Raw genomic sequence first — 72,089 nt, forward strand, 5'->3', positions numbered from 1 at the left:
CCACAATTTAGCAAAGGTCAGTCTATATCTTTCCGCTCTCATATATTGATAAATTTCTGTAATCTTCATGCTTCCCTGTCTTGCTCTCTCCAATTTCTCTCACCTGTCTCTTTTGCTCTCTCTCAAGTTACATGGTTCTTTCCCTGTCCATTATTCTTCGGGCCACTTTGCCTTCCTTATTTTATCCCACTCTTTCTTAAATATCTCTTTTCAGTGTCGCCTTCGGTATAATTTTCTAAACCACAAAACCTTTGGCTCCTGAGCAAAAATATGTACAGTACTATAGAAAATACATTTTTACCAAGATTTTTCAGCCTTCATCTGCCTTACTTTCAATATTTAGTTTTCAATGCCTCTGTGACAGCAACTCTTTTCTCTTTTCTTTTATTTCTTGCTTTGTAAATAGCCATTAAGTAGACGGATATTGTTGAGGATGATAATAGTAAGAATGCAAAAAATGAAATATTTTACCATTTGGTGGATTTGGGCTGTGCAACACTCTGGATGCAGAGGCAAAAAGGTGTTTAAGAAAGTTCAGAGCAGCTGTGAAAAAATTCTTAATGCAGCTGTGTCTTTTCTAGGAGTTGTGCAGCTGCCCTCTGTTGTTGCAATATCTTTGATTTAAGGAGTTTCAGACAAGTGTTAAATCTGCAACATATACTGTATATTTTCTATGCTGTGTGTTATCTAGTCTACGGTATTTTTTTTCAAAATTGTAACATGTTAGTTACTTGTGAAGCATATTATGTTTACACACTTGGAAGGTGCCGTCTCTTAATAGAATGACAGTCAGCCAACCATTTGGCCTTCTCTAGCTCACCACAGAAGCTTGAGAATCTTCTTAGTTTTAAGTCATAAACATGAATCTGATGATGATGTTTTTGGTTTATTCACAGCCCAACTCCAGAACAATTACCTGGGTAGCTCACAATAAAACAGACAATATAAAATACAATATGAATTTTTTTAAAAAGGAACAAGTACAAATTAAAAACAAAAACACAAGATGGAGAATCCAGCCATCACTGAAAACATATACAAACGCATTCCACAAAGGCCTCCCACCCTTTGCAGCCCAGGACCTTTAAGGAACTCCAGAATCCCACCAGCATGGGAGCCATCTGGATCTCAGGCAAAATCTTTGTGGCTGCAACTCCATCCAACTTTAAAAACAGAATCACCCCTATCTAAGTGGTTTAATATCCACAGCTTTTAGGATTAGCTATTAGGTCTTGATAGGATTGACCAGAAAGCAATTCCTCCCATCCAGACCTGCCTAAGCCCCTAGTACAGGGATGAAATGCTACTGGTTCGCTCTTATTCAGGTGAACCGGTGGTAAAAAAAAAGCTACCAGTTTGGGCAAACCGGTAGTTAGCTACCAGTTGGGTTGAACCAGTAGTTTAAAAAGCTACCGGTTCAGTCAAACCAGTAGTTAAAAAAAAGCTACGATCCAACGATCAGCAGGAAATCCTGCTTTCCAGCAAAGCTAAACCGCGCAGCACAGTTGATCGTCGGATTGTAGCTTTTTTTAACTACTGGTTCGACTGAACAGGTAGCTTTTTAAACGTGCAGCACATGTTTGGTGCGCACTGTGCATGCACATGCAGCATGCATTTGGCACGCAGTGGGCATGCGCAGCCAGAGAACAGGTAGCAAACTGGTTCAGATTTCATCACTGCCCTAGTACATGTGTGTTTGTTTCTATGTGTCTCCTAAAATATACTGGTCCTCCTTCTTCTGATTTCTGAAATTTAACCTGCTTCCAACTTTATATACAATAGGCAAAGTACATTTATCACAGGGCTTTATGAACAGTGGAAATTTATTGCATGGCACTTAAATCTCATTTAACCTTTTCTGCAGAAACAGCAATACTTTAACCTACAATGGCAAGAGTTTGTTGAATTCTAAATAAGCAGGCTATTCTTTGAGTTAGGCTCTATATTTACAAGGGTTCTCTGATGGGATTTTTGGTATTTATCTTCAACCACATCCACTCTTTGGTGGGATAGCTATATGTGCAGTAACTGGAATAGCTGTGGGCAGTAACATGTTGTTTCCAGAGAGACATGTGTGATGAAACATGTATTTATAACCAGACAAAGCTCACATTGCTTTAGCAGCATCTCTCTATTTCAATTCACCAGGTATATATAAAAAAGTCATTAAAATTTCAGCCTGCATGAAGAGAAATAGGACATGTGTAAGATACATACATGGGTGTTGATATTTGAATTCAGCCGCAACTCTTGTAATAAGATGTGCTCCTGATTATATGCAGAGAGCTGAAAGAATGAATAATTAAGTAGCAGAACATCCCATAAAAGTGTTCATAATGTATGGTAGTTCTCCTGGATTCAGACTACATGCTTAGGCCAGCTATCAATGTATTCTAACAGATATTCAGTATATTTGAAATAAAAGCCAGATTTATTAAGAAATGTGTTTTGAGAGAAAAGCCTCTAAATTACACCTTGAAGAAAACAGAAAAGAAAGGAGAGACAGAAAATTCTCTGTCTCCCAAGCCAAGAAATTCACTTAGCTAACAATAGACTAGGTGTGAAGACCTTTCCTGTCATCTATTTCTCACTATTTGCCCTAATAATCCAGGAGGTTTATAGATGCAAAGAGTATTTTCTTCAGACTAAGACCTTAAAACTCCAAATTTCAGGGTTTTTTTTAACTATTAAGGTTTATTTTTAAAGGAGAGGCTATTAAAAATACTTCTACAATACTGATATCCAGAACTTAATTCTGGATATCCAGAATTATATCTGGATATCCTCTAAATCTGGATTTTGCCTCTAAAGAAGTATCTAATTTCAGGAGTAGCCCTGCTGAGGCTGTACTGGCCTGGTCTTTTGACTTGACCTTGATTTGAATAGACTTCTAAAAGTCTCCAGAAATCTACCATAAAAGTTGTGCTAATAGTAAAAACTGCCCCGGGGGGGACGGGACGGGACAAAGGAGGGAGGAGGACATTCAAAGATTACTATTCACCATTTTCTATGGGTAATCTACCATTTCCTTCCATCTTTAGTCTGTTGCAGATAAAGATCTAGTTTGAGAATGGGGCAGAAATTCAGGTAAGAGCCGGAATTGCAAATGAGCCCCCAAACATGGGCTTCTGCAGAAGGGATGAGAGGAGAAATAATGAAATGTGTAAAAGATACTATAATGGAAATGCTATGAGTTTTGTACTGGTATTGGTGTTGGGATAGAAATATATAATTCCCGCACTGATGCGATAAGATCATTCGTGTTCATGTATCATCATTTATTATTAACATCATTTAAATGTATATATTTCCCAACGCCCAGTGACATTGGGCAGCCCATTTTTTTTGCATCACTGTTTCTCAGCAGGTGCTCCTGTCTCAACTTTCATGAAGAAAAAAAAAAGAAAAAATGGAGACTCCTTCACGAAAGACAGTGCCAGGAAACTTTAAGGAGTTTAATTTGCTGATTTAAAATTCTTAAAGAAATGTCACAAAAAGAATTTCAGTCCCATAAGGAAAATAACGAACATATACTAAGACTCAGCTATTGTTTTGTAGGAAGTTAGCACCCACCCCTTTCCTGGAAGAGTGAAATATTTTAGGAAATATGAAAAAGGCAGAATATTATATTTCCCTGGGATAAGCATATTTTGAAGCAGCTCCCATCTTCCTGCCCCCACCCTTTGTCAATGGGCCATTAAGGCCTGGGCCAGTCTATTCTACATAACAAAGATCTGCCTCCTTCAGGCAGAGCCATAGTAGGAATTGCCAAAGATCCAACAAAGATAGGATTAGCCCTCTACACAATAGCAGCAGAAACTCACCACATGTGACCTGGGAAGCACATGTGACCATCAGCCAGCAAGGCTAGCTAGCTAAGACCCCCACCCCCTGGGAGTCTGACAACCAATCAGGGTACTCTTTCTGGGCCCCAGGAAATGCAGAGTCAGAGAGAGCATAAAAACCCGAAGATTTACTGTATCTGCCCCCTTTTCTGTTCAGGAACTCAAGCTATGTGATCCTGTCCACCATTAAACCATCTTTCCAAGCAGCCTCCATGTCTCCAGTGTCTTTTTCCCCACTTGGAGAAGAACCTAGAAGGAGATTTCTTCCAACAGTTTGTTTGTTTGTTTGTTTGTTTGTTTGTTTGTTTGTTTGTTTGTTTGTTAACAAGTACAAGAAAACAAGTAACAGTATAGACATAGACACGGACACATGAAAAAAATCAGCACAAATAAAGGATATAAATAGGCAAAACATAGCCATAAACACATAGAATGATTACATATAAATGGGGACAGTAGGACAGGGAGCATAGCACTCTGTTTTGCTTTTGTTTTTAGAGAAAAATTAAACATTACTGCTGAGAAACTGAACAATAAAAATCCAGGTTTTTTCCACTGGACAAGATACATTTTTTAAAAAATCCACCTGTGGAACTTACGTTAAGAAGATGTAGAGTGATTTCTATATGTGTTCTCAGTAACAAATTGGTTCACGCCTGCTTACAGACGAAAAATGTAAAGCCTCCCTTCAGTTCTGCTAAATTCTCAATTCTACCTTCTTATAAAAAATTACAAAATTACTTTATTGCCATAGTATTTCGTGGTGGTTCCCATTTCCAGTACTAGCTATGATCAGATTCTCCTTAGCTTTTTGAGATTAGCAAATACTATGATGTGTCTACATCTGCAAAGGTCAGAATCGTGCAAGTCATGGTGTTCCCCGTGAGTAGGGAAGTAAAACATGGACTCTGAAGAAGCAGGATAGGAAGAGTATTTGGACTTTTGATCTTGGGTCTTAGAACTTGGAGAGCCAAGAAAATAAACCAATGGATCATAAAATATATCAACCCACTGTTCTCACTGAAGGCACAAATAATCAGGCTCAAATTGTTCTACTTCAGACATCTTATATGAAGATCCAGCTCTATGGACAAGGTTGTAATGCTGGGAAAAATGGAAGGAAAGGAAAGAAGAGCAAAGTGGATGGACTCAGTTGCAGTGGTGATGGGTGTAATGCTGGAAGACCTGAAAGACCACGTCAGGAACAGTTGTAGAGAAAATCTGTCTTTGTGTTCACTAGGAACCACTATGCTTTCTGACTCCCATTGATTCTGGGCAGCTCACAATAAAGAAATCAACAATAAAATAAATAAGAGATAAAAGATGGAGAGATCAGGTTAGGGACAGATCGCCATGGGAAAAAAAATCTACCTATGTCAGGGGTGGGCAGATGTGGCCCTTTTACAACCTGTGGACTTCAACTCCCAGAATTCCTGAGACAGCTTGCCACAGGTTGTAAAGGGCCACATTTGCCCACCCCTGACCTATGTGATTGTTAGGAATTGAGAAAGACTTGATGGTCCCTAATTAATGGGTCAAAATTTTCAATCAACATCTTGATAGATAGTCATGCCTTTTCCCATTCCTCAGAAAAGTTAATGCAGCTGGATGAAATATGATTGTGGAGGTGCATTGTGAGTAAAAGCAAACTTTTTTTCCCCCTGGATGCATCATGCCAATTAGCAAGTTGGTAACTGCATTGATCTTTTGGGATTTCCCTTTTCCTAAATTGGAGGAGAGTCATTTTTATTAACAAAAAGTGTTGCATCCTCAGAAAGAGTCACCAAGATTTATTTATTTGTTGTTATTCCTCCCTTATTATTTTTAGAAATAACCCAAAATGGTGAAAATATATAATATTCCTTACCCCTCCGATTTTTCCCACAACAACAATTCTGAGAGGTAGGTTGGGCTGAGAGAGAGAGTGATTGGCCCAAAGTCACCCAGCCAGCTTCCATGCCTAAGCTAGGAATATAGCTCACGGTCTTCTAGCCTGGTGCTTTAACCACTAGACCAAATTGAGTGTCACATGTGGCACATCTGGCTTGTCACTGTAAACAGTGGTATGCAATGGCATTGACAGACCTCCACATAAGCCACACCTCCCCTTGCTGGTACAAATTGCCTTATATGAGTTTCCCTTTAGATAAAAATCATCCTTTAATTTCACAATCTGAGGATGGGCGATGAAGTTGAGAAAACTATTTTGATATACCTTTATAACACACACACACACACACACACACACACACACACACACACACACACACACAATCACACAATCACACCCCAAAACTCAGCTGACAGACAGGCTCTGTTGGCATTTTCAGGCCAGCCTGTTTTCTGAGGGATAGCTCTGGATTAATATATTTTTCTTTTAATGCAAAGTAGCTTCATTGCTAGACTAAAGTCACCATCTACTGTTTAATATTGTTGGGCTTCGGGAGATGTGGCTTCCTTGAATGACACAAAAGCTGGCTGGAGCCTGAGACCGAAAATGGAAATGAAAAGAACCTTAAAAAAAAGAAAAGCTGCCGAAGTCTGCAAACAAGTGGCCCCTTCCTTTAAGCTTTCTGAAATATGCCCGTATAAAAAGCCAGGAGTAAACAAAATGCTGGGTTTAACAATCTCCAGGCCCTTGTAGTTTTCTCACAGAGCTGACCCCTCTAACTGTAACCACGGGATATGGGTGAAGAAGAGAGAAAAAGAACAGGCTGACCCAGCCATGACCTTCCTGCTGCCAGGTGTGCCAAGGAGAAGGCTGGGGAGGTTGACACTTCAGTCCTGTGCATTCCTGCTCTCCAATTATGCTTTTACTTCAAGGAGCAGATAAAGAGACTTGCAGAGGGCAGAAGGGAAGGGGGCGGCTGGGAGAAACTTCTCCAGGAGGCAGCCAAAAGATAAAGAAGACTGGTTACTAAATGATGGGTAAACTTCTGATACCAAGTGAGGGAGAGGTGCTGCCCCAACAGAGAGGGGGGAGAAAAGTGCAAAGGGCTTGCACGATCTTTGCAGATGTAGACACATCATAGCATTTGCTAATCTCAAAAAGCTAAGGAGAATGTGATCATAGCTAGTACTGGAAATGGAAACCATCATGAAATACCATGGCAATGATGTAATTTTGTAATTTTTTTTAATAAGAAGGTAGAACTAAGAATTTAGCAGAATTCAAGGGAGGCTTTATCAGGGATGAAATCCAACAGGTTCTGAGAGAACCAGTAGTGGAAATTTTGAGCAGTTCAGAGAACCGGCAAATACCACCTCTGGCTGGCCCCAGGGTGGGAATGGAGATTTCGCAATATCCTTCCCCTTTCATGCCCACCAAGCCACACCACACCCACCAAGCCACACCCACAGAACGGGTAGTAAAAAAAATTTGGATTTCACCACTGGGCTTTACCTTTTTCGTCTGTAAGCAGTAGTGAACCAATTTGTTACTGAGAACACATATAGAAATCACTCTACCTCTTCTTAATGTAAGTTGATTGTTTGACTGCATGTCTAAGGATAATGCTCTAAGATCAAAGGGAAGCTAGCGAAAGAAATACTGGCATGCTCAGACAATAAGCCTTATTTCAGGGCCTTCGGTAGGTTTGGAGACTAGCAGCCAAGAGATTACTTCACTTAATACGGTGAAGGGATACCTTAGAACAGTGTTTTTCCAAGTTTAACAACTTTTAGATATGTGGACCTTAATTCCCAGAATTCCTGGGGATTCTGGCTTGGTAATTCTGGGAGTTGAGGTCCACACATTTTACCTTTGTTAAGATTGAGAAACAGTGTCTTAGAAGAAGAAAACAAGACTAGGGTCCAGAAGGGAGACCAACCAGATTTGGGATGTTACCCTGATGTAATGCAAACCTCAATGGCATTTCAGTACCAAGAAAATGCTCACTGATGCAGTTCTGACTGCTTGTGAGAAAACACAGCCATGCAGAGAGTTCAAGGTACATGACTTGAAACCCAGAGCCTCCTGGGTCTTGCATATACCGTATTTTTCGGTGTATAAGATGCACTTTTCCTCCCCCCAAAAGTGGGTGGAAATGTCTTATACAGCTAATGTTGCTGAAGCCCCGCCCACCCGTCAGCCCCCACCCTTCGGCCTCTGCCTCCCAGCAATTTGCCTCTTTGCCGCAAACAGCAAACAGCAAACAGCCTGGTCAACTTCAGCACAGCCTGATTTAGCTTATGTGAATTAGCTCATGCATCAACCAAGAACTTCAAATACAATCCAAAGTACAGTCAATGCACTCAGCAACTGAATCCTTGCCCTAAACTCTAAAGCTTATGGACAGGTCTTGTAGTATCTTCTCATTTACCATATTTTTTGGACTATAAGACGCTCCAAAGTATAAGATGCACCTAGCTTTTGGGAAGGAAAACAAGGGGGAAAAAATCTGCCTCCCAGCAATTTGCCCCCTTGCAGCAAACAGCAAACAGCCTGGTCAGCTTCAGCACAGCCTGATTTAGCACAAGCAGCTGATTGGTGGTTGGATCGGCCTCCCAGAATACTGATGATCAGCTGTTCCAGGCTGCGGGGATTGTCGCCGTCCATCACTGCCATCACCGCCCATCGTTGCTGCCACCTATTGGTGCCTCCATGCACCCCATTTTTGGCCTCTGTGTGCCCCGTTTTTGGCCCATTCCAGGTGGTGGGGATAGGTGGCAGTGGCAATGATCCCTGCCATCTGGAATAGGCCAAAAATGGGATGTTCAGAGGCTGAAAATGGACCGCGTGGAGGTGGCTATAGGCGGCAGCAGCAATGGGCGGCGATGGGTGATGGCGATCACCGTAGCCTGGAACAGCTGATAAGCGATATTCCAGGAAGCTGATCCAACCGCCAATCAGCTGCTTGTGTTAAATCAGGCTGTGCTGAAGCTGATCAAGCTGTTTGCTTTTTGCTGCAAGGAGGCAAATTGCTGGGAGGCAGATTTTTTCCCCTTGTTTTCCTCCCCAAAAGCTAGGTGCATCTTATACTTTGGAGCGTCTTATAGTCCAAAAAATACGGTAAATGAGAAGATACTACAAGACCTGTCCATAAGCTTTGGAGTTTAAGGCAAGGGTTCAGTTGCTGAGTGCATTGACTGTACTTCGGATTATATTTGAAGTTCTTGGTTAATGCATGAGCTAATTCACATGTTGGCAGTTTGCAGACAAATATGCATAAACAAGCTTCTTGCTGCATACCAGACATTAACACTGATTAAAGGTAGTATTCCAGGGAAGTCCGTTGAACAGAATAGAAAATAGGAGAACTTTCCCCAATTTACATTTGAATGGATTAATAGAAGACATTTGTAGGCTAGGTGAAATGCCAGATTTTACTTAAATCGGTGCTAACTAAATACAATAAAAAATGTATTTATTTATATATTTATTTCTCACCTCCCTGAGTTGCCTGTACAGTACATGACTGAAAAGAGGTAATGAAATCCAATTCTGGATTGGATTAAAATTCTTAACTTTCAGTGGCATCACTAAAAACATGTTACAAATTAAACTGTATGGCTGAAAAGATATGAATCCTTTCCCCAGCTCATGACAGATTTATCATGATTACAATGCCCAAAGGGGTAGGTGGACCAGGATCAAGGAGGCTAAGAACTATCAACTTCCAGAAAGTCTGTGACCAGGCTTTAGAGCTGCAACAATATTCAGATAAAAATCTTTCTGACTTTTTTTTAAAAAAAACGATTGCACTATGCTTCTCTCTGGTTGTGCTTGTATGTTGACTTAAAACTGTGTAACTGGATGTTGTGACTTAGGCTTACTGCGTAATTACAATACACAATTAGTCCTAAAGAAACCTATTTTATTGTAACAGCTGAGAATTACGTTCATTCATCCCAGCTGAGTCCCAATTAGTTGCAAAACAAGTCCTTTGGAAGAAGTCCTTCAGGATTATCACCAACCTTTATCCTCTTTGACACCCTGCCAAAGGCCTTACTTGGCAAAGCCCCATGAAGTTCAGAAACAAAGAGATGCTGACTGGAAACAGAGTTAGCAACGTTGCTTTCCTGCAAAAAGGCCCAAGTGCCTCTGTTTCTCTTTTAAGCCTTATGGGAGGGGCCAATCACCTCCTGGCCTTACTCCCGAGTCGTCCCTTTTGCTTTAGCTGATCTTGTGTTCTGGCAGCTGTGCGCATATGTGCACTAGGAACAGGCTCCTCCTGTTCCTCTGCCTCTCTGCTGTCTGACTCTGGGGGCTCTGGAGTCTGCGCATCACTCCAGATGGTCCTGGCTCCATCTCTGCCTCTGACACAGAGCCCTCATCGGGGCCTTCCCAAGATTCCAGGACTGGCCCATGTTCCTCCCCAGCCTCCTCACTGTCTGACTCCACTGCCAGCTCCGCAGGCTGCTGGGGACCACAACACTGGCTGAGTTTATTTAGTAAGGATAAATGTTGTACATTTATCTTAGAATAAAGCCTGACATTAGTAAGCGGTTTTCTTACGCAGCTGTCTATAGCCCACTATTCTTCATATCAGTGATAACTGCCTTTAATTTTCCATCAGGCCTTTGTGGGTTGCTGATATAATATATACTATATATAGCACATGGCTAAAATGTTCACAGTGTAAACCTTCATTACAACTTTTTTCTCTTCTGACAACCCCTAGGTCAGTGATGGCTAACCTTTTCTGGACTGAGTGCCCAAATCGTGCCCGAACCCCCAAAATCCAATGGGCGTATGGCCCCTGCTCTTGCACCCTGCCCCCACGCATGCACGCATGGTCCCCTGCATGCACCCCATCCCCATGCATGCACGTGCACCCCCATGTGCTCTGCCTACCATGCATGTGCATGTGCACATGTCCCCCTGCACATGCCCCGCCCCCTGCGCATGAACGGCAGAGACCTGAAGATCAGTTGGCCGGCAGGGGCATCCGCACAGTTCACGTGCCCACAGAGAGGGCACTGTGTGCCACCTCTGGCACGCGTGCCACAGGTTCGCTATCACGGCCCTGGGTGAAAGCTGAAGCAGATCAGCAATTGTACAAGGAAGTCCATGGTTAATTTCACATCTTTTACAGAAACTCATGGGCTTAGCAGACACTTTAGAAGAAGTAGAATTTTCCTAGCTCCTCCCTTGCCTACACAGTATGGAGATGATAATGCTATAATATTGTCCTATTTCACTGAAATGTTGGAGTGAAGGCTGTGATTTATTCTTAATCCTTGAAATAAACTCCATAAAGCCTTCTCTTCCATCTCCTTTTCCTGCTACAAAGCAGCATTTCAAACCTATCAATCACATGAGGAAACTAGAGAAGAAAGCCAAAAGAACACTGTAAAAAAAAGTCAATTCAAAACTTCACTGTTTCCTTTCTGAAAATGAAGCAGCTCTTTTTCATTAGCAAGACATCTCAGACAACTTCAGCAGATAATATATTTGAAACTGGGGGTGGGGGGGGGAATGGGGGGTGGAGGATTGAAAGGGAGGAAGACGGAGGATAAGCGGGGTGGGTTTGGGGCAGACAGGAGATGCTCTGAGCCATTTCAACAGGAGTTCACCCTCCTATTTATCCCCATTGTAGCATGGGACATGCTCCATTCAGGGCCATTCCACCCCCACCCCCCTTTTCAACAATGTCCCATAGTGGTCTTGCTCTGTTTGTTGTTAAGAATGAGCCGCTCAGAGTAGGAATGTTTCCCAGACAGAAGGTCAAAGGGTCAGGCTCTGGACCTCTGGACATTTGTGCCTCTTCATGTGCAGACATAGCTTTTGAAAAACAGTGTGATCCTTTGAGCAGCTGACAAGGAGGTTGTTTGTGGTTGTGCCACAAAGCATAACTTAGATCATAAGATTAACTGTCAGGTCATCTGCTTTGAAATCCATTATGAAAAACACTCAGAAAACTGAGGGTTGTTTGGGAAGTTGCTGCTTTTGCTAAAACTGTCAGAAATTACCCTGGGAGTGTTGTCAGATTTATACAGATCTGTGAAAGTGTGTGCGTGTAAATGTGTGCGCGCACGTTTCTGCATGCACCCATCTGAAGAAAATGTTTATTGTAATACTTTTATGCTAGTTGGACTAAATCTGTCACCGAAACCTCCATCTCAGATTAGAACGTCTGAATTTGGCTCTTGGAAAGGAAAATACATCTTGAGAAACTCTGCTATGAACAGGAACCAAAGAACTCTTACAAAAGGCAGAAAGAAGAGATAAATGCAGACGATCCGCTTTCTCTCACATTCCATCTTTTTCACAGATGAGGAAAACAGCTTGTGGTGCATATAAACACTGACTAACTCTGTTGATTGGGAGAAAAGTCATAATCTGCAACCTGAATTGGTTGGGTTTTTCCAGAAAGCCTAAATAATCATAAAAAAATGTCCTTAGGAAAGGGAAGAGGGGAAAAAAATCAGATTAACAAGCTTTTTAAATATGTTTTACATGTCCTTGAAAACAGTTTATGCATTTATGCTGCTTTTTGAATTTTTTTCCTGATTGCTGGTCATTATTATGTTATAATATAGAGTTACTCAGACTAATTGTGTTTGTCTTTATTATAATTGAAACATACTATAAAATCAAAGTACTTAGAGAGGAAACAATGTATGCATACCGGTGTATGTGCATGAAAGAAAACAAGGATATGTGTATGCATTTTGTATGTCTGAAAAAATGGGGTACACAAGATAAAAGAGGGGAAAAAAAGGTACAAGATGCGAGAAAATGAAAACAATTGTATTTTGCTCTTAGTAGGCAGGTTAGTAAACAAAATTAGATATTTTGTTCAACTAAAAATCTTGAAATTATACAGCTGTTATTTAAAAATAATAAAAAATAATAAAATAAGAATGTGGTTATTTGTATAAGAAAAACATTTTGAAAAGGAATTAAGAGAGCATTTATTGAAAACATTTCATATTTTTCTCCGGATACATTGAGTTCCAGTTTATATTTATGGCTGCTTCCTCTCCAGCATCAAACATTTTATTTGCATGTTATCTAATCCTAGCCGTAGTCAGTGTAAAAATTTTGAATTATCCATTCAAAAAGACCCTCTTTACATTCAACCGTGTCATGATTAACACAATGCATAGACAAAGAAAGCTAAAAACATCTAAATATATTGTTGCCCATGAAAAATAATTACTGATTTTAGGCTGAGGAAATATTGGCTTGAACTATGGTTTAATAAAGGTAGGAAAATGAATTTGCAAAAGCGAAAAACCAAACAAAGCATTTGGCACTGTTTCATGTCATATCACTGTAAGTCCATCAGCAGTTTGTGAATTGTGTATTATTGATCTGATCAGAAGACTAATTCTAGGTCTCTCCTTGCAAAATGCAGCCCCTTAATTTAGTAGCAAGCAAGCACTGCTACACACAGGCACATGATTTGGGATTCTCTGCATAGGCTCCCTAATATAGATTCGATAGCATGAACCATGGATGAACATGTCACTATTGAATGTAGAAAAAATTTGCATAAAACAATTACCCCATGGACAGTGGCTTCAGAGTTGTCTAGACAACATCCTTTAGATGGTATCACTGACCTCAGACACACTAGGCTAGCTTTAAATTAGCAATGAGCAAGACTGGAGGGCTGTATTATGGTAGTTATAAACCATAAGAAGGTATTTAAATAGACAGATAAGACACATGCAAATCTGTCGATTGCCATGACAACCATCTTGATATAGGTTTTCCATATGTAGAAAGAAGGGCAGAGCAAAAGGCAACAGGAAAAAAAAATAGCATAGAACCTGTAAAGATAATGAACCCTGACAGTGTATTAGATGAGCTCTTGGTCACTTATTAACTCTTAATAGAATACAAACTTCTTTACTAGTACACTGCTCATTGGATCAGAGAGCAATTACTTCTAAACCTCCACTGGTAAGGATCTGGGCTATATGGTTGCACCTAATGTACCAATTCTTCACAAATTGATCTGACTGATTAAAAAACACTTTGCGATTAGATGCAAATTGCTTAGCTGCTCAAAAGCACTTGGCAGGGCAGCAGCAAAAAGAGAAGAAAAAAAGCATCATTTTCCAGACATTTCTATATATTCCTTCTAGGTTGACTTTCAATGTATAGACTGCAATGGTTATTATGGCTCCTTGGTAAATGGTTATTATAGGCAAACTTTGTAAATATGAAATTCCTCGTGATCATTAACCTTACTGTACAGGACACATGATTTCAAACTGAAGGGAATGCTTCATTTCTTTAAACAGCCAAATTGTAAAATGGATAAGGAAATGAAAGTTATACAATAATTTAAAGTTAAATACTAAGAGAGATATTTCCTGGAATACTTGACAAACAAACTTTTTGCTGAGTTTGAAGAAACTTTTGCCATGTATTTCTTAGGATGGAACCAGTCTGGAATGGAGTTGATTCAGAGTAAAGGCTATGCTAGCCAGCTCCCTTCCCTTCAAGAATCTGAACTGGAGTCTGAGTTTCTATGCTTAGGAGAAATGTTACCCAAAAAACTTCCCAACACAATATAATAAAAGTGAAAGAAAACACAGTGAAACAAAAGTGTCGACACCATTGTGGGAGCCATACTGCCACTTGCTATTGTGATTCTGTCTGCAGTGCTGGGTACCATCCATTAAGAAAGGTTTAGACAAAATGCAGCAAGTACAAGAAATTGCTGTGACAATGAAAACAATAACATGGAAACTGAAAAATGTTCCATAGAAGGTAAGTTTGTAGAATGGGGTGTGGTGAGGATTGAGAAAAGGCAATTCAGGAAACTCTAATCTTTTCTGATCCTAATAAAGTTTCAGTTAATGTTTGGAAAAGAACCACCTGCACCTTTCTCAGTTATCCAGGACGAAAGCAGCTCACCTGTTCACAAGAAAACTATCAGATTGAAAGAACTTGCTCATGGCCACTCATGTCCTGGTTAATCCCTGGCTGGATAACGCCAACATATCCTATATGGAAATGGAGGAGGAACAAGCCTGCTTATTGCAACAATACTTGGATGTCTGTCTTACCAATTGGTTGGTTAAATTTATTTTCTCCATTACAGGCTAGTCCTCATTGGAGACTACAATTGAGATTGGAAACTCAGTCATTAAGTAAAACCATTGCTAAATGAAACTGCAGCTATGATCTTACTTTACCGTTACTTTGCTTTGCAGAACTGCAAAAGTCATAAATGCCAGGATTGGTTTTAAAGTTTTTTTTTTTCATTATCGTAATGACTGAAAACAGTTGCTTTACCAGGCAGTCACTAAATAAGGAATACCTGTAAACATCTTTTCCACTCCCCTCTCCTTTCTCTGTTTGGCACTCTCATTATGTCAAAGGCATATATGAAATGCATGTTACCCATGTTTCCCCAAAAATAAGACCTTGTCTTATATTTTTTGAACCCCAAAATAAGTGCTTGGCCTTATTTTCGGGGATGTCTTATTATTTTGGGGTGCATGGAGCAAGATGGGGCTCCTCTTGCCATCTTACCTGATTTCCAGCTCTGTCTCCTTAAACCTAACCAGAGGAAATGGCAGGGACCAGCTATGCATGCATTTAAATATTTTTTGGGGTGGGCTTATTTTCGGGGAGGGCTTATTTTCAGGTGGGCTTATTTTAGCACATGTGCGCAAAAGCCCGATTGGGTTTATTATCAGGGGATGTCTTATTTTAGGGGAAACAGGGTACTGAAAAGTGGCTGTTCAAAAGCTTTTCCATATTCTTTGTGGAAGAGATGCTTTGGGACTAACTGATATCCTTAATAATGAATTAAAACTAAAGAATAGGTTAACCCTAACTCACTCTCACTCACTCACTCACTCACTCACTCACTCACTCACTCACTCACTCACTCTATCTATCTATCTATCTATCTATCTATCTATCTATCTATCTATCATCTATCTATCTATCTATCTATCTATCTATCTATCTATCTATCATCTATCTATCTATGTATCTATCTATCTATCTAACATCTATCTCTCTCTCTCTCTCTCTCTCTCTCTATCTATCTATCTATCTAACTATCTATCTATCTATCATCTAACGCACAGAAATTAATTTTAAGAGAGTCTGCATCTATAGATAGTGTTTTAAAGTTATTATGGAAGAGGAATAAGTATTCCCTAACATAATTTAAAGTGGATTTGAAAATGACAGAGTATGGAAATGACATAGGGGGGAAAAGTTACACTGGTCATACAACAAAAGAAACCAGCATATGTCTTAATAATTAAAAGGGATTTACAAATCACAGACTAAGAGAGTGACCTGACAATTTTCCTATTTCATTTCCACAAAAGAGGTTTGTTAAAGTTTTGAAGAATTTTATGAGACAAATTAAAAATGAAAACACATCAAGCTCTAAGACAATTGAATGAACTAAATATCAAGATTGTTAAAGGTAAAGGGAATATAAAGTTGGTTTATTTGATTAAGTTTAAAAAAGATGTATTGTTATCTCTGGAAATGCTTAATAGACTTTTGGTAATTGGGACTGAGACAATGAGACTTCAAGGATATTTCATAGATAAGAAATAGGATATGGGAAGGAGAGGTCATTTATTTTATTTTAAGAGAAGGTGATAAGTTACTAAATTGTTTATACTTGTGGTTGAAGTAATTTCTTTTATTTTTATTTATTATATTCCTATTTTTTCTTTCATTTCTATTTTTCTTTCTATTTTTTATCTTCTACAAGTTTGTGTTAGTTTTTATCTTTGCAATTCTAATTATTAATAAAATTACTATTAAAACATAAATATATCACCTTTGGAATAATTTAAAGATGTGCTTAATTTATCCTAGAAATCAATAAGAATTTAACTTTGGATGGATTACAGAAATGAAGTGAATATCTTTTATCTCAATGTGACTTGTTTCAATGTTAGAAATGGGTAGTATTCAGTTTATCCTAAAAATAATAAGCCAAAAGAAATGAAGTGTTTCTCTGTGTGAGTGTCTCTTTCTCTCTCTATGTACTTTAGCTAATTGAAGAAAATATTTTTCTAGTTAAGATCTTATGTACATATATAGCTAAATGAGGTGAAACTAAAGTGCTAGGTTTCTGCTGAGTGGACTGCACCATTGTAGACATAATATAATATTTTCAAAACTCTTCTATTTATTTTTAATCTCTATAATTAAAATTAAAATGTATCAGGAAAGATTTCTCATTAGGCGCTTTATGATATGCTATTTGTATCCAAAAGTAGTTGGCTTATACTGTACATTATATTTGTTCTCAATAGGCATATAGAGGGACAGAGTTTGGCTGAAAAAGGCAAATGACTTCTAGGAGATAATAGCGGAGGTTCAATTTATTCGCCTCCAAAGATAGGAGAAAAGTCCACTTCTGGAACCCCTTCAAAGCCCCTTTCATGACTTGATGGAAATCTTAAATGCATTTACTTCTCTGGATAGTAAGAGTCCACTTTTTTGTGCTCCCAAGTCCAATTTCTACATATGCCACCATTTCCAACTCACTGATTACGTGTGTGTGTGTGTGTGTGTGTGTGTGTGTGTGTGTGTGTGTGTGTAAGAACAAATAAAAATTAAAACAAGAAAGAGAGAAAGAAGGAGGGATTATTACTCCTTCCATTCTTCCTTTGCAGCACAAATCTGAATGTGATGGTTGGTTTGTCCACAGATCTTAGTGGTATTACTGTACCTTATTGCAGTTATTGCCTTACTCTGGCATATACACATATAAGCAGAAAATGAGATGCATTAGGTAGGGTTAGGGCAAGATGTTGGGTGATTTTTTAAAAATGCTAAATTAATTTTTAATTTTTTTTATCTGCCAGCATTTATTAGCTGGTTTCCTTGTTAATAAATATCTCAGTAGAAATATGACTGATGAAGGGATACATAACCAACTCTCTGTTTACATGTCTGTCTGTCTGTCTGTTCTCTCTCTCTCTCTCTCTCTCTCTCTCTCTCTCTCTCTCTCTCTCTCTCTCTCTCTCTCTCTCTCTTGCTCTCTCTCTCTTTTGATAGAGAGCATTTTGATCTATTTGTTCCTTTCTAAATATATATATATATATACTTTACAGAATAATTTAAAATTTCCCAAGCTGAATTCTTAAGAATAAAATAAAAATCAAGCATTAATGAGGCTATTTTGCCCAAAATGTTAAGGTGCTAACTATATCCTGGTTAAAACAGCAATAGCAGCAACAAAACAAAACAAAAAACTAAAGCAAAATCAAACTACATTTTTTGACTGCATGGATAGCTGTGTAACAGAAAAGGCACGGGGTCTTAGAAGTGAATAGCTGGCATGCAGGATTGCAGCCTTTATCTATAAACAAACTGGCTTATCACAGCTGTTTATTGTATGGTTAGCCTTGATCACAACCTTTATGTCTTTATTGCTTACATACCATTCTCTTGTTTATGCGTTGGTACCAGTCGGCGCCCTTGAACTTGGCCCTGCTGAGTCCCGACCCTTCCTTGCTCGCTCACTCACGCTGATCACGTCTTCAATCAGTAAATCTGAGACAGGGTCTGGCTGATAGCTGAGCCTCTAGCAGGGCAATTAACACAGGAATAAAGTGTCATTCATGGCATGGCTAAAAGAATAGCCGTCTGGAGATGACAGTCCGAGTTCTGCTGTGACATCCAAACCAGCCTAAGATTATAGCAACAATAGAGGGGGGAAGATACTGGGAAAGTAAAGAAAAGGGCCAGCACAAGGATTTATTTCTTTATTTCTCTGGGTAGGATTGCAGCTGGATGGACAGCTGAATAGAGATATATTGCCCTCTTAGGCTGCTAAGACCAACCTTTGTGTGATAGCAAAGGAGGAACGTTTTAAGGATGCTGGGGCCACTTTACCTCCTTTATTTGGCCATCAGATATGAAGATCGGAAAAAAGGGTGAAATCTATTGTAATGTTAACCACAGCACAGATTCTCCACACTGGAGAAGAGCCAAATTGGGATGGGTGGAGTACTATTTGGTCTGTGCCTCAAGTTCAAAAGACAACCTCATATTTATATACTTTTTTTTGAATGAGCATTTCTTCGCATATATTGTAATTTTAAATTTTATGATTTTTAGTGGTCTTACAAGTTGAGAGTGGATAGTTATTTGTCTAGAATGGTATAGGCTCTCCTGCTTGGACATAGGATTTGACTAGAAGACCTCCAAGGTCCCTTCCAAATCTATTATTCTATATTCTATGTTCTAACCCTTCCTGGATTTCTTGAGAGTCCCCATCCAGAAATATATCTAGCCAAGTCTAGGTTTATTATTTCCTCCAATCCCCAATTTTACTAGGAAGATTTTGGCATAACTTTTTTAATTTGTATGTGGTATTATATTTATTAATTTTTATTTATTTATATCCCACCTTTATTATTGTTACAAATAACTCAAGGAAGTGAACATATCCCACACACCTTCCTCTTTCTTTTCTCCCTCCCACAATAACAATCCTATGAGGTTGGTTGGGCTGAGGAAGAAAGACTGACCCAAGGAAAGCCACTGCCTTTCATAGTTAGCCTGTTATTTAAAACTCTTTTCACTTTCTCCCATTTCCCTTGTGTCTCTCCTGCGGCTAACTGTAGCTTGCATGCACTTTGGGCATGCATAACAGCATCAGTGTGCCTACCGTCCCTGTCCTAATCTTCCCTTTAATTGTATTCATTTTATGTATTCAATTAATGCTTATACTTATATATTATCTAATATGTACTCAACTAAATAAATAAATAAATAAATAAATAAATAAATAAATAAATAAATAAATATATCCTCTTTGTAAAGGGCCATGCACACACACATACACATACATAATTAAAATGTTTAAACAAAATGTAAAAACTAACAGAAACCAAAACAGAACAAGGAGGAGAGAGAGTGGGGGGAGGAGTAGAAATGATAAAAAGAAGTTTCCGATTTCCTTTACAATTATGATCACAAAGTGATTTCCTACTTTTTGACAGCTGATCACTAAAACCATAGACCATAAGTGCACTTTCTCCCGTTTCAGGCAAAAAGTCCATATTTATTTATTTATTTTTATTTTATTTGAATTTCTATACCGCCCTACTCCCGAAGGACTCAGGGCGGTGCACAGCCATGAAATAAAACACATAAATATACAAAATTTAAAATCGAATAAAATGGATTAAATAAATTTGGCTGAATTAATACCCATAATTTAAAAATACCCATATTTTAAAATCCATTAAAATTTAGAATTTACACTTAAAAGGGAGAAGATTTAGGCGAGGCCAGCTTGATGAAATAAAAGCGTCTTCAACTCGCGGCGGAAGGTGCGCAGATCTGGAATCCTCCGTATCTCTGGGGGGAGCTCATTCCAGATCGTCGGTGCCCCCACAGAGAAGGCTCTCCCCCTAGGGGCCGACAGCCAACATTGTTTGGCCGACGGCACCTGGAGGAGCCCCTCTCTGTGGGAGCGTACTGGTCGGTGGGAGGCTGATGATGGTAGTAGGCGGTCCCGTAAGTAACCAGGTCCCAAGCCATGGAGCGCTTTAAAGGTGGTAACCAGAACCTTGAAGCGCACCCGGAAGACCACCGGGAGCCAGTGCAGCTCGCGCAGGAGAGGTGTTACATGGGAGCTCCATGTTGCTCCCATAACCACCCGCGCGGCCGCACTCTGTGCCAGCTGGAGCCTCCGGGTGCACCTCAAGGGCAGCGGTTCTCAACCTGGGGGTCGCGACCCCTTTGGGGGTCGAACAGCCATTTCACAGGGGTCGCCAAAGCCCTCTCTCACCCCCCCATGCCTTCACTCACCCTCACTCTCTGCTCTGTTGGATCGCTGGCCGTTGCTTACCCCACCCACTCCCAATCTATTGCTGCCTCCTGAGTCCCAGCTGATGGCTAGAGGAAAAAAAACTGTTTAAATTCTTGCCACAGGGCCTCAAAGGGCCACCCTATAGCCAGTGATGGGATTCTTCTGGTTCTAGGGGGTTCGGCTGAACCGTTTATTAAATTGCTGGCTCGCCCCGCCCCTTGCCCCACCCCTTCACACCACTATTTATTGCCAATAAATAGTGGTGGGTGAGGGGCGGGCGAGCCAGCAATTTAACAAATGGTTCGGTGTTTTTTTGTAATTTTATTGGCCCACGGAGCTTCAGCATAGGCTAATTAGCCTTTGATTAGATCAGCTCCCGACTCTCAGCTGATTTGCTCTCAGCTGTTTTGTTCAGGGTTCTGCTGCTTGCTGGAGCAGATTTTTTTCCCCCTAGCTATGCTGAAAAACGAAACTGAAAGTAAAGCAGGCTGTTGGCTTTGCTGTTGCTGCAACGTTGGAAAATTAGGCAGGCAGATTTCTTTTCTTTTTCCTCATCAAAAAAGGTAGGTGCAAACAATGGGAAATTTAGGGGAAAAGAGGAGAGTTCAAGATTTTAAAACACAAAAGAAAAAAAGCTCTATTTAACTAGGGAATTGTAATAATTGAGATACTATTAATTGTATATTGTGTTGAAAGCAGAAATGGTTAAGTTGTGGTTTGGAAGAATATATGGGGGAAATTATTTGGTTTATTATTATTGGTAAATATAATTAATTGATTTGTAAGAAATTGGATTGCATGGAAATAATTGGAATATTCATGTTCATATTTATTAATATACAAAAAAGGTAGTTATATAACTAATTGATTTATATTAAAATGTTGAATTTATATTAAAAAACTGTAATATTACATAATTAACCAATGTGAGGATGGATATAAAAATAGATGACAATGGGAAGGGGTATAATATAGAATAGAAGGGAAAAATTGAATTTGATTAAGATTAGAGATGAGGATGAAGCGTAATATTGGTTTTTTACAAAAATAGATGAGGAATAAATATGGCAAAAAGGAAATATAGAAATTGTAAATTTAATTGAAATGACTAAACACTGTTTAAATTGGTGAACCGGCCAAATACTCTGTTCAAAGAAAATACATTGTATGTTTGTATGTGTGTTTCTAATTATTGTTATTTATTCATATTTGTTCTCTTTTATTCTTTAAAGTTTAACAATTCATTCTTTATCTTAATATCTTTATATTTGTTTGGGGTTGGCTTTCTTCCCTTTCATCTTTTTTATTGTACAGCAATCTTTCTCCTCAAACCTACCACCTCTCTCTTTTCTTTCCTTCTTACTTTCTCTTCCTCCCCCTCTTCTTCTCCTCCCTACTTCCTCTTCCTTTCTCCTTCTCTTCCTCTCTTCCTCCTTCTCTTACCCTCACTCCTACTCTAATTTCCCTTCCCTTCCTTCATCCCTCTCTATTGCTGTATCCTTTTATGCATATGGACTACTCAGAGGGCTGAAAAAGTTATTTCTGACTGGTCCTCGCACTTTAGACCAGATCTCGAATTTACGACTGTCCTCACATTTTACGTTTTTTGCCCTATCTTGTCACCATGGTGAAAAGAAGCAGTTGTGAAATGAGTGACATGGTTTTAAGAATGTTGCATGGCCATAAATGTGAGGATGGTCATAAGTGTGAGGACCAGTCAAAAGTGCGAGGACCTGTCAGAAATGACTTTTTTCAGCCCTCTGAGTAGTCCCTATACACATAGCCATGGCCACTCGGTCACATGACCAGCTAGCCACACCCACCCAGTCACATGACCTCCAAACCATGCCCACAAAATAAGCCACGCCCACAGAACCAGTAGTAAAAAAATTTAGAACCCACCCCTGGTTGGGGGTCACCACAACATGAGGAACTGTATTAAAGGGTCACGGCATTAGGAAGGTTGAGAACTACTGCCATATGGGATTTTAGTTAGCCATAAATGTAGATATTGTCTTTTCTCTAATCAAGTAAGTTAAGTCAGCCATTTGTGCAAGTTGCCTCAGTGATTATACATTGCCCAACTTCAATATGGTCAACTGATTAATCAATGAAGTATACCATATTCTTGAATCGATGAAACCCAGACCATTCCAACCCTGCCAGATCAAATTGGTCAGGCAGAGACTATGGAAGACAAGCAGTCACTCAAGTAACCTGACTCTGTGCCATATATATGTTCCAGCATTTGCTTCTAAAGAATTGAACATGAGAAGGACGCATTGTTAAAAAAATGATCTACAAACCTTGTATTTGCAACAAAGATGACTAGGGGACTGGGAGCTAAAATATATAAAGAACGGTTGCTAGAATTGGGTATGTCTAGTTTGATAAAAAGAAGGACTAGGGATGACATGATAGCAATGTTCCAATATCTCAGGGGTTGCCACAAAGAAGAAGGAGTCAAGATATTCTCCAAAGCACCTGGGGTAGAACAAGAAGCAAGAGATGGAAACTAATCAAGGAGAGACACAACCTAGAACTAAGGAGAAATTTCCTGACAGTTGGAACAATGAATCGGTGGAACTACTTGCCTCCAGAAGTTCTAAATGCTCCAACACTGCAAGTTTTTAAGAAGAGATTGGATAACCATTTGTCTGAAGTGGTATAGGGTTTCCTGCCTAAGCAGGGGGTTGGACTAGAGGACCTCCAAGGTCCCTTCCAACTCTGTTATTATTCTATTCTATTCTATTCTATTCTATTCTATTCTATTCTATTCTATTCTATTCTATTCTATTCTATTCTATTCTATTCTATTCTGTAGTTTAGTTCTGTTAAATAAGCTTAATAAATGAAGCCAGAATTCTTCTGCACATTGCGACTACTTAGTATTTTCAATCTTCAGTTTTATAACTTTTCTTTAATTCTGCTAAAGTAGTCATGGTTCCCAGTTTGCTTGTCCTCTGGTCCATGTGTTGATAACCTTGAATATAGTAGGCAGAAGAAAAGAATAATGAAGGAAAAAGAATACATGAAGGGCAACAGAGGATACATGAAGAAATACGTAGATGAAGGCAATGCATGTTTAACCATACAGTGTGCATATTGGGTGAAAATAATTACCCAGGAATAAACATCATGATACCTTCAAGTACTACCTGCATTGATTGTCTGAATTATTCAAGATACTGGATTTGGCCAACATAGATTTGGGTACTAATTTTTGAGAAACCAAGCAATTGTCATAGGATATAGCATAAACACTAAGCCATTGTATGATCTATTTATTTGAACATGCAGAATCATAAAATGTAAACTTTGGAAAAGACCTTGGAATTTATCTAATCTAACTCCCTGCCCAGTTGAAGTATCCACGACTACAGCATTCATGGCAGATAGCCAAACAGATCTCTTTAAACACCTTCATAGCCTCTTGATTAACCAGCTGCTTTCTAGAGCTACTCTGTGAAGAATTGTTTTGCTGACATCCAACCAAAATCAACTTCCTTGTAATTTAAACCCATTTTTTTTTATTCCTGTCTTCTGGAATGACTTTAATCAGTTCTGCTACGTCTTCATTATGATAGCCACAGAAGACAATCATCATGCCTCCTGAAATTTGTCTCCTCAGATCTCTTGATTTCATTTTGAATTCTTCCTGAGAAAGTTTTTATTCTACAGCTTGAGGTGGAGCCATTGATGAGCACACTTTGAGTGAGGTCATTCAGACAACTGTGAATCCATTTTATGATTCTATCATCTAGCTTACATTTGGGGGTTGGGGTTATTAAGGGAAGGAAAGAAATAAGGTCTTTAGACACCAAACACCCTCATCCCCATTACAAGACCTTTTAACAACTTCAAAACCATTTTGGAGTGATCCTTAAAAATGTATAAAGTTTGTCTCATTTAATTACCATATTACATTGTTGTTGCTGTAGCTCAGAAAACTGTAAGGGCTTTTCTGATTACCCATAATGAATATCTGAGAAAAATCAAGTGATCCATCTCTGTAATTTAAATATAGCTTCTGGGATGGGAGGTGGGGGAGAACCCCTTCAAAGAGGAGCCTCACAGTTTTTGATAGGTAGATTTTTCCCTTCCAGAACCTGCTTTTCCAGAAACAAGAAAATGACTTCTGTGCAGGCTAACAGGGCTCTGTAGTTGTTCCAAAACTGAATTCAACTTGCAGAATATAAAAAGAATTTAGGTAAAAGGGCACTTGAAGTGGACCAATTAAGTTTGAGCCAGAAGTGTGCTGCCGCTGCCAAAAAAAAACCCAATGCAGCCTTAGGCTGTATCAACAGAGGGATAGCTATTGCTTAACGCATTGTAAGCCGCCCTGAGTCTCCGGAGAAGGGCAGCATATAAATCAAATTAAAAAATAAAAAATAAAAAATAGTATCAGGATCACCTGAAGTGTTAGTACTGCTTTATACTGCTTTGATAAGATCACACTTGAATTCAATTTGGTCACCTCAATACAAAAAAAATATATATGTTGGGACTCTAGAAAGAGTGCAGAGAAGAGCAACAAAGACGATTAGAGAACTGGAGGATAAAACATACATGAACGGTTGCACGAACTGGGTACAGTACTATATGTCTAGTCTAATAAAGAGCAGGACTAGGTCTGACATGATAGCAGTCTTCCAATATTTGATGGGTTGTCACACAGAAGAGGGGGGCAACCTTTTCTCCAAAATACCTGAGGGTAGGACAAGAAGTAATAGATGGAAACTTAATAAGGAGAGAAACAACTTAGAACTAAGGAGAAGTTTCCTGACAGTGAGAACAGTTAACCAGTGGAACACTTTGACTCCACAAGTTATGGGTGCTCCATCACTGGAGGCTTTTGTCTGAAATAGTATAGGGTCTACTGTTTCAGCAGGGGGTTGCACTAGAAGACCTCCAAGATCCCTTCCAACTCTTATTATTCTGTTATTCTATTTGAAGCAATGCTTTAAATCTTTTCTTTATATTTGTCTCCAAGAAAATCCAGTTATGTACATCAGAATCTAATTATGGTATAAGATCCTAGCAGGTCTGTAAGCAGCCATTTACAGGGTCATCTTTAGGGAATAAAAGAGTTTCCAAATAATCAGGAAATGGTGAATATCAGACTAAAAGAGAATTCTTTCCCTTCTCTGGGATCATCAGTATGCTACAAATAGAGAAATTTGGGATAGCAATCAGATAATTGTGTTATTTGGGGAATCTGAAGGGGAGAGAGAGTGAAGCAAGCAAACACTGTGGGGCTATCAGCAGCACCTGGATGGGTGTGTGCTCAGCCTAAATAGCTGGTAAATCATCTCAGCATCAGAGGTTTCCTCAACAATATCAAATCCAAAGCAAACAGCAGAATCTTGAATTGAATATATTTTGATTCTGTCTGCTGCTTTGGACATATTTCTTCCCAAGCCACTCATCTTAAATCAACAATTTTTAGGAGGCATCTAAAACCCGGATCATATTGTCTTGCACAAAACTGTTATACTATTTATGTGAGTTTCTATGTTAAACAATACAATCAGCAACATATTCATTTAAAATAGTGGCTGTTGTTTAATACAGAGATTATATGATGTGTGCAAACCTGATTCCAATGCATTGTAACAAGTGGAATAGCAATCATGAGTGAAAATTCTTGAAAAACAAAAACAGGTTTTCTTTTCCTAAATTCCCTTCTCAACATTATTACCTTGATCATTGGTCACACTAGCTGAAAATAATGGGAACTGTATTATTGTTTTATTTAACATCTAGAGCAGGGCTTCCAAACTTGTGGCCCGCGGGCCAAACGCTGGCCACACCCACATCTAGTTTAGTGAAGGAGGGAAAAGTTGCGATACATCACGTGACGCCGCAGTGACACCATGAGTTTGACACCTCTGATCTAGAGAATCAGATGGTGGGCAAAACTAGGATAGTCTATCATTTTTGCATACAGTCACCAGATACTTTGTTCATCATAAGTGTTGTGACCCAGGCCCAAGTAGGTAGTATTAGATGCAAACAGTTCCAAAACAAACAGACTTTATTAGAACAGCTGAGAATTAACTCATTCTCAGCGTAGTTGAAACTAAATCAAAACAAATTCTTCATAACACAAATTCTTCAGTCTAATCACCAACCTTGGTATAATTAGGCAAACTGCCAAAGGCTTCTCTTGGCAAAAGTTCAGAAGCAGAAGATGCTGACAGGAGATAAGAACAGCAAGACAAGAACAAGTCTATCAACGTTGTTTTCCGACAAAGAGCCCAAGAGCCATTGCTGGTCTTTTAATTCTTATGGTAGGGGCCAATCATCTCTTGGCCCTACTCCCGAGTCGTCCTCTTTGATTTAGCTGCTCTTGCCTTCTGGCAGCTCTTCTCATACGTGCACTAGGAACAGGCTCCTCCTGTTCCTCTGCCTCTCTACTGTCAGCCTCTGGAGGATCCGGAATCAGCACCTCACTCCCTGATGGCCCTGGCCCCATCTCTGCCTTCGATGCAGAGCCCTCATCCGGGCCTTCCCCAGCCTCCAGGACTGGCCCATGTTCTTCCTCAGCCTCATCGCTGTCCGACTCCGCTGCCAGCTCTGCAGACCATAACAATGGCCGGCTTTGAGCTCCCCAAAGATCTAATTCCATTTTTGTTAAGTAGATTTCAAGTCATGGTAGTGTTGCTTTGCTTTTTACACCTAATATAAAAGTCTTCTCTTTCAAAATTTGTTTATTTAAAATATAGCGTTCACTAGCAGTTGGGTGTGTGCCATTGGTTTGTTTTTGCTCCATGCCTGTTGTCATGTGTTTTATCATTAAATATATCTGGGGTCTCAACATAGCTCCTGAAAGTACTATGTGCCTGCAGACACTTTGTCAGCACCCCCTTCCGCTCAACTTTTATATTTTCAAAAATTAATTTTATCATTTTAGAATCTATCATGCTTCAAAATGGTTGTCTTCAGCATGTGTATATTTTCAAGAGTGCATCTGAATTGTTTTATTTTTAATGTGGTTGCTTACCCCTCCCAGCAAGACACAGGTAATCAGGATTAAATGGGAAGGGCTACTATCACAGCTGGTTGCTAACATTTCAGTAAGTCAGTGTTTTCTAACTTGAAACAATTATTTTGTGAAAGGACAAAACATTTATTTTGAATAAATTAAACATCCACCTTGTCTCAAAATTCTAAAGTTGCCAATACACCCTAAGTCTATTGCATCACATTTCCTATGATTATTTTTAAGCATGAAACACTTGAATTCTATATGTATTTCCTCCTAAAATGTGCACTTGGCATTCATTTTCCCTAAATGAAACATTTCTCCAACAGCTGCATTATGTTTTCAAAGTAAAAAATAAAAAAAAATGAAGAAACCCTCAAAATCAAGGAAGGAAATAGTAGAGAGGAGAGAATAGGGAGAAATATAGGCATAGTCACTTGCATTGGTGTGTCCTAACTTTAACTGCGCTCCTTTTTCTTATTTCATGCCTTTAATTTCTCTCATTTACTACTCTGTACTACATTTTTGCAAAACAGTGCTTACTCTAAAAAGAAAGTACCAGTTGAATATGTATATACTGTAAATATTCTATTCACATTTATGATACAATGTAAAAGGCAGCAAATTTTGATTCAAATTGATTCAAGATTTGAGTTGTGCTTTGGTAAAAGATATGGGCATAAAATATAATAGAAATGCATCACATTGTTGCAGCTGTTTCATTGGGGAGGGGGGCAGAATGGGAAAAAATATAGGGATGATAACACATCAAAAGAGACTTTTGATATACTTTTGGCCTGGATGATTGAATCTTCATTTACATGTTGCTTTTCATTTTGGGGAGAAACCCCCTGCAGTCTGTATGTCAAGAGTTGGTACTGTAGAAAGTTAGCCCCCACCCTTCTCCTAGAAGAATGAAATATTTTGAGAAATATTAAAAAGGCAGAATAGAATATTTCCCTGGATGAGAAATGGAGAAACATATTCTTGGAAAGCAGCCCCCACCTTTTTAAATAGCCCTCGGTAGATATCAGCACTTAAGAGATAGCTAGCTCTATTCATAAACAAAGTCCCTGCAGCAGGGTCTGGACAAAGATAGAATTAGCCTTCAGCCACAATAGGAATTGTCCAACAATTTATTCATTGCATCAGCAAACCAAGCTACAACCAAGCTTGGCTCAGACAACCTACAGAGCCAGATATGACCCCTACCACAGCCAATAGAATACATGTTCTTGAACAGGAACAGGAAGCTCAAGTTCAAAGCCCAAGAGAAGATATAAAAAAAAACCCACTCTCAACTCCACGTGGCCAGCTGCCCAGATTCACACATGCTTGGTGGTTCTGTTCACCATTAATCCATCTTTTCAATCAGCCTCCATGTTTCCAATGTTTTTCTCCCAGCTTGGAACTGAACCAGATGGATATTTCTTCCAACGGTACATTCCAATGACTCTCTGCCTACCCAAAATTTTCATTTTCACTGAAAAAGTTACAACTCAGTTTCAATAAACCTTGGTCCAGCTGCTATGATTTAACCTTTTTAGATATCAAAAGAGATGATAGATCCCTCAGTGGGTATTAATTCTGAAAAATTTCAGTCAGATTGCTCCAATGATTTGTCTGCAATAAATGTTTGAAATACTCTTCCTGCCTCTTTTGATTCAGGAATAAGGTGTCAATGAGAAAAAAGAGAGCACAATACTTTGCAAATTATCCAACAAGACCCTATAAATAAGTTGCACTATATGAAGCAAACAGTGTCCTACTGCATCTAAAAAACAAAAATATTTTTAATGTGACCTGAAAAATAAGTTTCCACTAAATTTCAAATATTCCATCATTTTCTGAACAATCCCTGATCCAGACTGGCAAATTTCATGGTATGTCCCATTGGCAAAGTGAGCCCTTTCTGAAATTAATACTGTGTGGGCTAGTTTCACAGCCTTTTTTGAAAAAAAATATATGGGAAAATATTATATAAATAGTCTCTGTATTGTATAGAATAAACTAAGGGTAAACAATATTTTAGATCCAAAGTACAACAAATATACTAGCGCTGAAATGGCTCAGTGGTTAGAGTGCAGTACTGCAGGCTATTTCTGCTGATCACCGGCTGCCAGCAGTTTGGCAGATTGAATCTCACCAGGCTCAAGGTTGACTCAGCCTTCCATCCTTCCGAGGTTGGTAAAATGAAGACCCAGACTGTTGGGGGTAATATGCTGACTCTGTAAACCGCTTAGAGAGGGCTATGAAAGCACTATGAAGCGGTATATAAGTCTAAGTGCTATTGCTATACTCATTTAGTGTGAAAGAAAAATTGCAGGGGAAAAAAACTTCCATGATTTATTTGTTTTTTGAGGGAATAGAGAGAAGGGAATGAAGGAGGATGAGAAAGAAGGTAAAAAGAGCTGAAGATCATAAAGCCTAATGGACATAATACTACAGGTCAGACAAATAGAGTTAATAAAGCTAAAGATAAAAAGATGATTTGGTGGAAAAAGAGAGAATCAGATACAAAATGGCAAATCATATTTTTTTAAAAAAGCACAAAACAAATCTGAATGTAATTTTCTTTCTTTTCATTCTAGCAAACCTGCTTAAAGAAATTCAAACAGAAAAAGAAAGAGATAACCAATGGAGCAGAATTTCCCAAACACTCAAATAGCAAAGTTTGTGAAGATGATAAGACTTTTGTATCCTGACTGCTCATTCTATATTATCCACACCTTCCAGCTTTGTTCATATATTGAGGGGAAGCTACAGCAATACTTACAGTTTGAAGGTACTTGATTTGACCTTTGAATCAATTCCAACATTGTTTTAACGAGGTGATTAATCAGATCAAATACCCCTTAGAAGTTTTACAAACTCCTTCAGGTTATGGTTTGGGTCACGATAGTCAAATAAGCTTCCTCACCTAGTCAACTCCATTAGGTGGTCTCAGGATAATGATACTATGTGGGACTCAAATGCATTTCCAATTGGTAACTTCTTTAGGGTGTCCTCTTGTTAGTATCTTCCCACATTTTATAGTCATGATATTCCATTTTGGGGGAGGAAACCTGATAACCAATGAAACCTACATTTTTTTTAAAAAGATCAACATTGCAATGCCTTTGCATTCTAGAGAGGAGCATGGCATGATGTGTCTGGGTTTGCATTACACCACTGTGAGAAATAGGTGTAGGAAACAACCAGAAGACCAGCTGTCAAGATTGCAGGCTGTACAAGTTACCCGGCACAAATACTGGGACTCGGCTTCTGCCAATGTGATAGGAGCGAATGCTTTATTGCCGTCTGGAAGTGTTTATTTTCTGGACATAAATTCAATGGACAGAGTCAAGGCATGTGTAGAAATAAAGCATACCATCATTTGAGCTAAGCTGACAAGGACAATTTACCGTACCAAGCATTCATTTTGGGCTGGTCAGGAGAAGCCAGGCTATTAACATGCAGAAATTCCCGCTGTTCCTTCTTTATTGTCCCTTCTCTGAACTTTGGGAATGGCATGTATTAACCCCTAGAGAGCTTTGAGGCACAGCAGGCAGCTGGGGAGGAGACACTTGTGTAGGGCCCGGTAGGCATATGTACTATGTCCAGATATTATTGACGGTTGCAGTTCTCTGCTTGCATGAAAAGCCATGGCCTCTGAGTGTGTGCTGTCAAGAGGCCCAGCAGAGGGCTTAAAATATTTCCCCAAAGCAGTCTCTCTCAGTCCCGCACATCAACTGAAACTTGCTTCAGTAACAAAGTTTGTCTATGGTCCTGACCTTGTTTTCCATAGGGGGGTGGGGGTGGGAAGCACAACAGGAAAACAAGCTGTCAACTTTCCTCTAGACTAGTTTACAACTATGAGCTTACGTGTGTGTGTGTGTGTGTGTGTGTGTGTGTGTTTAAAAATGTGGATTTATGTGAATTAGAGTGTGTGTATGTTTATATGACCTGGATGACTGAGAACCTCCATAGACATGTATGTATATAGGGACAGAGAGGGTGAGAGAGAACAGCCATAGACAACAGACACACAGACACACGCACAGACATACACACACACACACACAGAGAGAGAGAGAGACACAGAGACACAGGCGACACATACACACTCAGAGAAACACCCATAGAATCCACCAGTAAATCCCTACAGATAGATGACTTCTTTTTTCAATGAATCTAGTATTAGCCATTATTTTTAGTATTTAATTGGACAATTTTAAACAAAAATATTTGGCAATTCCCCCACCCTTTCCAAATGGAAATTTCAACCATGTGTGTCCCACATCAGCAAAGTCTGAAATGGTATTGTCCATCAAGAGGCTGCCAGTCTCAACTGAGCTCAAGTAATACTATTCATAACAGTACTCAGACATTGGCCTGGCTGACATAAAGATGTTAAAACTCTTATAATGTGACAAAAAAATCCACTACATTATGATGTGAATACACCAGACCTATCTTAAACAGACAGTCATGAGATCATCTTAAGGCATTTTCTCTTGACCATGATTTATTTATTTCTTTAAAGAGCAACAGTAGCAGGGTGGGAAAGATTTGGACTAGGGCTATTTCCTCTTTTCATGCATCTTATTTAGTTGAAAATGCTCTGTTGAAATTGATATATACACCATAGATAAATCAGGGGCTTTCCTCATCCAACCTATCCCAACAATTTAGTAATCCTGGAGGGACATGCTTAATTGGATCTCCTTGGCTGCCATTGGCATCTCAACAAAACTATAACAGACAACAAGCACTGTTTTGCATCCTGCTAATAAGGCCCTTTGTTTTTAATAAAGCTGGGCACAAATGGCCTTTTGAGATGCGGTGAACAATTTCAGTGTACTGCTTCAGAAGAAGCAGAAATTCTCAGATATTTTCTCAAGTGGTGGTGGTGAAGCATCAGGGGAAGAACCATGACTTTCAGGGCTGGGAAGATCTATAGTCTCCTTTCTCAGACTGATGCCTCTCCCCCCACAAGATGTGTTGGAAATTATGCAGCAGAACTTCCCTGGTTTGCCCATGATGGCAAACCTATGGCATGCATGCCACAGGTGGCACACGGAACCATATCAGTGGGCACACAAGCATTGCCCTAACTCAGCTCCAGCGCACATGCGCATGCTGGCCATCTGATTTTCGGGCCTTCTGGGCCCACTGGAAGTTGGGAAACAGGCTGTTTATGGCCTCTGGAGGCCTCCGGAGGGGTGGATGGGGAAGGCCCACTTTTCACTCTCCCCAGGCTCCAGAGGCTTTCTAGGAGCCTGGGAAGGGTGAAAACACCTTCACCACCCTAGGAGTGGACCTGACTTCTGGTGGGCCCCGAAGGCCCATTTTTTGGAAATGATCCACTTCTGGCCTCCAGAGGGCCTCCAGGAGTTTGGGAAGGCAGTTTTCTCCCTCCCCAGGCTCCAAGAAAGCCTCTGGAGCCCAGAGAAGGTGAAAAACAGGCCTATCGGGCCCACTGTGCAATTGTGTGCCAAAAGCAGGGGGAGCGCAGGGGGGTTGCGTGCACATGTGGGGGGTGGGGCACATTGAATTATAGGTGTGGGCACATGCACACACCGACCTCCCCGTGCTCCCTCCGCTTTTGGCACGCGATGGCAAAAAGGTTAACCATCACTGTCCTATACTGTCCCAGTAGACAATGATAGATGTGAAAGAAGACTGTTCAGCAAGGTGAATAAGATACACTTGGTCTGATCCAACCATATATATATATATATATATATATATATATATATATATATATATATATATATATATATATATATATATATGTGTGTGTGTGTGTGTGTGTGTGTGTGTGTGTGTGTGTGTGTGTGTGTGTGCTGCGCATGAGCATATACTGTACTCACCATGTCCCCGCTTTGTAGGAAATATTTACTGTTTCAGAGGCCTCAATTGCCATCCTGTGTTTTCTCTCTGAAGTGGAAGGCAGCCAAATATTTGACTTGCTATTTACAAATGTCTAAATATAGAGATTTCAACAGGCAAAACAGACAGGTCTTGTTACTAAACCATGAATAAGCATCTGCCTAAACCCTGACCTAATGGTTTAGTGTAAATTGCCCTCTATGACATGGAGGGAAATTTCAAATAGTGAAATATATACACAAATACAGAGCATATTCTTTTTTTATTTGAAGATTTTTTTTTATTGTGGATAAAGCAGAGATAAGAAGATATCTATTTTATAGAAGAACAACATATATAGATGATGACATAAGCAACAGCGAAATGCTCACCAGTAATTTTAACCTCCCTTCATGCAACCTGGAGAAGCTTTTAACTGAGTTAGGCATCGCCATCTCTTTCAAGTGTCCCATCCGAGAAGAATAGCCCTGCCCACAGGAAAGGTCACTGTTTGAAGAAGGTCACATGATTTCATTATCAATCAGAATGTCCCAGGGCAGTGGAGGAGGCATAATGCTATGAATGGCCGCCCGGTGGACTAGCAGTGTTCAGGGCATACTCTAATATCCTTTCAGTGCAATTCAGGAGAGGATGTTAATATTTATAAAAATGTATTCCATTACTGACTTGGCTTTTCATCTACAATTGTCAGGCCACAATTTGCTTTCAAATTCTCACAGCTAGCATGGTGACCCTGAACTAACAGCCTTCACATCTCCTGCACAGACTTGGCATTCAGTTTAGCTGGAACCTCTTGCTAACTGTCAGGAGTCACTGCTTTAAACCTTTTAGCGAATCTTTCCCAACTTGATTCCTCAAGGTGTTGGACCCTGAATACCATTATTCCCAATCAGAATGACTTTTGGAATTCTAGAATTTGATATTCAACACAATTGGAGGGCATTAGAAAAGGTTACTTTTATCAGAATGGACTGAAATATTAGTGTAGTCTTATGGTTGAGAGATTGCATTTAGATCAGCTTCAATCTCATCCTTGTTATGAATTCAGCTTGGTGGCCTTAAGTGCAAGATACACTCACCATTCTCTGCCTTACTTCTACAGATCTGACTTACACATCTTGTGTCAGTTTTGTTGCAGCAAGAACAACATAACACGACATATCAAAAGAACACCGGTAGAACTGGTAGCGGAAATTTTGAGTAGTTCAGAGAATCGGTAGTAAAAATTCTGACTGGCCCCACCCCCATCCATTCTCTGCCCCCCAAGTCCCAGCTGATTGGGAGGAAATGGAGATTTGCAGTATCCTTCCCCTGCCACGCCCACCAAGCCACACCCACCAAGCCATGCCACGGCCACCAAGCCACACCCACAGAACCGGTAGTAAAAAATTTTGAAACCCACCACTGATAGATAGATAGATAGATAGATAGATAGATAGATAGATAGATAGATAGATAGATGTTTACATAAAATGGGGGATATTGAAGAAAATTCATGTGTAGCATACACATGGAATTGTTTAGCTTAATACTATGTTACTTTTTTCCTCAGGGTCATTCTTAACCATTTCTTTGCCCAATTACACAGAAGAGTCCTAAACTGGTGAAAGGATTATGCAGAATTTGCTTCTGTTTGTTCTATTGGCAGGACCCATGTGAGAATTCTCAGAGCACCTTGAAAGCTTCTGTTCAGTATAGCTCCCTTTTGGCTTGTAAACTGTACTGGATGTTCCTTACACATTTATGTCAAAATAGTGATTAAGGGAACGTCTTCCTTCATTTCGCTCCTTACACTACTGATGCCAACCTATAACTGTCTTATTTTCTGCTCACCTCAAAATCTTGGGAATGTGCAGGGAACGTAAGTCCATCAATGGTCCCTCCAACTGACTAATAGAAGAAGGCGAAAAGGCTTTAAATTACTGCTGCCATATTTCCCTGAGTAATAAATATCCCATTCCCCTCTGTATATACAAAAGAAGGAGAAAATAAATTGTTAGTGCCTCAGTACAACAAAAAGGAGCAGTTGCTGCAAGAAGAGCTGACTGTAAAACAAAGATGCCTCCCCTTCTGCTTCTCTTTAAAAGAGAAAGCAAACAATGAAACTGAAATGATAACATGTCAGAGTTTTGCAACCAGCTCTTACCATGCTGGTTTGTTGCTATACTAATAAGACTAGGGCAATGTAGTTCTGTTTAATCCCGGCTATGTTGGCTACTAAACTTGCCGTTTATCCTGGGAGTATAATGGCCCAGGCGTGTGATCAGGAGTGAAGTAGACAAGAATTGGACCCTGTTTTGCACCTAGGTGGTTCTACAGATGTGTTTGCCAAACTTCATAACTTTAAGATACATGGATTCAATTCCCAGAATTCCCCAGCCAACATTAAATAGAGAATATTAAATGGAGAAATTAGATATTAAATGGAAAAAATTCCTGACAGATCAATTAATCAGTAGAATGATTTGCTTCCAGAAGTTGTGGGTGCTCCAACACTGGAAGTTTTAAAGAAGAAATTGGACAACCATTTGTCTGAAATAGTGTAGGGTTTCCTGCCTGAGCAGGGAGTTGGACTAGAAAACCTCCAAGGTTCCTTCCAACACTGTTATTCTGTTTCTGTTATTTAAATATGCCAAGTTTGAAAAATACTATTGTAAAATAATGTAAAATGAGGCTATCCTTGAAGAACATTCAGAAGCTCCATTTGGTTCAGAATAGAGTAGCATGGTCATGGTATTTTTGGACATGTCTATCTTTTCCATGATATACCTTTGCTTTCTGAGCTGCAGTAGCTTCTATGTTTACTTTTGGGTGCAATTCAAGGTCCTAGTTTTACCTATAAAACACTACATGGAGCAAGACCTGGGTTACTGAGGGACACCTTACGCTCATCGTTTCTCTTGGTCACATTAGGTTGGAAACAGGGGCTTAATCCAGGCCCCATCTACTACATATTGTCATGTCACAGGACCCAGGAAGGGAGCTTTTTCCATAGCAGCACATGCTCTCTGGAACATATATGTTTGAGTCCATATATGTCCAGGAGAAAATCAGGACTGGTTAAACCAGATGTACCATCCACTTCCAAATGGGATTTACTTGGTCTGAAAAAACAGAGTATCTAAAGAGAAATTCAGAAACAGTTAAAGGGGACAGGGAAGAGAGAAAAGGACTGACAAAATCCTTACAACATGTACCATATGGTTTGACATTTACCAGATTAGTTAAACATTTCTACTGGGGATAAATATGCCCAGATATCTATGTGGAAAAAAATGCATGAGACAAAGACTCATGCAGCATATTTATGTGCAGAGTCAATTCTGTTTCCCCCTTCCATTTTTCTAGCCCCATTCAGGAATCTGAACATATAAGGTCCAGAAAGTATAAACTCAAATTAACCTTTATATTTTTCCAGAGGTCTGTGGTATCCAATGCAAAGAATGATGTTTAATTTTTTTTTAAAAAGAGGAGGGAACCAGAAGGCATTTTCTTCAGAGTTTCAGTTGAGCTGGTTTTTGTTTTTGTTTTAAAGCAAAACTCCCACCTCATCCAGAAGCTGCTCTTTTGGAGCGCCAAAAAGCATGAAAAGTTTGTCAGATTCTATTTTCAGGGTTCCCTGTTGCCCGTGGAGAGAAGATGGTGATGGCTGCCAAATTGATTCCAGGCCGGCTGATGCAGAGGAGGTGATTGTTGGTGCCCAGCTTCTGGTGCAAGGCATGCTGCTCTGTGGTGAACAGCCCTAAAGCCATAGATTTCATTTGATCTTTGCAAAGGCTAACATCTGTCTGCTGTCATTTTAGGAAGATTGATGACAGCTTGAGAAAAAGGGAAAGAGGAAGGCTAGTTGGTGGGGAGGAAACGAAGCTGTATAGGTGGATGGCAGATCTCAGCAGTCCCACTGGCAGTAGCTGAGATTGGCAAGGGTCACCAGTGCAGGTCCAGCAATTCTCTGTAGCAATGGTACGAAGTAGCCTGGGTATCCCTAGTAATTGCACCAGGTTGTTAGAGCCAACTGCTGAGAGTCAGACACACACACTGGTAACTGTCCTCCCTCCTTCTCTCTCTCTTTTGCACCTTGCATATCTTGGTCAATTACTCGCACAACAAATGTTACAGAGCTAAATGCTACGACAGCCATAAGAATGTGGTTCACTATTATCTTAATGTATCTGGGCAATGCAAGGTAAAGCTATCAAACATTACTATTCTTTTTTTTATTTTGGGGGAGCATCTTGAAAGAAACAAACTGATATGGACATCAAATGGGTTTTAGTGCTATCCTCTTGGATATTTGGGAGGGGATCCTAGGAGAAAATGTTCTTATATTGATGGGGGGGTTTGGGTGGGGGGATGATTCCTCTAGCAGAGAGAAGGGCTCTTACTTGACTGCTTTGCTTTTATCTCCAGATGTACCACACAAAACCCACCCACTCCCTGCACTCGTAGAGAGAGGCAGCCCCCTCAGGCAGATGATTTAGCATATTACCATGAAAGAGGAACAAGGTCTAAGTAAATTAATTTATTGGTTCTGCATTTTTAACTGTCAAAGAGGAAGTATATTTCTGTTAGAGAGTAGCAGCCAGCATAGAAAAAAAAATGTGCAAGATTATTGAATCGTAATCTTAGATAAATCAATCCACCACTATTAGTTTCTATCCCCCCCATTTTATTTTTCAGATCAAATGTTTTTAGCATCCTGTGATGTTTGATTAAAATAAAAAGCAGACCAACAAAAGTCATTAGCATACCATGATTTAAAAAAAAAAAACAGCCATACAAAAACAGCTTTAGCTACTTGTATGATCATGATATTCATTCCATTTCCCTTGAGTTCCTGGTTGCCCAAAATAAAGGTCAACAGATGGATTGTTTGTCTTTGGTATCAAGATAGGTAGGTAGGTAGGTAGGTAGGTAGGTAGGTAGGTAGGTAGGTAGATAGATAGATAGATAGATAGATAGATAGATAGATAGATAGATAAAGAAAATCAAAGTAATTTACAGATGTAAGTAGCAACACTGTAAAGAAACCCAGTTATATATTGAGTAGAATGGAAAGCATATTCTTTGCTGTGACTTTTCAATATGTTTGGACAAAAGGATGATTGATACTTATTTTCCTTCTTACCACCTGACCTGCATGATAGCAAGGATGGTAGTCTAACCTGAATATAAATCACTTAGAAAACAGCAATGCAGATCTAGCCAGGAAAGGAGGATATGATTGGGAACTCATATTTCAGTTGGTGATGATCAAAGTGCTGGACACAGAATATATAACAATGTTGGGTTCACGCTTCTATTTCTGCAAATGTTGCAGCACAGATCCCACAAACCTGCCACCAAAAACTAAGAAATGTTTCCTGCTAACTTGGGTGAATGGTGGGGAAAAGATGAGTCAGATGATAGAAAAGAGATTTGTAGGCAATCGGGAATCTTGGGAAGAGCAAAGCAACAAGGTCATTGCATTACACAAATGGATGTGCGTAATGGGTACGTTCTTCTTTTATAAGTATTAGTAGTTTTCTTTCCTTATTCCTACAGTGTTAAGTCCATTAGGCCTCTCCAAAGACTTAATAAATTTTAATTTGTTTTACTTCCCAGAAAAAAATGGCAGGCAATTGTATTCATTATTTTGTTGGTACTTCGTTAGTAGAAGACTCTGTGAGTTGCAAAAATAAAGGGCTGTAGGGATGCCTACAGACTGCCCACATTCTACTCTTTATCACTTCGAGTTATGGAACAGTTAAATCAATGGTGACTAACATTCTCACCGATAAGGAATTGTCCTATGGTGGGAACTTTACTGAACATAGAGTTCTCTGGAGTCCAACTGGCCATTTATTCACTATTTATATTGGTCACTGATGTGATACACTGTCTCTAGCTGTTGTTCTGTGCAAACAGAAAATGCTCTTTAGAAAAGCTACACTTTGCAGTTAATAAGTAGTGATGAACAAGTAGCCTTTTGAGGCAGCTTAACTCTTCATTACTGATGTTTTCCTTGTAGAACTCTTGAGAAGCAGCTGTAGAATTTGAAGATTCTGTAGATGACTGTTTGAAGAACCAAAGGGACAATGTTATTGACTGAGTCACTCAGTATCAACACTGATTAAAAAAGGGGAAGTGACTGAGGAAGAGAAAAATGAGGTTAGGTCTAAAATGAGATGTGCATTTCTCTGGTATCAACTGGGCTGATAAAAAGGCTGAGATGGAGAGATAAATTTACACACAGGAAAATAAGAAGAGATAACAGATTGCCTTGCCGTGCATAATATTTCCCAGAAGTGATGAAAGACATAAGAATGGACTTCAGATTCTTGTAAAGATGATGAGATATTGCTTTCTAAATCATATATCTAGAAAGTTGACCTGGGTTGGCTTCTGAGTAATGAGCTGAAAGTTCTTAATAACACTGCTTTATGGCAGAATGTCATACCCCAGTTTTAACAGTTTTATTTCAGCTTTGCAGTTCTTGGACAGATAAGCGCACACATACACCCAACTCTCAGGCAGTTAGTTGCTGCATCATCTAATGCACTGGGGTCAAGCTAGGCTCAAGGACAATTTTAAAACAGGAAGACAATGATAAAATAGCCTCCAACATTTCACTGATAAAAATAGAGATGCCCTTGTGTTTGTGCAAGACTCTCATTTCCACACAAGGATGAGGGTGGCTGTTCATTCTTCCTCCATAATCCCCACTCACACTTTTACCAATCTTACTTCCTACAGCTGTCTTGTACTAAAAAAACCTCCCATTGCCCTCATGGACAATCCTAGAATGATATGAGTCTGACCATTGGGAGGAGTCAATGTGAGATATTTCTTTGAGGAAAGAACTTAATTAGGCACAAATGTTTTTAAGTAGTTATTAGAAACTTCAGAAACATCTGAGCATTTTATGCTACCTTAGAAACAAGTTGATCACCCAGTTCAATGGACTCTGACATATGGGAACTTATAGTACAATTATTACATATTCTCTGATTCATCTTTTATTACAGAATTTTTTAAATGCATAACAAACAAGTAGACATTACATCACATCTCAGGAATGAAGATGCAAGCATTATAAAGATTGGTATGCAAAATAATAATTCATATACTAGAGATACTGTGCTGGGAAAGAAAGGAAGGATAATAATGGAAGCTTATTATATAGCATAAGAAGCATCTCAATTTACATAGTTCTGTGAAGCTAAGGCAGTCATTTGCTGGTGAAGCTTCTGATGGTGGGTGCTTGTCAATTGGGATCCTGCTCCCAAATCCAGGAGAGTGTATTTTCTGACTAATTTCTTGGCATTGTGAGATTAGGCATAAAAATAGAACGTATAGAACAGTGTCAAGGTACAAAGTTACATACCAAACGGAAGCAGGAAAGATAAATGATGTATAAGATACAAGAAAGCACAACAGCCAATGTGTTAGTCTGTTGCATTGTCCCCAACAACTCAAGGGTTATTCATTGGTACAAGATAATTTGCTGGTACATAGTTTGTTTGGAAAAGAAGATGTTCTCAGTGCATTTCTAAGTAAAGTTTTTGGGATATTGAAAAGATTTCAGTAACCAAATACAGACCAAAAAGGCATTAAGAGTTGTTAACCTAATTTCTTCTCTGGTAATGTACTACTAACTAGAGCATACAAAACATTTGCTAGACCAATTCTTGAATACAGCTCATTTGTCTGGAACCTGCACAGCATATCGGACATAAATATAATCAAGATAGTCCAGAGATATTTTACAAGAAGAGTCCTCCATTCCTCTAACCGCAATAAATACCTTATGCCACCAGATTCCAAATTTTGGGCTTAGATAACTTAGAACTACACTGACTTCAGTCTGACCTAAGCATAGTACATAAAATTATCTGCCACAATGTCCTTCTTGTCAATGACTACTTCAGTTTCAACCACAACAATACATGAGCAAATAATAGATACAAACTCAAGGCAAACCGTTCCAAACTCGATTGCAGAAAATATGACTTCAGTAACAGAGCGGTTAATGCCTGGAATGCACTACCAGACTCTGTGGTTTCTTCCCCAAACCCCCAAACCTTTAACCTTAGACTGTCTACTGTTGACCTCACCCCATTCCTAAGAGGTCTGTAAGGGGCATGCATAAGTGCACCAGTGTGCCTACTGTCCCTGTCCTAATATTCCTTTTTACTCTTACTCTTTTCATGTATTCAAATTATGTTTATACTTTTACCTGTTATCTTATATATGCTTGACAAATAAACTTATGATTGTATTATGATTTATTTGTGATCTAACAAAGATGCAAAGAACATTATGGATCTTACGTGCAAACTACTATAGTGTTAGGTTATCACTTGCTAAAAGTAAGTTAAATAAAGTGTTAAATGATCTGATGCCTTCTCTCTTCTCCTTCTCCTTCTCAATGTCTTTGCAAAAAGTCACATTTTGTTCTGAACTTCATATCTATTAAGGCTGTGCAGCTCTTGCAAGGGACACTTTGCTTTCTTGATGATTGAAACAAAGCATTCCTTGGAAGTGTCTTGCAAATCAGCATGTGGCTTCTAATCTGTTGTGTGGGTGCTTTGCTCAGCAACGGAGCCTTTGTTGCAAGTGCAGAAGCTGCTGCTTGCAAGATGGATCAGCTGATGGATGCACAGCCACAACTGTTTCTTGACATGGTGGAACACATCTTTATGTGGCAAAGTGCCTCAATGAGGCCAAGTGCTTACAGTCTGCACATCCCTAAGATTTACATCTATTTGTCTAGTAAGTAGTGAAGATTTGATTTGTATCTGCTGTGTTCTTGATGCCTGTCAAATTCAATTCTGAAATAAATTTTCTCCCATCGTAATTCTAAAACATATACAATCATGCACAGGGCATTTATATTAATCTGGATCTATCTTTGCTGCTTACATTTCCATCAGAGTCACTTTACTGATTGAAGATGCTTTGCTGGGCCCCTAAAACATATCATTAAGGTTTTCATCCTTGGAGATGAAGAATATGTTTTTATTGTGAGGAGTGGAGAAGAAGAGGATATGCAGTAGCTATTCCTATGACAAGGATAAATATGATCCAGTTATTTCTATATTAGCAGAATTTAAATCTCACTCTGTTAAAGGCTTAGTGCATGAGAACCTGGTATTATACATGTTACCAAGAAATGTTTACTGCTTTGGGATATAATTAACTTTAAAAGGAGAGGTTTCCACGAAGAAAACAAACTTAACCTGATAGCTCTGATATCACCACATTCTCTCTAGTTTTCTTCAACAGTGTATGGGAGCCTTTATTTCTGGCATACCATGCATCCATGTTTAGTCTTTTCATCTGCTTTTATAGAGCTTTGTGTTTACATGTCAGAAAGGTGCAGTACACAAAGCTTCCTGGGGATCTGTACCAGCTGCTGGCTACACAGTTTACATTTAAATATATTGAGAGCAGCTTGTGCACTGCACCCCAGCTCATACCCGGTCTCAATTAGTCTGCCACTTGACTGAGTTTTTATTATGAATCCGAGTGGCTGATTAGGTAGGCATTAGGTATCACACATGGTACTCTGGATTTCAATGGACTGGTAACAGAAATCAGGTATGCATTTCAATGAGAGCAAAATGCTGTGTTCCACACAATGGACTTCGTTGTGGCCTGGACAAGAAACAACTAATGGGGGTCTCCTAGTGCCCATTAATTACCCCCCCAGATGTGTGTTTTTAAGAAAGTTGTATAGAAAAAGGGATGCTTATGGTAAAATAGTCTTTTTTTACAGTTTTAAGATTGAATACGAGGTAACATTATTGTCTTAAAGAATTTTAATCATTTGAATTGGAAAAATAAATGTGTGCTGATCTGCACAGAAACATTTTCCTGTATTAGGAAAACAGCACAATGGAAAAGGGTAATTTTCTCCTCCCTAATCTTGTGTTCTCAAATAGATTGCATACTTCCTTGGCTACAACTATTAAAAAAAAAATCTTTAACCTTTCTTTGTCATGTCTAGTGAGACCCTCCAGAGATTTTAGCTATCAAATGAAATTCGATTCCATGCCAACCATTAAATACAATCACATATGAAATTCCAAATATTGGAATGATTAAAATATTTTAAGTCCATGATGCAGATTAGATACATTCAAGATACTGTCTCAGAGAGTCATTCCTTCCCCCCCGCACCTCCACCTTCATTTTCCTGCTCTATTGCATCCTGAATTCTGCTCTTGAGCAAACTGTACTCTTTCCTTTGTCTTTACCATAAAGTGCCCCTTAGTGCATTTACTATTGATTCTGCTCCCTCCTCCATGGTCCACAGTGTCATGTTGGTGAGGGTCCCAACATCCATTGACCTGGAAAACAGGAGAACCTCAGTCGTTTTAACAAAATGTTGTGAGTCTCCCACGTGGTCGCAGGGAAAGCAAAGTTGCCTTGAGTCACTGCCCTGTCCAATTTGTTTAACTCTGTGATGTCACTCACTTCAAGTTACACTGTTTTCATCAAGAAGCTGCTACCCTCTGATGCCCTGTGGGTTTGTATTAGTGCTGAAATTATAAAGGGTAAAGAAGAAATGGCATCTGAGATTATTCTGTGTAACTTTTGCTTCTAGCTCCCTTTGCAATATAGCTAAAAACCCAGCAGTTTTCATATTGTTTAGAGCAAGGATGATGTTCTCACTTAGATTCTTCAGTAAACATTCGAACCCAGTATTAGGGTCAAAAGAGCTTCTTCTATTTTAAGAAATTCCAGAGCTTTCATGTGTAAAAGGCTGATATTTGCAGGCAACAGAGCTGGGTGTCCATCCATTGAGAAGCAATGTTATGCAGTCCATGGGCCTTTCTTATTTCTCTGTCTGAAAGACTATCCAGTCAACTCCAATTTTAAAGACCCATGAAAAAGAGAAAGCAGGCAGGTTTTGAAAGTGCCTATCAACACCAGACTGAGTGAGTTTTTGGCAATGTTCTTCTACATTCTCATGATATGGATTATCTTTCTGTTTAAATTATAGCCTTTATTTCTAAAAGAGGGCAAAGACTGGCTAAAAATTTGCATATGCTATGTAGATAATTTGTAAAAATTAGCCTGTATAATTTTTCCCCCTGTAAATTCATGGTCTCTTTTATTCTCTTTGTCAATTATTTGTTTTCTCCTCTTTGGCAACTATCCAACCTCTCAAAGCTTATGACCTGAACAAGACTTTCAGTTTTTTGTGATATAGGAGAGGATTCTGGAATGTAATTTGTTATGTGTCCTGATTCCTTCCATTCTTTTATAGTATTGTTGTCACTTCTGCCCTCTGACTATTAAGAGGCCTTCACAGATCAAAGTCTTCCAAAAACAGAAAGAAGACCTGTTTAATTTTTGAGATGAATTCTGGAGCAATGTTCACTGACTTAGTATAAATATGCATCCAGTTTACAATTTGGAACCATGTCTCAGAGTGATAGTTGTAGGATTGCTTATTATATTTATGGATTGTGGTGGGAAATCTTAAACAAGAAAGCATAGTTGTATAAACTATCATGGCCAATGCAGAGGTATAACCAACAGGTAGCCGAGTTGGGAAGCAGTATCTCAATTCTTTAATGGGTTTTGTGAGTGACAGATGCATTGATTAATTGCTTGGAAGTAAGCCTATAACAGCTCAGGGATTAAGTGCTGCTCCAATGATTAATGTAAAATGTTTATCTACCATGTTTCCCTGAAAATAAGACCCTGTCTTATATTTTTTTGAGCCCTGAAATAAGCACTTGGCCTTGTTTTCTGGGAGGTCTTATTATTTTGGGGCACATGGAGTAAGATGGGGCTTCTCTTGCCGTCTTATCTGATTTCCAGCTCTGCCTTCTTAACCCTAACCAGAGGAAATGGTAGGCACCGGCTATGCATGCATTTTAATATTTTCAGGGAGGCCTTATTTTCGGGGGGGGGGAGAGGTATTTTCAGGGAGGGCTTATTTTTAGTGCATGCGCTCAAAAGCCCGATTGGGCTTATTATCTGGGGAGGTTTTATTTTGGGGAAAACAGGGTAGGACTATCAGATCTGGATTGCAAGAATCCAGACCATCACTAGCTGGCAGCAAAGAAATACAGGGGGAAATTGATAACTGTATTTACTGAATTAACTCATCACCAGTTTGATGATGAGGAAAATAGCCTGATTTCTCTCTGACCTATTCAGAAGCAATCCAGCTCCATTTAGGGATGAAGCCAAAACAAGATTCAGAATTCTGTTGACTTTTAGTGTATTAGCCATGACTGGAAGCCAAGAAATCCTACACACTTCTTAAATTTTTAAAGTTTGCTCATACTATCTAACAATTAAATTTGTTATTATAGATAGTGGTCATAGCATATAGCATATCATAAAATGCAATAAAATAACAGATATTAGAAAATCAGAGTCTTCCTGATTTCAGGCAAAAAGAGGCAGAAGAATGATACTTATCTCTTTTAAATTTTGATTTTTGCAAATAGGAAAGTTTCTTTTAACTTTTTAAAAATATTATTCTGAGGGAGAACTAGCTGAATCTTGCATTGATATGGCCCTTCTCTGGAAATAGAATTTTCCAATTTCAAACAAGTTGTAACATATGTGCACTTAGAAAAAGTGAGACTTCTCAATTTTATTGCAGATTTAGTGTAAAATTTTGATCAAAATAATAGCTCTGTCTTTTGAATCTTGTTTTGGTAGCTTTCAGTAAAAGAAGATATTTATAAATGTTTACACATTTTTATTCTGTATTGGAAAGGGTTTGTCTGATAGCAAACATCCAATCCATTTCTAGCCCTGCAAATTGTTTGTCTATTCATTTTGTGTATTGCAAGAAACTGGGGAAAAAAAATTCAGCAAATTTTTATCCTGCGGGAGTTCAGCAGTGCAAGAGTTATGTCAAGAATCATTAGAAGACAATACTTCCCACCTCACACCAAAATAAAGAAACAGAATTAAAGAAGTTTGTTTGGAAATTGTTTATTATAGCCATAATCATAACAATGCATTAGATGAAATAAAGCCCAAACATTACGTGATGGTACCTTTATTAGGACCAATAAAACATTACAAAATAGTCTGCAAGCATTACAAGGCAAGACCATTTAATCCCTGAAATGCCTAATACTTTGAGACTCTATGTTTTGGCATGTTTTCTGAACCAAGAACTGAAGCTAATTCATAGTTCTATCGGTTTAATCCTGTGATCCTTTTTTTAATGTTTCCCAGCTTTGGCAACTTGAAGGTGTGTGGACTTCAACTTCCAGAATTCCCCTGCCAGTAAAATCTCATTGAGGCAAGAAACAAAACATTTTTTTGAACAGCAGCCTTCCCCAATGCCACAGTCCCCACATCTATAGGGAACACTTGTCAGCTGAGGGTTTATGGCAGGCTTTCAGTTAGTTAGGAGAAAAAGCCATTAACAGTCCTAAATATCTTCTGCTTACTCCCAACTCTACAAGCATAATTCTGTCCTCTAACTTCCCTTCCCTTAATTACTTTATTTATTTCATTTTTGTAGCATTTTTTTTCAAACTTGCCACCTAAATAGGCTGCAGTTTAGAGCACAAACATCCAGAGATAACAATTAGTGAAATAATTACACTTGTTCTGTCAGTGTGACCCTGTGACCCAGAAAGTATTACAAATCCATTTTAAAACATATTAAATGTTCATATTAATGAAGAGAATGCAGTACAAGTACCAGCAAACTAAATATTGTTAATGATTTTGAGCTATTAAATTCATTACCGTTTCTTTTCATAATAAAGCGGTTATTCACTAATTAGACCTTTTTAAACTTGTCGTTATTGAATTCATTATACGGCATGCCATTAACTCTTAGCGATCTGTAGGGGTCTGTATCTGCACAATTAGAACAATAATCATAATAGTTTTAAGACCATATTTGCAGGGATACAGAGCTTGGAATTTCTCCTGGGGTTTTTGACAGTCACTCCATGTTCTTTCTCTCTCAGTACATTTTCTTGACACATCATACCTAACAGTTTTGAGCTGTCACAGTAACTTTGACAACACGACTTTAAATAAAAAAGCAACAAAAAACAACACACACACACACACACACACACACACACACATACACAAACACAGATACATGCAAACTATTCATTTAATGGAATGATCTGAATCCAGGTAGGGCCTCTTTCTTTTCTTTGCTCTTCACCTGACTCAGAAACATAAATAAAATGGATTCTGTTCACCAAAGTTCAAATAAGGAACTGGGAATAGAAAAAGAGGAAAGAAGAGAACCTGTACAACTTGGTTCTTGGATTAAAAATGCAGTTCATTAGAGAGAGAGAAAAAAAGAAAATATACTTTAATTGATTGTTTTAAACGTGAGGTTCAAAAACAAATGGTATTTCATACTGTATTTTCTAAATGAAAACATTGTTTTTGGTACAAGATCTTTCCACTGTTTCCTCAATGAGTCAAAAGCAGTTCACCAGTTGCAGGTACTTTGATACAGTAAGACTTTTGTGTATATGCTGTAAATTTAGGATTATGAAAAACATAATTATCTGGGGGGACGCGGTTTGGTGTGTGGTATTCTGAATATTTTTTCTAAGTTGCTCTGGAAAGATGCAAAGAGGCCCAACGAGGATGGTAAGGGGCTTGGAAATTCTATGAAGAATGGTTAAAAAGAAACTTGGTATTGTTGGAAGAAATATCCTTCTGGGTTCAGCTCCAAGTGGGGAAAAAGACACTGGAAACATGGAGACTGCTTGAAAAGATGGCTTAATGGTGGACAGGATCACATGGTTTGAGTTCCTGTACAGAAAAAGGGCAGAGATGCTGCGAGTCCCTGGGTTTTATGCCCTCTCTGAGCTTTGAACTTCCTGGGGCATAGGAAGAGTATCCTGATTGGTTGTCAGACTTCTAGGGGGTGGGGATCTTAGCTAGCCTTGCTGGCTGATGTAATCTTCCCAGGTGCCATGTGGTGAGTTTCTGTTGCTAGATGGGTCCTATTGTGTTGCAGATGATGGTCCATTGAAAAAGGTGAGGGGGTTTGGGAGGTGGGAGCTGCTTTGTCTTTAAAACATGTTTCTCCATTTCTCATCCAGGGAAATATATTCTGCTTTTTAATATTTCCTAAAATATTTCATTCTTCTAGGAAAGGGGTAGGTGCTAACTTCCTACAGTATGTTTAACTTAGAGAACTGAAGACTAAGGGGAGACATGATTGCAATATTCCAATATGTAAAGGGATGTCCCAGGGTGTGGATTTTATTCTCCATAGCACTCAAAGATAAACCAAGAATCCATGGCTGGAAGCTTTACAGAAGGAAAGCCAAACTTAAGATATGAAAGAATTTCCTAACTGTGAGAGCTATTAAGCATTGAAAAAAAGCCTGAAGCTATGAGTGCTTCATCACTGGAGGTTTTCAAGAAAAAATTGGATAACCATTGTCTAAGATAGTGTGAGGATTCCCACGCTCCAATATCACTTCCAAAGCTGTGAGTCTGTGCTTATATAATAAGATGAAATCTGGAAAGAACATCATGGTTTTGGTGAGCTGGTGTTCAATAGAGGCCAATTCAGTGGTGAAATCTAAAATTTGTTACTACCGGTTCTGTGGGCGTGGCTTGGGGGGGTAATGTGACTGGGTGGGCGTGGTCAATTTTTTTTTTTACTTTTAAAACCATTTTTTCTACAACCTCTTTGGCAAAGAGATTGTAAAAAAAAAGCTTTCAAAAGGCTCTGACGATCCCAGCTGAGTTGCCTGATCAGCAGAGGCTTTTTTCTTTTAAAAGCTTTGACGATCCCAGCTGAGCCATGCGATCATCAGAGGCTTTTTTTTTTTTACTTTTAAAAGCATTTTTTCGGCTGAAGAGGTTGTACAAAAAATGCTTTTAAAAGTAAAAAAAAAGCCTCTGATGATTTAGCGGCTCAGCTGGGCATGGGGCGGGGGAGGCAGGGATTTTTGCTACCAGTTCTCTGAACCACCCGCCTCCATTGCTACTGGATAGAGCGATCTGGTCCGAACTGGGAGCATTTCACCCCTGGGCCAATTGCTAAGGTACATTTGGGTAGAAATAAAAATGAATTTCTCAGACTAGAGATACAGTAACAGTGAGACCCAGTTTCATGTCTCATTCTCACCTTACTTTTCCACCCTGAGAAATTCAACCTTGTTCCTACCCAAATGTAGCTTAGCAATTGGCCTCTATTGAAAACCAGCTCATCAAAATCATGGGTTTTTTTTTTTTTGTTTTGTTTTTTTACAGATTCCATCTTATTGAGGCACATAATCATAGTGTTGGAAGTGGTCCCTTCAAGGTGGGGACCATGAGTTCTAGAACTGCCATAGGCACAAAACCAACAGAGCAACCTTGAGTCAGGCACTCTCTCTTAACAGTAGGAAAACAGCATTGGTGAACCATTTCCAAAATTTTGCCCAGAAAGCTGTTATCAGGAGTTAATAGTGACTGGAAGGCACCCACCCTCACCCCAAAAAAGGAAAGAAGAGAGACAAATTGGAGCCTAGAAAACCAGGCTAACAAACTAAAAGGAAATTTTATTTTCTATTTTATTACTTTTAATAAGTGATTGTTAGTAGATCGTTAATTTTTTTCCCAGGGTGGTGGTGATAAGGTTGATGATAAAGATTATGATGATGTCAGTTTATGAGTAAGATACTCAGGCTCTCAGATCACCTTTTCTCCCACACACTGGTATTGTCAAAGCATTTCCTTTCTTCAAGGGACTGGACAGTGGCACTAGGAAAGTATTACACAAACTAGAACCTGTGCCATGTAGCCGCATAGGAGGGAGGCAGTACTGAACAATGTATACAAGAGGGTCAAGGCCCCTCTCATTAGCTGCCAAAGTTGTAACCCTAGACACAACTAAAATGATTTTTTTATTATTATTATTATTATTTTTATATGCCGCCCTTCTCCGGAGACTCAGGGCGGCTTACAATGCGTTAAGCCAATAGCCTTCATACTTTGTATATTTTTTATACAAAGTCAGCTTATTGCCCCCACAAACCGGGTCCTCATTTTACCCACCTTAGAAAGGATGGAAGGCTGAGTCGACCTTGAGCCTGGTGAGAATTGAACTCGCAGTAATTGCAGGCAGCTGGATGTTAAATGCTGCCTTAGTAGGAGGCATTAGCCTCCTACGCCACTCAGGCTCCATGGAACTAATTCCATGGAATCTCTAGACAAATTAGGAAAAACATTTGAATGATATTTCAGTATCTCTGTTCTGCCTTTTCATAATTAAAAAAAATACACCACAAAACACTAGATCTGGAGTGGACAATTATTCAAAATATTGACATGCCTTCCTCATATAGAGAGAAGGATGAAAGAGGCAATAAACTGGAGGAAATGAGCAGTGAGGTATTTGCTATGGTAGTGTGTAACATAATTTTCAGGAAGAGGACTTTAAGGTCATCCCTGACCTCCTGGAGGCTATAGATTATAGAACCATAGCTTTTAAGGCTCCTCCCAAGTCAGTAACAGAATAGGAAGACCTATTAACCTACTGTAACTAATGTAACTATATATTCAATCCATGCCAGGGGTGAAATCCAGCAGGTTCTGACAGGTTCTGGAGAACTGGTAAGAGAAATTTTGAGTAGTCCGGAGAACCAGCAAATACCACCTCTGGCTGGCCCCAGAGTGGGGAGGGAATGGCAATTTTGCAATATCTTTCCTCCAGGAGTGGGGAGGGAATGGGGATTTTGCAGTATCTTTCCCCTGCCATGCCCATCAAGCCACACCACACCCATCAAGCCACACCCACAGAACCAGTAGTAAAAAAAAATTGGATTTCACTACTGATCCATGCTTAACATTGCTTAATTTACCACTTCAGAATTTTGTTGCCTCCTTGCTTCTCTGCTACTCTACTACTTAGATCAGCGGTTCTCAACCTGGGGGTCGTGACCCCTTTGGGGGTCGAACGGCCATTTCCCAGGGGTCGCCAAAGCCCTCTCTTGCCCCCCCCCCACGCCTTCACTCACCCTCACCCTCTGCCGGATCGCCCAGTCGCCGTTCGTTTACCCCGCCCACTTCCAATCTATTGCTGCCTCCGGAGTCCCAGCTGATGGCTAGAGGGGAAAAAAACTTTAAATTCTTGCCATGGGGCTTCAAAGAGCCGCCCTACTCTCAACTGTTTTGCGGAGGGCTCTGTTGCTAGCTAGCTGCAAAGAGGTAAATTCCTGGAGCAGATTTTTCCCCCCCTAGCTATGCTGAGAAAGGGAAATTGAAAGTAAGCAGGGTCTTGGCTCCAACGTGACAAAATGAGGCAGAGAGATTTCTTTTTCCTCACCAAAAAAGGTAGGTGCAAGCTCAGGGCTCTGCTGCTTGCTTGCAAAGAGTGCTGATTTTTTTCCCCCTAGCTATGCTGAAAAACGAAACTGAAACTAAAGCAGGCTGTTGGCTTTGCTGTTGTTGCAACGTGGCAAAATGAGGCAGAGAGAGATTTCTTTTTCTTTTTCCTCACCAAAAAAGGTAAGTGCAAACAATGGGAAATTTAGGGGAAAAGAGGAGAGTTCAAGATTTTAAAACACAAAAATAAAAAAGCTCTATTTAACTAGGGAATTGTAGTAATTGAGATACTATTAATTGTATATTGTGTCGAAAGCAGAAATGGTTAAGTTGTGGTTTGGAGGAATATATGGGGGAAATTATTTGGTTTATTATTATTGGTAAATATAATTAATTGATTTGTAAGAAATTGGATTGCATGGAAATAATTGGAATATTCATGTTCATATTGATTAATATACAAAAAAGATATTTATATAACTAATTGATTTATATTAAAATGTTGAATTTGTATTAAACAACTGTATTACATAATTAACCAATGTGAGGATGGATATAAAAATAGATGACAATGGGAAGGGGTATAATATAGAATAGAAGGGAAAAATTGAATTTGATTAAGATTAGAGATGAGGATGAAGGGTAATATTGTTTTTTTAAAAAATAGATGAGGAATAAATATGGTAAAAAGGAAATATAAAAATTGTAAATTTAATTGAAATGACTAAATACTGTGTTGGAAGTAATATCCTTCTGGGTTCTGCTCCAAGTGGGGAAAAAGACACTGGAAACATGGAGACTGCTTGGAAAGATGGTTTAATGGTGGACAGGATCACATGGCTTGATGGGGCCCATTGTGTTAGTTCCTGTTGCTATTGTGTTGCAAATGTCCTTTGACAAAGGATTGAGTTTCTGCCTCTGGCCCATTAATAAAGGGTGGGGGGCAGGAAGGTGGGAGTTACTTTGTCTGTAAAATATGCTTCTCCATTTCTCATCCAGGTAGGGAAATATAATATTCTGCCTTTTTAATATTTCCCAAAATATTTCATTCTTCTAGGAAAGGGGTGGATGCTAACCTCCTACAACTGTTTAAATTTGTGAACCGGCCAAATATTCTGTTCAAAGAAAATACGTTGTATGTTTGTATGTGTGTTTCTAATTATTGCTATTTATTGCTATTTGTTCTCTTTTATTCTTTAAAGTTTAACAATTCATTCTTTATCTTAATATCTTAATATTTGTTTGGGGTTGGCTTTCTTCCCTTTCATCTTTTTTATTGTACAGCAATCTTTCTCCTCAAACCTACCACCTCTCTCTTTTCTTTTCTTCTTACTTTCTCTTCCTCCCCTTCTTCTCCTCCCTACTTCCTCTTCCTTTCTCCTTCTCCTCCTCTCTTCCTCCCTCTCTTACCCTCACTCCTACTCTAATTTCCCTTTCCTTCCTTCATCCCTCTCTATTGCTGTATCCTTTTATGCATATGGACTACTCAAAGGGCTGAAAAAGTTATTTTTGACTGGTCCTCGCACTTTTGACCAGTCCTTGATTTTACGACTGTCCTCACATTTTACGTTTTTTGCCCTATCTTATACCATGTTGAAGAGAAGCAGTTGTGAAATGAGTGACATGGTTGTTAAGAATGCTGCACAGGCATAAATGTGAGGATGGTCATAAGTGTGAGGACCAGTCAAAAGTGCGAGGACCTGTCAGAAATGACTTTTTTCAGCCCTCTGGGTAGTCCCTATACATATAGCCATGGCCACCCGGTCACATGACCAGCTAGCCACGCCCACCCAGTCACATGACCTCCAAGCCACACCCACAAAATAAGCCACACCCACAGAACTGGTAGTAAAAAAATTTAGAACCCACCCCTGGTTGGGGGTCACCACGACATGAGGAACTGTATTAAAGGGTCGCGGCATTAGGAAGGTTGAGAACCACTGACTTAGATGGAAATGAAAGTTCCCTTTCAAGGTTCTCTTTGATCACTACTCTTATGGAAGCCAACCCTGTTGCATACAACTGGTGTAACTATAAAGAAGGCTAATTTCTTGCATGCCACCATGGTCTCCATACCTCAGAAATTTTACCTGAGCTAAAATCAACACATTAAAGTGAAATGTGGTGGCAGCAATGATGGCAAGACTGGTGAATGCACAGATTTTCCACTGGGCACTGCTGCATTTGCCTGCCTTTTCCTAATGAGGCAGATCTGACAGATCATAATAAGGGGTTCAACTTCCTGTGAAGTTGCTGTACAATAGCTGTCAAAGCCTTTGACAGATGGGTGGGGAACGATTGCCCTTCCCACTTCCCCTTTTTCCATCAGCTTCAGTGATATTTCCATAAAATTATCCTTTCCCCAACCAGTCATTTCACTTGGAGAGGCCAGATTTATGTGACATTTCATTTGGGTTTACTTAATGTCCTGAAACTTTGCCGGTGGGTTTGCCCAAGAAAGATGGTTGGGAAATCATAGAATGCGTATGCTGCATGGTTATTGAGAAATGATGGTGGGGTCTTTAGCAAAACTGGGCCCTCCCTTGCCCTCCTGCCAGTCAGAATACTGGGATGTTCTGTTGAGGAGAAATAACTATGCATTTTAACTGGGCAAATGACATCCTTACACTCAGCGTAGAACATTTGATTCCTGCTTGGTGTCATATATAATAATGATAACTCGACATATTTGTAGCCTGTGTTTTATTTAAAACTGCATTCCTTTTACCTCGAAAGAACTGAGACATAAATGTACCTTAGTGATTCCTCTAGTGAATGGCATTGGCATGTAAGAGCCCCTTCTGCTCCTCCTATGTCCTTATTTTATTAGTATTTGGAGAGCAAAACTGTGTGATTATCCATTCTTGCTTCAGGCATAGTAAGCCATCTGGAATGCTTATTAAACCCATCAGCAGATCAAAAGGATAAAGCTTCATCATAGTACCTGAATGTGAATGCTACTTCATCATCAGAACCTTCGTCTTCTAATGAGGTACTGTATGGAATTGCCCATTAAATAGAAGATATGTTAAAGTTTAGGTTTCTTTCCCTCTTTATCACCTACCCACACCCACACTCGCTGTGTATTAGAGTTACCTTATGAAAGTGTAAAAATCCAGATGGCCATTACATGTTAGCAAAGAGTTACAGAAAACCGATTCCTAATTTTTTTGCAGCCCAGATATGTTACTTATTTTGCATGCATGAATGCTCATGCCTTGCCAGGGTTCCAAGTAACACCCACAACGAAATAAGACTCCGAAGCTTGAAGTTCCTCAAAGTTCCATTTTATTAGAGATGTCATATTGGCACATCTGGGAAAAACAGAATCTGAGAGTTTCCAGGTTTTCCCAACCCAAAGGAAAGTTTAAGTCCCAGCCCAACACCCACATGTCCATCACATGGTCCAATCAAAGCAGCGTCCCAACTGGAGATGCCTCCCAGTTCCAGCCCTCCAGGTTCAAGGCAAGAGGTCCTTGACTCTCTGAGAAATGAATGTTATTATGACTATATATCACCCTGGCTTCACACAATTCCCCTCTCCCAGTTTCCCACAATAGTAAATGTGGCAGGCCTGAAGATCCAATGAAAAAGATGGCTTCCAGGCCTGACATTCCTCCTTCCCTTGCAAAAAGAAGAAGAAGAAGAAGAAGAAGAAGAAGAAGAAGAAGAAGAAGAAGAAGAAGAAGAAGAAGAAGAAGAAGAAGAAGAAGAAGAAGAAGAAGAAGAAGAAGATAGAATTATGTTGCTTCCTAAGTCTCGCCAGTGACTAATTTATTTATTTATTTATTGGTTTGATTTATATGCCGCCCTTCTCCGGAGACTCAGGGCGGCTTACAATGCGTTAAGCAATAGCCTTCATACTTTTGTATATACCTGCTTAATAGGGCTTTCGGCCCCCCCTAAGCAGTGTTCTTTTTTATACAAAGTCAGCTTATTGCCCCCCCACAATCCGGGTCCTCATTTTACCTACCTCGGAAGGATGGAAGGCTGAGTCAACCTTCAGCCTGTGAGATTTGAACTTGCAGTAATTGCAGGCAGCTGGTGCTACTTAACAGCACTTTAGTCTGCTGCGCCACCAAGGCTCTTTTTGGTCCTATATTGGTCCAGATAAAAATAGAAAAAGAGGCAGAAATTGGGCTTTCATTATTCACCCAGAGTGCTGTAGACTTTTCCAACAGATTTTGAAACAGCCTTTTTTTCTCTGTATGATGTTTTAACCTTGGCTTCCATTGAGAAATAATGATTAATAACATTTAGCACTGATGTAGGCTTTTCATAGATCCCTAGAGTATTTTATATTAAGAATGCCAAATATACTCAGCACTAAAGATGCTGAGATTCTAGAAAAAGTGCAGAGAAGAGCGACCAGGATGATTAGGGGCAGGGGTGGGTTCTACTTATCTTTACTACCGTTTCGCAACGGGGCCATGTGCGAGCACTCTTCTGCGCAAGCAGTTTTGATGATGTCGGGGTTGGTGTGTGGAGCCTCCCTCCGGTTTTACTACCAGTTCTATAGAACCGGTGCAAACCAGGGACAACTCACCACTGATTAGGGGATTGGAGACTAAAACATATGAAGAACAGTTACAAGAACTGGGCATGGCTAGTCTAGTGAAGAGGAGGACCAAAGGAGACATAATAGCAGTGTTCCAATATTTGAGGGGCTGCCACAGAGAGGAGGGGGGTCAAGCTATTTTCCAAAGCACCTGAAGACCAGACAAGGAATAATGGATGGAAACTGAACAAGGAGAGATTCAACCTGGAAATGAGAAATTTTCTGACAGTGAGAACAATCAACCAATGGAACAGCTTTCCTTTGGAAGTTGTGGAAGCTTCATTACTGGAGGTTTTCAAGATGAGATTGGACTGCCATTTGTCAGAAATGGTGTAGGGTCTCCTGTTTGGGCAGGGGGTTGGACTAGATGACCTACAAGGTCCCTTCTAATGGTTAATCTATAATCTGTAAACTATTGGTGGGAGAAAGTGAAAGTAAAAACACATTTTCTATTTCCAGTTTGTGAAGTAGCCTGCGCTAATGTGTATGTAGCTCAGGCTAGTAACATGTAGTTCTCTTTGAGCATCTAGTGAAATATTTAAATACATATTTTTGCAGAGTAGCAGTTGCACCCTTGCAAAGTTGGATATCTTTTTTTGTGGATAATTCTCATGACTATGCAAGCTCACTGTCAGCTTCCGCCTTTATATTGCTTGCTTACTCAGCTGCCATTGTAATGGGGGGAGGGGAGAGCTGTCTGGATGTCTGTGGGGGAGGGGGAGTGAGCTGATGGAGTAAAGGGAGAAAGTTTTCCTCAGCGTTTCTCTGCAGCTGAGAGGCGCGCTGATAATCACTCAAGGTCAATTGTTGTGGCATACCAGGATGGAGCCATCAGAAGCTGCACCCCACAGGACCCCTTGGGGGGATGTGGATTGGATAATCCTGACTGGACGATTGGGGGGAGGGTTTTAAGGATGCTTTCTAGATGTGATTTTCGCACCTATTGCCTCAGACCTTGCTTTTCTTTGGTTGCATTCAGTTCATTCTCAGTAAAAGTACCTTTCTCTATGAAAATGGAGTCGGTTTTTTTTTTCTTGAGTGTTGAAAGGAGGCATACCTGACACTCACTTTCCCAACTTCATTTTTCATACATTCTCAATGGCTGCCAGTTTCTGTACGTGTGATCACTACTTCATTATCCCAGGTAAGGCTGTTTTCAACTGCTCTGGCCAAGTTAGACTCTGAAAACCACTGTAGTTGTTCCATTAGAAATGGGCAACCTGCAGTTATAGATGAGATAGAGAGACGTGTTTTCCTGCAATTTTTCACTTGGAAACATTGAAACAGTATGCAAACCTAACTCATCAAGACAGCCTTCAGCACACAAACTGAGCAATAACCACTTCACTGATGACACCATCTTACCGTTGTACATACCGCCATCCTTGGTTAACTCATCAGATTTTTTTCCCCAAAGTGTACTTCTCAGCTGCCATATGACTGCTGACTCCTACATATGCTCAGATTTACCAACGAGTGTGCCGTCAATGAAAGATTCAACGAAGCGCAATCACTGCTAAGATGCCTTGCTTGATGTAATCTGACTGGAGTCCTACAAAATCTGTCTCTGAAAGTTTAGTACATCCCAAATACAGCTGAAGTTTCTAGGAGGAATCGGCCAATCCTTAAATTATTGTTTCAGCAATTGTACTGCCTTCTAATTCATTTCAGGCAGGTATTGGTCAGAACTACTGTTGGAAGAAATATCCTTCTGGGTTCAGCTCCAAGTGGGGAAAAAGACACTGGAAACATGGAGACTGCTTGGAAAGATGGTTTAATGGTGGACAGGATCACATGGCTTGAGTTCCTGAACAGAAAAGGCCGAGATACAGTGAGTCCCCGGGTTTTATGCTCTCTCTGGCTTTGAACTTTCTGGGGCCCCGAAAGAGTGTCCTGATTGGTTGTCAGACTCCCAGGGGGTGGGGGTCTTAGCTAGCCTTGCTGGCTGATGTAATCTTCCCAGGTGCCATGAGGTGAGTTTCTGTCCTAGATGGGTCCCATTGTGTTAGTTTCTCTTGCTATTGTGTTGCAGATTATGGTCCATTAACAAAGGGGGGGGAGGCAGGAAACTGCTTGTCTTTTAAAACATGTTTCTCCATTTCTCATCCAGGGAAATAAAATGTTCTGCCTTTTTAATATTTCCTAAAATATTTCATTCTTCCAGGAAAGGGGTGGGTGCTAAATTCCTACGCTACAAAGTCCAGATTGCTTACCATCAACATTGGTGAAGTGGGGAGGAATAACCAAGAGCTACATGGAGCCCTACAAAATATAACACACATGTATTAGGAACTTATTAAAAATATTGCAATACTTCCATGACAAAAAGAGTAGATTATTGAATGTAATAATATGAAAAGATGATATCCTGCCCTCAAAATTTATTGGATAGTATATCTTTGACATGTTAATCTCAACATTCTGGTTAACATATGGAGCAGTTACCACATTAGTTCATTGGAGATTGCAAATTCTGATTTCCATAAATCCTAAAAGTGTTCACTTAGGGTGCAAATGACACGGTCAGCCTAAATAAAGCACCATTTCTAACAGTGTCATAGTAGTAGCATATACTAATTACCACATAATTAACCAACTCTTTGTCCTAGTCCATTGTATGAACTTTTCTTTAAACTTCTTTATAAAATAAATTTCATTAATTTTTTCAAATTATAATCAACACAAAACAAAAACATTGTTTATACATACAAACAAAAACCATACATTCCCCTCCCTCCCTTCCCCATTCATAACACTAAACATAAAAAAACACGTCTGTCCCGGCAGATATTGTTCCTGCCCTCATTGGTAAATAATTATGCCCACAACACAGAATAAGGTAAGTAATCCCCAAATGTGATTTTCATACAATTATCTTTCAATCTAAATAAGTATATCTCTCTTCATATTAACATAGGCCCTCACTTCATCTCAATTCTTTTATTCAACCACCGATACCAACTGTCCCAACTTTGAAAAAATTCAGAATCCTCTTTTTCTTTTTACATATACGTCATTCTATCCGCATCTCACTCTATATGTATCTCACTCTACATATTTTAGTCGCAGCTAGAATGGTGTTCGCCCAACAGTGGAAAGGAAAAGAGATACCAGCTAGTGCCCAAATTATAAACAAAGTATTAGAGTGTGCTGAGGCGGATAGAACTTTTCTTTAAACTTCTATGACAACCCTTCCCACATTTTGAATTGAGGACAAAACTCAAGGAAATGATCTGTGGAAGCACCATTTCCTATAAATGGAAGGCAAAGGGTGCTTTGAGGATGGGAAACAGAAAGAATTAAAGTTAGCATAGTATTCTGGACCTCACAGATTAGCCGTGGGAGAGAAACATTTTGTGCCTAAATGTATTATGTTCTAAATAAAACTCTGCTTGAATGTGTTCGCACCCCATATTGCAAATGCTGCCTAAGACAGTTTAGCTTTGGGAAAAATGTGTTTAATGTCTTGCAATTTTTGGGGAAAACAGATTTCTTTTTAATGAAGAGTCTTTATTTATGGATTAAATCATTAACTGTATTATTTAATAAATTGTATCATCTGTTCTTCCTTCCTCTTTACAACTAAGGAAGCCCAGCTGACTTCCAAAGAGATCTGCCTGGAATGTTAAATTTAATAATTGACTGAAATTGTTGTTTGTCCCCAACCTAGAGGAAATTTGCCACTGGACATGTATTTCTGCATACTATAAGATGATCATTTAATGGAAAACCAATACTGGAGCTTTGCATGTGTTTGTATAAGATAATAAGATATATCACATTGATGGTTCTTTTCTCTTGATTTCTGCAGGTTCAGGGGAAGATTCATCTTCTTTATTGGGCAGTGCAAATTGTTTAGTGTAGTAGAAGGTAGATTTGTGGTTTGTCTAGAGTATATATTTCTAGAAATAGTCTAGCAATATCTCTTAACTTCATTGGTATATTTTTAAACCGGTTTTAAATTTTAATGTATGATTGTACAGTTCTGATGTACTGGAAAGCACTGCATCTGTTTTCAGATAATGCTGTTAATTGCTTTGAAGGGAAATATGATATGCAAGTAAATCATGACATTGATGACCATGACAACGAGATAATGTAAGGACTTCTGTTGATGCCCATTTCTGGAAAGTTGTTATTAACTTGTCTACTTGAACTGTAGACTAGGATTAGGACTTAGCTTCATGAATATGGGAACCCAAATTCCACAGACAGAAAGGTATAAATTAAAGCCTTCTTTGAGTAGAATTTGTTTCCTGGATACTTCATGGACTCATCCACGTAATTTCTTGCAACAATGTGCAAATGATTTTGCCTTCTTCCAGCATTGTTTTAAAATTTACCAGCCTGGTTTACAATGTTTTGATTTCCTGGTGATCTGCCATCTATTGATTAAGTGCTGCAATATAATTGGATTAAGTAGGAGATACAGGTAGTCCACAACTTACAATCAATCACTCAGCAACCATTCCAATTTACAATGAACCTATCAAAAGGTATTTAAACTCAATTCTGAAGTTTGGATGGCCATTCCCCCCACCTGCAATCACAAGACTACATTTCAGGTGCTCAGCAACTGGCCTGCATTTATGGCCATTTGCAGCCTCCCAAGGTCTTGTAACCATGGTTTATAAAGTTTTTGTCAAAAATAAGTCTTTATTTCTGGTTTCTGGCAAAAATATCCCATAATGAACAATGTGTTTGCTTAACAACCTTTGCAATCACTTAATAACTGTGGTGATTCATTTAATGACTACCACAGAAATTGTAAATGGTAAAATCAAGTTGGCATGTAACTGATCCACTTTGAGACCATAATAATAATAATAATAATAATAATAATAATAATAATAATAATAATAATAATAATAATAATAATAATAATAATAAATTATTATTATTATTATTATTATTATTATTATTATTATTATTATTATTATTATTATTATTATTATTTTATTTCTATACCGCCCTTCTCCCGAAGGACTCAGGGTGGTGTACAGCCTATTTAAAAACACAAGACAAAACAGCAATTAAAATTTAAAATGATTAAATAATTTGGCTCAATTAAAACCCCAGAAATTTAAAATACCCCAATTTAAAACTATTATGTTGATAGCCCGGCCTGGCGGAACAACAGGGTCTTCAGTGCACAGCGAAACACGCGGAGGTCGGAGATCTTACGTATTTCCGGGGGCAGTTCATTCCACAGGGCTGGGGCTCCCACAGAGAAGGCCCTCCCCCTGGGTGTCGCCAGCCGACATAACTTGGCCGATGGCACCCTGAGGAGACCCTCTCTGTGAGAGCAGATTGGTCAGTGGGAGGCTGGCAGAAGACGGTCTCGAAGGTACCTGGGTCCTATGCCATGGAGCGCTTTAAAGGTGGTAACCAACACCTTGAATCGCACCCAGAAGACCACCGGGAGCCAGTGCAACTCGTGCAGGAGGGGTGTCACGTGGGCACAACGAGTTGCGCCCATAACCACCCACGCGGCCACATTCTGGACCAGCTGGAGCCTCTGAGTGCTCTTCAAGGGGAGCCCCATGTAGAGAGAATTACAATAGTCCAACTGGGAGGTAACAAGGGCGTGAGTGACCATGCGCAGGGCGTCCCGGTCCAGAAAGGGCTGCAACTGGCAGATCAGGTGAACCTGATAAAACATCATGACTTACACATCATGACTTACAGCCATAATGTGCTGGCTCTATTATGGTCATAAGTTGAGGCCTACCCATAAGATTGATTGATATGACTCTATAGGTCTGGGGGAGATGGCAGAATAATCATTGCATTTCTCAAAGTATGACTAGAAGCTGGTCTTGACTTTTTTTTTAATTGTCAAAAAAATGAAAAATACGCAGTATTAGGTTGGTGGACCCCTAGTTGTGTCATATAACTTCTGCTTCCTTTTCTCTCTCTTGCAATACCATAGTGCTCACCAAATATGTTCTAGATGCAGAATAACAGAGCTGGTAGGCACCTTAGAGATCTAGTCCAACCCCCTGCTCAGGCAGGAAATCATATACCATTTCAGACAAACGGTTGTCTAATCTTTTCTTAAAAACTTCCAGTGTTGGAGCATTCACAACTTCTGGAGGCAAGTTGTTCCACTGATTAATTGTTCTAACTGTCAGGAAATTTCTCCTTAGTTCTAAGTTGCTTCTCTCCTTGATTAGTTTCAATCCATTGCTTCTTATCCTGCCTTCAGATGCTTTGGAGAATAGCTTGACTCCCTCTTCTTTGTGGCAACCCCTGAGATATTGGAACACTGCTATTATTTCACTCCTAGTCCTTCTTTTCATTAAAGTAGACATGCCCAATTAGACTAGACATAGCCTTTCATCTCTCCAGGTAGAATGGATACTGCATGACAGCAGACATCATCAGTTGGTTGTATCAAGCTTCTTGTGGGGTCTTGAATGGAGAAATGGTTGATGAAGATGACAAAACTAGCAGGGATGGTAGGATTAATTTGTTTGATTAGTGAAAGATCAACAACTATAATTATCAGTGACTGGAAACCCCTTATGGACTTTCTGCTGAAAAAGAGAAAAATGAACTTGTGATGTGTATTTGAAGATTATAAAAGATAACTAATGGAAAGAAATAAATTATGATGTAAACTTAGAGAGACAGAACATAAAATATAAATATATCTATAACCACTGTCATAAAGATCAGAAGCTACTTCTTTAGAATATTTTCTTCCTTTTTTCTATTTCTCTTTTATTTTCTTCTTCAATTCAGCATTTGTAATATTTTTAATTATATTGAAAAAAACCTTTTCAATGTTGTTGTTTTTTTTAAGATTCCCTTTGGGTCTTTGAAGCAGGAGCTCTACTTCTTAAAGTTTTATCTATTTCACCCGTTTACAAATGTTTGCACCATGCAAAATGATGTCCAAATAAACATTTTGTTAGAGTAAAAAATATGCATTTTTAAAAATGAAGTTATGGAAATAAATTATGAATTGTACTTCAAACAATGCTTCTTTATCTGAAACTGCACTTTCATTTGCATCCGATACTGGCAAATCTGTCTAAGGTAGCATCCCAAAATCTAGAATTCTCAAAATCTCATACAATGATAAACTCCAGTTAAGTCTGGTGCAATGTTGGATGTTCTTTTGTGAGTTCCTGCACAATGAATTATATGAGGCATGTAGCAATGTTCTTAGCACAATTTTCATGTGCCATATTGCTGACCTCAATTATTCCCATTCATCTGAACATGAGATTGGAAGGGAGCCCAATCCCTCCAGCCATAAATGTTCTTCACTAGCCCTCTTGCATTTCTGTAACCTATGCAAAACTTCACATTTAAACATAAACATTTGAATAGGCATATACAACCTATTCTATTTCAAATGTATCTTTTGAAAGATACTCTAGAAGTGTGAAATCTAAAAGATAACCATATTCCAATCTGCGTACAAATTTTAGGAAGGTATAGATGAAATCTACTGGAATCCAGAAAGAAAACGATCCATTGAGCTCATTGTAGCCCGTTCCTAAGAAGAGTTGGGTAGGAGTGGAGTGATGCTGCTTTGACAAATTTTGTCATTGAAGAGGCACTGGAGTCCCTTACCTTGTGTTTTCCTTTTTTCCCATAGGGGGCAATTCTGTAGGCATAGAACGCCCTCTACAGGTCATCTCCCACCTTCCTTTGTTGTTTCTGTTATTTTTTTTAGAGACTGGTGAAAGTTCAACAGCTCTTGTTTGGCATGCCTTCTGTGGCTTTAAGCAGCTTGAGTGCTTTAGAGCTGCAATGTTGCTTCTCATCCCTTAATCCAATCTGCTACGAGGAAGTTTCCTTTTACTGTCTCCAAGTCCGTATGAAAACATTCAGAGGTAATTGAGACATTCCCAAACAATTAAGACAACCAGATGTGTTGTTATTTGTAATTACCTGAACATGTATTTCTTCTTTCAACAACAATTCCATTTTTTCTCCTTCCTGAAGCTTTCTGAACTATTCCAGATAATGGATAAAAAGATTAACTTGTTGGGAAAGTAATCTGTTGTATGAGCCTATTGTGTCTCGTTTGTATGTGAAATCACCTTTTTTTCTAAAGTAAACCTTGGAAAATGAAAACATTTAGTACGCAAAAGTTGCTTGATTGTTCATATATATGCACATGCAGGCTCATGTGTGTTACTTTGATGGTGAGTGAACCAAAATTGCAAAATCGGGGCCTGCTGATTTTGAAATGTTTTTCCAAAATAGCTCTAAATTGGACTAAAGAAAAGGTGACACCCCCATTTTCCTATTCTAGATTAGAATTCCTATAGTATTTTTAGCCTGAAACATTAACTTTGTAATAATACAAGTCAAATTCTGACTGTATCTGAAATGATGTTCTGTGACATCATTGTCTTTTCATATTAAAGTCAACATAAAGTCAAGATTCCTGATTGGGTAGAATTATTTAGCCAGCAAAGACGAAGATTTTTGTTGTTGTTGTTTTTGGAGAATGAGGCTGAAGTAGCAACTAATCAAATTTACACATAGATTATGCAAAACAGGACAAGATATATTTGGGGTTGGAAGACTCCAACAATTTTGCTTCATAGCAAGAACAAAAAATATTACTTAATAAAATTCAGTCAGAACTAATTACGTGATATAAGTACAGATTTCTTCTTTTATAGAAGAACAGATTTAACTGATTGTACATGGTTTCTTCCTGGCTGTAGTTGCATTTAATTATTAAAACAACAACAACAAACAGGAACATAATAGCAGTTTTGTTTAAAACATATAACTCATAGGAAATGAAATAAATAAATATATAACAAATAAACTTCCCCAAAACAGCCACAACCTTTGTATACAGGGATATTAAATCTATTCATCTGAATTAACTTGGTTAATTAAAAAATGATTTTATTCTGCCCCTCCTCCCCCCAAAAAAGAGGGATTCTGCAAATATAATAAATTATTCCAAACAGATTCTCCAACATTGTCTTATTTTGACTCAACTTATTTTACATTTCAAAGCAAGGGTAGAAATAAAGAGCGATGCACTATAGTCCTTGCTGCACAGCTCTATTCATGTTTCTGTGGCCAACCAGAGCTCCACAATCAACAGAAACCCCAGATGATCAACAAAACAGCAGCAATTAATTGGGGCAGGAACAAATAGTTTCAGCATTAATTCCTGGGCTGATGTGGGAATGATGGGACACACTGGGAGAGGCAGTGATTGCCACCACATATTTTCTTTGTATATTTTTAAATTATAGGCAGGGGGTGCATGTGTAATTACAGGTGATCAGTTTCTTGTTTTTACTTCTCGTAATACTTATATTATTCTTTCCAGCAACAAACTGATGCTTAACATTTCAGTGCTCTGTTTGATGTTTATCATCCTGGGATGGCTGTCTGTGTATTTCACACTTTATCATTTGTATTCTTGTAATTGTGTCAACATTTACAGGGTTGCACTTTAGAGTGACATAAATTGTAGGGATATGTGTATTTTGGGGACATACCTGACTTCCCGAAATGAAGCAGACAACCTTGGATAAAGGCGACCCAGAATCCCAACAGCGCAATGAAGAGGATTGTGAGACTTCATGAAAGGTTTTGGAGCCCTGGAGGAAAGCAGTTGTAACTAATAGGTCACATGAAGATCTTCCAATTATAGGGAAGAATAATTCTTTGAAAGAATCCTTTGCTTGGAGCGTCCTAAAAGCAAAGGACAGTGAATGCTTGTTGAGGTCCATTAGTTGATTCTGAATGACTACAGGGCATGAACTGAAGAAAGTGGCCATCATTAAACATGAGATTGTTTCTGATCCAGAAATAACTGAGCCATATGGAGAAAGAAACTGACTTATTTTTGGCCAATTTAGTCAAGTTAGGACTGGTGTTTGCCATCACTCCTCCCTCCCAGATACATTGTCTCAGCCAAACCTTGTCTTGAAAATGCAGACTTCCTATTATTTATGTCTTTTCAGTATCATTTTTTTTTCATAGTCATACATTTATACCTGAAAATACTATACATGAATTTTAATGGCCCGATTCCCATGCTAATATGTAAGGCCTTCATCGGTCCCTGAAATTGCACACCCCACTGTTGAGCTGCACATGACTGCACACTGAAAAAAAATGACTTTGGAATGGAGGGAAAAACTGGAATGTCTTTAATTTTAACACCAAGAGGTACCAACTTGGCAACAATAAGCAGTGTGTGCTGGTGTTATTTGCACAAATAGTACTGAACTTGAAAATAATATGAAGTGTAGGTAAATATCAAAATATTTTAGTTATTACCATGTAGTTATTATAACTTGTTTTGCCTATTGATTTCCAAAATAAAAGGAAACAGCCCCTTTTCTTGATATTGCTTTTGGAGTAATTGGATTCCAATTCACATCTGGAGCCAGTAAATCCAATGTTTTCAACCTTTCTTCTTCTCTCTACTCCACTCCAACCCCCAATTGTTTAAGTTCCCATTTCCAGCTTGGGCACAAATGTAGGGCCTTTATTTTCTGAATATTGCAATAAGCACTTTGCCTCCAACTATATTGTTCAAGTACGGCATCGTTGTTATAGCTGTAATTGTTACTATCAAGACACAGTTCTTTGTAATTAGAAAGTCAAGATGGTATTCAGCAGTATGGCAGCCCAGATTCTCATTTGTTAGGCTATTAGAAAAAAAAATGTTTACAGGAAAAACAGTGTCATTGTTTAGTGCTCTTAATTGACCATCTGCTGGGTGAAGAAATGTCCAAAGAAGAATAAATAGACAGAGGCACACTTATTTAATTTCATTGCACATGGAACAAAGGAAGAAAAGCAAGAAAAGGGGACAAACTGGATAAGACATCACTAAATAGCTTTTGAAAGAAAACATTGGTGGTATATGTTAACATTTATTTAATTTTTCTCAATGGAAAAGGAGTTGGTTCCCTGCTCAACTTTCTTGCTCTATGTTGGTAGAAGCACTAACAAGAATAATAACGAGAATAAGACCTTTGCATGAAAACTTGCTTTTAGCAAACTGGGTTATCCATTTACGCAGCTTTCTGCTAAAATTTCCCATGTTCAACATGAAGATAAGAGTTAAGACTTGGAAGCTGGAAGTTCCCATTTGTAGAAGATAAGCATGCATTCACAGGAGCACATTAACAAACTTTTTCAGTATTTCCATTGAAAGGAATATTCTATTAAAATATTTTTATTGCCTAGGAAGTCAAGCACATAGGGATATCAAGTTTGAAGTGTGCCCTCATGTTCCCCAATCCAGCGATCTTTTATCAATGTTGGGACAAATACTTTCCCTGGACTATCAGCTTACATGCATTCATTTCTGTGCAGATCACAGAAAAATATGCAGATTAATTACTATAGTAAAGATTTGTTTGATTTCACAGCCTAGAGTGAAAAATGCCCACTTACTGAGTATCTTGCTGTGCTGCAAGCAATCATTTTGGATTCCATGCAGAAAAGTATTGTCTTAATTACAGCAAGGTGTGGCCCAATTCTTTGAACCTATTAGCCCATCCTCCTATTAAGCTAGCTAGCTTGCTTGCTTTCTCTTCTTTCTTTCCTTCCCTCCTTCCTCCTTCCTTCCTTTCTTTTTTCCTTCCTTCCTTCCTTTTTCCTTCCTGCCTCCCTTTCTCCCTCCCCCTTCCTTCCTTCCTTCCTTCCTTCCTTCCTTCCTTCCTTCTTTTCTTTTTCTTTCATATCTGTCTTTGTTTGAAAAATACTTGCCTGAAGATTAGCTGTAGAAATTCCACCTTGAATTGTGCATTTTTAAAAACAACATCATAATAGCATACACCTATTTTTATAAAGATACATACATTTATAAAATGTTATATCCATCTATATCTAAACTTGAAAGAACAATACTTATTCTGTTAAGGTGTATTGGTCTTGTGCTTCATTTTAGTAGTCCAAAAAAATATAATATAATATATAATGTATATAATATTCCATTCAATAGACATTAGGTGGGCCTAATGATGGGACAGAACTTCAAGGTGGACACAGACTCGACTGTTGCTTATATTGCTAAATGGCTTTTACATAAGGCATGTAGACTTTAGAATGAATTCTCAGTAGCCATGAAAGTGATATAAAATATTTCAAGTTTAAATTAGAATGTTTCAATTTTAAACAATATGAGTTGCCAAATTAGTTTTGAACTGGCTAAATTTATCTTGAGTGAACCTCACTCCAGAAATTCCTAATACTGGAGTGTATATTCCATCTTAATCAGTGGTGGGTTCCTCCTGGTTCGGTCCGGTTCGGCCGAGCCGGTAGCGGTGACGATATGACATCACCGAACCGGTTCTCCCCCCCACCCCCCACGTTATTCTTACCTTTTATTTGGTCCCACCCCCAATCTTGCTGCCTCCTGAGTCCCAGTTGATGACTAGAGGGAAAAAAACTGTTCAACATTTATGTGAAGCCGCTGGGCGAGATCATCCGTGGCTTTGGGGTGAGATACCACCAGTACGCTGATGACACCCAGCTGTACATCTCCACCCCAGGCCACCCCAACGATGCCCTTGAAGTGATGTCCCAGTGCCTGGAGGCTGTGCGGATCTGGATGGGGAGGAACAGGCTCAGGCTCAACCCTTCCAAGACTGAGTGGCTGTGGCTCCCGGCATCCCGATATAGTCAGTTGACTCCATCACTGACTATTGGGGGTGAGTCGTTGGCCCCCACAGAGAGGGCTCGCAATCTGGGAGTCCTCCTGGATAGGCAGCTGTCCTTGGAGGAACATCTGACAGCTGTAACCAGGGGGACCTTTTGTCAGGTTCGCCTGATCCGCCAGTTGCGGCCCTTTCTTGATCGGGATTCCCTGTGCACAGTCACTCATGCCCTCGTCACCTCTCGCCTTGACTACTGCAACGCTCTCTACATGGGGCTCCCCTTGAGGAGCACCCGGAGGCTCCAACTGGTCCAGAATGCAGCAGCGCGGGTAGTGACGGGAGCAGCCTGGCGCTCCCATGTAACACCGCTCCTGCGCGAGCTGCACTGGCTCCCAGTGGTCTTCCGGGTGCGCTTCAAGGTGTTGGTTATCACCTTTAAAGCGCTCCATGGCATAGGGCCTAGCTATCTTCGAGACCGCCTGCTGCCACCGACAATCTCCCATCGACCCGTGCGCTCCCACAGAGAGGGCCTCCTCGGGGTGCCATCAGCCAAACAGTGCAGGCTGGTGACCCCCAGGGGGAGGGCCTTCTCTGTGGGGGCACCTACCCTCTGGAATCAATTGCCTCCAGAGATAAGGAGAATCCAAGACCTCGGTGCCTTCCGCCGTGCCCTTAAAACCTTCCTTTTCCAGCAAGCCGGGCTGGCCTAATTTTTTTAAGTGTTTTTAAGTGTTTTGTTTATTGTTTTTAATTAATGGGGCCAAATTTATATATGTATATTTTAACTGTATTTTAATATTTGTACTTGATGTTTTTACTTGGCTGTTCACCGCCCTGAGTCCTCAGGGAGAAGGGCGGTATACAAATTCAAAATAAAATAAATAAATAAAAAAATAAATAAATAAACTCTTGCCGCGGGGCTTCAAAGGGCCATCCTACAGCTGATCAGTGTTAAAAGCAAACAAATGAGTCAGGTCGTAAGTGCGAGGACTGGTCGTAAGTGCGAGGACCTTCCAGAAATGACTCTGACCAGCTAGCCACGCCCACCTAGTCACATGACCTCCAACCACACCCACAAAATAAGCCACGCCCACAGAACCGGTAGTAAAAAAATTTAGAACCCACCCCTGATCTTAATCTAGAAAAAAGTCTCCTGCTGGGACAGAATGTTTCTGCATTTAGATAAGCAACAATGAAGTTCAGACTGTAGATGAATAAGAACATGATTTACTCTGAAAAATTTACATTGATCACTTGATAATCTTGGATTATTTACTTACAGAAGGGAGGAATGATAGGATTTAAAATTTTAACTGAAATGATCACTATAGGATTCAATAGATCATAATGCAAATCTGAATTCAAAACACAAATTTCTTCCATTACTGTCCTCGCTAATATTTACAGATTTATTTAGTTTTGATTTCAATTCACCCGATTAGTTCCAACTTCAACCATGATTAGTTCCAGTTTTCATTCAATTTGTTCAGCCCGTTTGCTTAAAATTGACCAAATCTAACAAAGTCAAGTCAATATAATTGAAATAATAAAAGAGGAGGTCAAAGGTTGCAGTTTGGATAATACCCACAATGTGGACCAAACTGGCCTCTGTGTGGTGGTTTAAACTAGTGATGAGATTGGCAGAAAAGTTACATACAAAAAAAAATCCAGCTAATATTGAATAATTCAGTCATTTGCCCACTCCACATTAAATATCACATAAATAACATTTCAGATCATACTGAACCATCCATTGGAAAAATATAAAATGAATACAGTTGATGGTAAGAAAAGAATAAAAACAACTATATAAAATGGAGTGAGTAGCATGAAAAGATATTAACACTGTTTGGTCAGTGAATGAGAATTATGTCACAAAACAAATATATAGTATGAGGGTAGAATGAACAGGTGAAGAGGAAGAAGAAGAGCAAGAAAGTCTATTTGGATGAAGATGATGAGTCCTTCAAAATGATAGAGATAAGAATTTTAAAAACCAAAATATGAAAAAGCATATGGAGAAGTTGGAATCAAGCATAGTTTGTAAAAATAAAAAGGTAAAAAATGTTACATAGTGAATGCTCTTGATGTAAACTAGATTTACTTTCTGTTTTCTTTTCCTTTTCTTATCTCACGCCTTCACTTTCTTGTTTACTATTTCTTATTCCTTTTCTGTACTTTGCATAATTTTGTTTTCCCAGAATGAAATGGTCTGATAGGTAGGCATTTAAATATGTAGGTATGTATGCATTATATGATTATGTGCAATCAAGTTGGTGCTTTGTGACACATAGATAGATCTTCTTCAGGATGGTCTGTCCCCACATACTTGATAAGGGAGCTGGATGGGGTACAATTGTTCAGTGGTTAAAGATGCTAGGTTTGTGTTCTGTCCCCCTTCGCCACACAGGCAAACACATAACCAGGCACGCCTGCCAAGATTTTATTAAGGAATCAGACTAGAAACCCTTGCAGATAAGAGTTTTGGCAGTAGACTGCGAAATGCCTGCCAAGTCAGTTTTCACTCACAGTAAGCAAGAGAGAGTTTATCCTCAGTCCGGTTCAGTAGCAAAAAGTAATCCACGAAGCAAGAGTTAGCCAAGGTCTAATCCAAATATGCACAAGCCAGATTTCAGGTAACGTGATATGACTCTCAGGTTTTTAACTTTGACCGTCACAAAGCCTGAAGAGCAATCACACCCACTTTTATTCCTTGTGGGGTGTGGCTCAGTAACTCAGCTCAATCTCTGGCCTCCCACACCTCTTTCGTTGCTGCGCACGCTTCTCCCTCCAACGCTGCCTGGGATCAAGCCAGGATTCATCATCCTCGCTCCCTATTTGTTGTTGTTCCGATATGCTTTCCTCCTGGCATATCCCAGGCTGTTCCTCTTGGCCTTCGGATGGAACCTGAGCCATTGCCAGAGAGTAGGGTCCTGGAGAGGGAGGCCTTATCAGTTAGTCCCCATCACCTTCTGAGTCCTCTTCCTCTGTTAGGACAGGCTCGGGAGTCGGGGTCACAACAGTTTGTCAACTGGAAAGTTGACAGCCCAGGTTCAAGACCTGAGAGCCACATAACGAGGTGAGCTCCTGGCTCCTGCCAACCCAGCAGTTTGAAAGCATGCAAATGTGAGTAGATAAATAGGTACTACTTTGGTGGGAAGGTAGCAGCATTCTGTGCACCATGGCATATAGTCATGCTGACCACATGACAACGGA

This window comes from Pituophis catenifer, unplaced genomic scaffold, assembly GCF_029215685.1.
Source record: "Pituophis catenifer annectens isolate HBS135680 unplaced genomic scaffold, rPitCat1.0.hap2 SCAF_1, whole genome shotgun sequence".
Lineage (NCBI taxonomy): Eukaryota > Metazoa > Chordata > Lepidosauria > Squamata > Colubridae > Pituophis > Pituophis catenifer.